Source organism: Ranitomeya imitator, chromosome 6 (genome assembly GCF_032444005.1).
Source record: "Ranitomeya imitator isolate aRanImi1 chromosome 6, aRanImi1.pri, whole genome shotgun sequence".
NCBI classification, from domain to species: domain Eukaryota; kingdom Metazoa; phylum Chordata; class Amphibia; order Anura; family Dendrobatidae; genus Ranitomeya; species Ranitomeya imitator.
Genome location: NC_091287.1, coordinates 395,750,928 through 395,823,016, shown reverse-complemented (window position 1 = coordinate 395,823,016; position 72,089 = coordinate 395,750,928). Strand labels below are relative to the sequence as shown.

The following is a 72,089-nucleotide window of genomic DNA, read 5'->3' as shown; positions in this document are numbered from 1 at the left end:
ATGCTGCCTATGCAGCATCAATAGTAAAAATATGTCATGTTAAAAATAATAAAAAAAAAAACCTGCTATACTCACCATCCACCGCCTTTCCCTCTCCTCGTGACGCTCCCGGGACCGCTCCATTGCAAGCGACAGCTTCCGGTCCCAGGGCTGGTGTGCGACAAGGACCTGCTGTGACGTCACGGTCATGTGACCGCGACGTCATCACAGGTCCTGCTCATACCAGCCCTGGGATCGGAAGCTGCCGCATGCAATGGAGCGCTCCCGGGCGTCTTTCCTCCACTCATTACATGTAGTAATGGCACCTGTTTAAACTTGTTATCAGTATAAAAAGACACCTGTGCACACCCTCAAACAGTCTGACTCCAAACTCCACTATGGTGAAGACCAAAGAGCTGTCAAAGGACACCAGAAACAAAATTGTAGCCCTGCACCAGGCTGGGAAGACTGAATCTGCAATAGCCAACCAGCTTGGAGTGAAGAAATCAACAGTGGGAGCAATAATTAGAAAATGGAAGACATACAAGACCACTGATAATCTCCCTCGATCTGGGGCTCCACGCAAAATCCCACCCCGTGGGGTCAGAATGATCACAAGAACGGTGAGCAAAAATCCCAGAACCACGCGGGGGGACCTAGTGAATGAACTGCAGAGAGCTGGGACCAATGTAACAAGGCCTACCATAAGTAACACACTACGCCACCATGGACTCAGATCCTGCAGTGCCAGACGTGTCCCACTGCTTAAGCCAGTACATGTCCGGGACCATCTGAATTTTGCTAGAGAGCATTTGGATGATCCAGAGGAGTTTTGGGAGAATGTCCTATGGTCTGATGAAACCAAACTGGAACTGTTTGGTAGAAACACAACTTGTCGTGTTTGGAGGAAAAAGAATACTGAGTTGCATCCATCAAACACCATACCTACTGTAAAGCATGGTGGTGGAAACATCATGCTTTGGGGCTGTTTCTCTGCAAAGGGGCCAGGACGACTGATCCGGGTACATGAAAGAATGAATGGGGCCATGTATTGTGAGATTTTGAGTGCAAACCTCCTTCCATCAGCAAGGGCATTGAAGATGAAACGTGGCTGGGTCTTTCAACATGACAATGATCCAAAGCACACCACCAGGGCAACGAAGGTGTGGCTTCGTAAGAAGCATTTCAAGGTCCTGGAGTAGCCAGTCTCCAGATCTCAACCCTATAGAAAACCTTTGGAGGGAGTTGAAAGTCCGTGTTGCCAAGCGAAAAGCCAAAAACATCACTGCTCTAGAGGAGATCTGCATGGAGGAATGGGCCAACATACCAACAACAGTGTGTGGCAACCTTGTGAAGACTTACAGAAAACGTTTGACCTCTGTCATTGCCAACAAAGGATATATTACAAAGTATTGAGATGAAATTTTGTTTCTGACCAAATACTTATTTTCCACCATAATATGCAAATAAATTGTTAAAAAAAACAGACAATGTGATTTTCTGGATTTTTTTTTCTCAGTTTGTCTCCCATAGTTGAGGTCTACCTATGATGTAAATTACAGACGCCTCTCATCTTTTTAAGTGGTGGAACTTGCACTATTGCTGGCTGACTAAATACTTTTTTGCCCCACTGTATATACTATGTGGCTGGGCAATATACTACGTGGGCTGTGCAATATACTATGTGGCTGGGCAATATACTACATCGCTGGGCAATATACTACGTGGCTCTGCTATATACTATGTGGCTGGGCAATATACTACGTGGCTGGACAATATACTACGTGGCTGGACAATATACTACGTGACTGGGCAATATACCGTACTACGTAGCTCTGCTATATACTATGTGGCTGGGCAATATACTACGTCACTAGGCAATATACTATGTGGCTGGGCAATATACTACGTGACTGGGCAATATACTCGTGACTGGGCAATATACTACGTGACTGGGCAATATACTACGTGGCTGGGCAATATACTACGTGACTAGGCAATATACTCGTGACTGGGCAATATACTACGTGGCTGGGCAATATACTACATGGCTGGGCAATATACTACGGGACTGGGCAATATATTACATCGCTGGGCAATATACTAAGTGGACATGCATATTCTAGAATACCCGATGCGTTAGAATCGGGCCACCATCTAGTATACATATATGTGTGACCACACCACCTCCCGGTCTGTACATGTATATAAATATGTGTGACCCCATCGCCGCCTGGTCTGTACATTTATATACACATATGTGTGACCACACCGCCACCCAGTCTGTACTTGTATCTAAAAATATGTGTTACCATACCACCACTTGGTCTGTACATGTATATAAATATAAGTGTGACCACACTGCCGCCCGGTCTGTACATGTATATAAATATACTAGATGGTGGCCCGATTCTAACGCATCGGGGATTCTAGAATATGCATGTCCACGTAGTATATTGCCCAGCGACGTAATATATTGCCCAGTCACGTAGTATATTGCCCAGTCACGTAGTATATTGCCCAGCCACGTAGTATATTGCCCAGCCACGTAGTATATTGCCCAGCCATGTAGTATATTCCTCAGCCCACGTAGTATATTGCCCAGCGACGGAGTATATTTCCCAGTCACGTATTATATTGCCCAGCCACGTAGTATATTGCCCAGTGACGTAGTATATTGCCCCGCCACATAGTATATAGCAGAGCTACGTAGTACGGTATATTGCCCAGTCACGTAGTATATTGCCCAGCCACGTAATATTTTCCCCATCACGTAGTATATTGCCCAGCCACGCAGTATATAGCAGAGCCACGTAGTATATTGCACAGCCCACGTAGTATATTGCCCAGCGACGTAGTATATTGCCCAGCCACGTAGTATATTGCACAGCCCACGTAGTATATTGCCCAGTGACGTAGTATATTGCTCAGCCACGTAGTGTATTGCACAGCCCACGTAGTATATTGCCCAGCCACGTAGTATATAGCACAGCCCATGTAGTATATTGCCCAGCGACGTAGTATATTGCCCAGTGACGTAGTATACTGCCCAGCCACGTAGTATGTTGCCCAGCCACGTAGTATGTTGCCCAGCCACGTAGTATATTGCCCAGCCACGTAGTATATTGCCCAGCGACATAGTATATTGCCCAGTCACGTAGTATATTGCCCAGCCACGTAGTATATTGCCCAGTGACGTAGTATATTGCTCTGCCACATAGTACATAGCAGAGCTACGTAGTACGGTATATTGCCCAGTCACGTAGTATATTGCCCAGCCACGTAGTATACTGCCCAGCCACATAGTATATAGCAGAGCCACGTAGTATATTGCAGTCTACGTAGTATATTGCACAGTCTACGTAGTATATTGCCCAGCCACGTAGTATATTGCACAGCCCACGTAGTATATTGCCCAGTGACGTAATATATTGCCCAGCCACGTAGTATATTGCACAGCCCACGTAGTATATTGCCCAGCCACGTAGTATATTGCACAGCCCATGTAGTATGTTGCCCAGCGACGTAGTATATTGCCCAGTCACGCAGTATATTGCCCAGCCACGTAGTATATTGCCCAGCCCATGTAGTATATTGCCCAGCGACGTAGTATATTGCCCAGTCACGTAGTATACTGCCCAGCCACATAGTATGTTGCCCAGCCACGTAATATATTGCCCAGCCACGTAGTATATTGCCCAGCCACGTAGTATATTGCCCAGCCACATAGTATATTGCCCAGCCACCATAGTATATTGCCCAGCGACGTAGTATATTGCCCAGTCACGTAGTATATTGCCCAGTCACGTAGTATATTGCCCAGCCACGTAGTATATTGCCCAGCCACGTAGTATATTGCCCAGTGACGTAGTATATTGCTCCGCTACATAGTATATAGCAGAGCTACGTAGTACGGTATATTGCCCAGTCACGTAGTATATTGCCCAGCCACGTAGTAAATTGCCCAGCCACAAAGTATATAGCAGAGCCACATAGTATATTGCACAGCCCACGTAGTATATTGCCCAGCCACGTAGTATATTGCACAGCCCACATAGTATATTGCCCAGCCACGTAGTATATTGCACAGCCCATGTAGTATATTGCCCAGCGACGTAGTATATTGCCCAGTCACGTAGTATATTGCCCAGCCACGTAGTATATTGCCCAGCCACATAGTATAGTGCACAGCGACGGAGTATATTGCCCAGCCACGTAGTATATTGCCCAGCCACGTAGTATATTGCACAGTCCACGTAGTATATTGCCCAGCGACATAGTATATTGCCCAGCCACGTAGTATATTGCCCAGCCACGTAGTATATTGCCCAGTCACCTAGTATATTTCCCAGCCACGTAGTATATTGCCTAGCCACATAGTATATTGCACAGCGACAGAGTATATTGCACAGAGCCATGTAGTATATTGCCCAGCCACGTAGTATATAGCCCAGCCACGTAGTATATTGGCCAACCACATAGTATATTGCCCAGCCACCGTAGTATATTGCCCAGCCACCGTAGTATATTGCCCAGCCACCGTAGTATATTGCCCAGCCACCGTAGTATATTGCCCAGCGACGTAGTATATTGCCCAGTCATGTAGTATATTGCCCAGTGACGTAGTATATTGCTCCGCCACATAGTATATAGCAGAGCTACGTAGTACGGTATATTGCCCAGTCACGTAGTATATTGCCCAGCCACGTAGTATATTGCCCAGCCACATAGTATATAGCAGAGCCATGTAGTATATTGCACAGTCCACGTAGTATATTGCCCAGCCACGTAGTATATTGCCCAGCCACGTAGTATATTGCTCCGCCACATAGTATATAGCAGAGCTACGTAGTACGGTATATTGCCCAGCCACGTAGTATATTGCCCAGCCACGTAGTATATTGCCCAGCCACATAGTATATAGCAGAGCCACGTAGTATATTGCACAGTCCACGTAGTATATTGCCCAGCCACGTAGTATATTGCCCAGCCCACATAGTATATTGCCCAGCCACGTAGTATATTGCCCAGTCACGTAGTATATTGCCCAGCCACGTAGTATATTGCACAGCCCATGTAGTATATTGCCCAGCGACGTAGTATATTGCCCAGTCACGTAGTATACTGCCCAGCCACGTAGTATATTGCCCAGCCACATAGTATATTTCCCAGCCACCGTAGTATATTGCCCAGCGACGTAGTATATTGCCCAGCGACGTAGTATATTGCCCAGTCACGTAGTATATTGCCCAGCCACGTAGTATATTGCCCAGTGATGTAGTATATTGCTCCGCCACATAGTATATAGCAGAGCTACGTAGTACGGTATATTGCCCAGTCACGTAGTATATTGCCCAGCCACGTAGTATATTGCCCAGCCACATAGTATATAGCAGAGCCACGTAGTATATTGCACAGTCCACATAGTATATTGCCCAGCCACGTAGTATATTGCCCAGCCCACGTAGTATATTGCCCAGTGACGTAGTATATTGCCCAGCCACGTAGTATATTGTACAGCCCATGTAGTATATTGCCCAGCGACGTAGTATATTGCCCAGTCACGTAGTATATTGCCCAGCCACGTAGTATATTGCCCAGCCACATAGTATAGTGCACAGCGACGGAGTATATTGCCCAGCCACGTAGTATATTGCCCAGCCACGCAGTATATTGCAGTCCACGGAGTATATTGCCCAGCGACATATTATATTGCCCAGCCACGTAGTATATTGCCCAGCCACGTAGTATATTGCCCAGTCATAGTATATTGCACAGCCCACATAGTATATTGCCCAGCCACGTAGTATATTGCACAGCCCATGTAGTATATTGCACAGCCCATGTAGTATATTGCCCAGTGACGTAGTATATTGCCCAGTCACGTAGTATATTGCCCAGCCACATAGTATAGTGCACAGCCACGTAGTATATTGCAGTCCACGTAGTATATTGCCCAGCGACATATTATATTGCCCAGCCACGTAGTATATTGCCCAGCCACGTAGTATATTGCCCAGTCACATAGTATATTGCCCAGCCAATGTAGTATATTGCCCAGCGACGTAGTATATTGCTCAGTCACGTAGTATATTGCCCAGCCACGTAGTATATTGCCCAGCCACGTAGTATATTGCCCAGCCACGTAGTATATTGCCCAGCGACATATTATATTGCCCAGCCACGTAGTATATTGCCCAGCCACGTAGTATATTGCCCAGCCACGTAGTATATTGCACAGTCCACGTAGTATATTGCCCAGCGACATAGTATATTGCCCAGCCACGTAGTATATTGCCCAGTCACCTAGTATATTTCCCAGCCACATAGTATATTGCACAGCGACGGAGCATATTGCACAGAGCCATGTAGTATATTGCCCAGCCACGTAGTATATTGGCCAACCACGTAGTATATTGCCCAGCCACGTAGTATATTGCCCAGCCACGTAGTATATTGCACAGCGACTGAGTATACAGCACAGAGCCATGTAGTATAGACTTAAAAAAAACACCATATACTCACCTTCCGAAGGCCCGTTGAAGTCCAGCTATACTCACCATCCGCCGCCTTTCCTCCTCGCGACGCTCCTGGGACCGCTCCATTGCAAGCGGCAGCTTCCGGTCCCAGGACTGGTATGAGCAGGACCTGTGATGACGTCGTGGTCACAAGGGGGCGGATGGTGAGTATAGCAGGTTTTTGTTTTTTTTATTATTTTTAACATGACATATTTTTACTATTGATGCTGCATAGGCAGCATCAATAGTAAATAGTTGGGGACACACAGGGTTAATAGCAGCGGTAACGGAGTGCGGTACCCGCAGCCCGTTACCGCTGCCATTAACCCTGTGTGAGACGTGACTGGAGGGGATTATGGAGCGGGCGCCGGGGGGTGAGTGCAGGGGAGCGACTAATCGGACTGTGCCCGTCGCTGATTGGTCGCGGCAGCCATGACAGGCAGCTGCCGAGACCAATCAGCGACGCGGGATTTCCATTACGGAAGTTGAGGTCAGACAGACGGAAGTACCCCTTAGACAATTATATGTATAGATGTGACAACACTGCCGCCCGGTCTGTACATGTATATAAATATATATGTGACCACACTGCCGCCCGGGCTGTACATGTATATATAGATGTGTGTGTGACCATACCGCCGCCCGGTCTGTACATGTATATATATATATGTGTGACCACACTGCCGCCCGGTCTGTACATGTATATAAATATATGTGTGACCACACTGCCGCCCGGTCTGTACATGTATATAAATATGTGTGACCACACTACCACCTGGTCTGTACATGTATATATATCTATGTGTGACCACACTGCCGCCCAGTCTGTATATGTATATACAGTGCCTTGCGAAAGTATTCGACCCCCTGGAACTTTTCAACCTTTTCCCACGTATCATACTTCAAACATAAAGATACCAAATGCACATTTTTGGTGAAGAATCAACAACAAGTGGAACACAATTGTGAAGCTGAACGAAATTTATTGGTTATTTTAAATTTTTGTGGAAATTCAAAAACTGAAAAGTGGGGAGTGCAATATTATTCGGCCCCTTTAACTTAACCCCTTACCGGCATCGGATGTACTATACCGTCCGATGCCGGCTCCCCTGCTTTGATGCAGGGCTCCGCGGTGAGCTCGCACCAAAGCCGGGACATGTCAGCTGTTTTGAACAGCTGACATGTGCCCGTAATAGGCGCGGGCAGAATCGCGATCTGCCCGCACCTATTAACTAGTTAAATGCCGCTGTCAAACGCAGACAGCGGCATTTAACTACCGCTTCCGGCCGGGCGGCCGGAAATGACGTCATCACCGACCCCCGTCACATGATCGGCGGTCGGCGATGCTTGTGAATGGTAACCATAGAGGTCCTTGAGACCTCTATGGTTACTGATTGCCCGTCGCTGTGAGCGCCACCCTGTGGTCGGCGCTCACAGCACACGTGCAATTCTGCTACATAGCAGCGATCAGCAGATCGCTGCTATGTAGCAGAGCCGATCGGGTTGTGCCTGCTTCTAGCCTCCCATGGAGGCTATTGAAGCATGGCAAAAGTTTAAAAAAAAGTTTAAAAAAATGTGAAAAAAATAAAAAAAACATAAAAGTTTAAATCACCCCCCTTTCGCCCCAATCAAAATAAATCAATAAAAAAAATATCAAATCTACGCATATTTGGTATCGCTGCGCTCAGAATCGCCCGATCTATCAAATAAAAAAAGTATTAACCTGATCGCTAGACAGCGTAGCGGGAAAAAAACTCGAAACGCCAGAATTCCTTTTTTTTGGTCGCCGCGTCATTGCATTAAAATGCAATAACGGGCGATCAAAAGAACGTATCTGCACCGAAATGCTATCATTAAAAACGTCATCTCGGCACGCAAAAAATAAGCCCTCAACCGACCCCAGATGATGAAAAATGGAGACGCTACGAGTATCGGAAAATGGCGCAATTTTTTTTTTTTTTTAGCAGCAAAGTTTGGAATTTTTTTTCACCACTTAGATAAAAAATAACCTAGTCATGTTTGGTGTCTATGAACTCGTAATGACCTGGAGAATCATAATGGCAGGTCATTTTTAGCATTTAGTGAACCTAGCAAAAAAGCCAAACAAAAAACCAATGTGGGATTGCACTTTTTTTGCAATTTCACCGCACTTGGAATTTTTTTCCCGTTTTCTAGTACACGACATGCTAAAACCAATGATGTCGTTCAAAAGTACAACTCGTCCCGCAAAAAATAAGCCCTCACATGGCCAAATTGACGGAAAAATAAAAAAGTTATGGCTCTGGGAAGGAGGGGAGCGAAAAACGAACACGGAAAAACGAAAAATCCCCCGGTCATGAAGGGGTTAATACTTTGTTGCGCCACCTTTTGCTGCGATTACAGCTGCAAGTTGCTTGGGGTTTGTCTCTATCAGTTTTGTACATCGAGAGACTGAAATTCTTGCCCATTCTTCCTTGGCAAACAGCTCGAGCTCAGTGAAGTTTGATGGAGATCGTTTATGAACAGCAGTTTTCAGCTCTTTCCACAGATTCTCGATTGGATTGAGGTCTCGACTTTGACTTGGCCTTTCTAACACCTGGATACGTTTATTTGTGAACCATTCCATTGTAGATTTTGCTTTATGTTTGGGATCATTGTCTTGTTGGAAGACAAATCTCCGTCCCAGACTCCGGTCTTTTGCAGACTCCAACAGGTTTTCTTCAAGAATGGTCCTGTATTTGGCTCCATCCATCTTCCCATCTTCCCTGTCCCTGCTGAAGAAAAGCAGGCCAAAACCATGATGCTGCCACCACGTTTGACAGTGGGGATGGTGTGCTCAGGGTGATGACCTGTGTTGCCTTTACGCAAAACATATAGTTTGGCATTGTTGCCAAAATGTTCGATTTTGCCCACCCAGTCTGTACATGTACAGTTAGGTCCATATATATTTGGACAGAGACAACATTTTTCTAATTTTGGTTATAGACATTACCACAATGAATTTTAAACAAAACAATTCAGATGCAGTTGAAGTTCAGACTTTTAGCTTTCATTTGAGGGTATCCACATTAAAATTGGATGAAGGTTTTAGGAATTTCAGCTCCTTAACATGTGCCACCCTGTTTTTAAAGGGACCAAAAGTAATTGGACAGATTCAATAATTTTAAATAAAATGTTCATTTTTAGTACTTGGTTGAAAACCCTTTGTTGGCAATGACTGCCTGAAGTCTTGAACTCATGGACATCACCAGACGCTGTGTTTCCTCCTTTTTGATGCTCTGCCAGTCCTTCACTGCGGTGGTTTTCAGTTGCTGTTTGTCTGTGGGCCTTTCTGTCTGAAGTTTAGTCTTTAACAAGTGAAATGGATGCTCAATTGGGTTGAGATCAGGTGACTGACTTGGCCATTCAAGAATATTCCACTTCTTTGCTTTAATAAACTCCTGGGTTGCTTTGACTTTATATTTTGGGTCATTGTCCATCTGTAGTTTGAAACGACGACCAATCCATTTTGCTGCATTTGGCTGGATCTGAGCACACAGTATGTCTCTGAATACCTCAGAATTCATTCGGCTGCTTCTGTCCTGTGTCACATCATCAATAAACACTAGTGACCCAGTGCCACTGGCAGCCATGCATGCCCAAGCCATCACACTGCCTCCGCCGTGTTTTACAGATGATGCGGTATGCTTTGGATCATGAGCTGTACCACACCTTCTCCATACTTTTCTCTTTCCATCACTCTGGTAGAGGTTGATCTTGGTTTCATCTGTCCAATGAATGTTCTTCCAGAACTGTGCTGGCTTTTTTAGATTTTTTTTTAGCAAAGTCCTGTCTAGCCTTTTTATTCTTGATGCTTATGAGTGACTTGCACCGTGCAGTGAACCCTCTGTATTTACTTTCATGCAGTCTTCTCTTTATGGTAGATTTGGATATTGATACGCCTACCTCTTGGAGAGTGTTGGTCACTTGGTTGGCTGTTGTGAAGGGTTTTCTCTTCACCATGGAGATTATTCTGCGATCATCCACCACTGTTGTCTTCCGTGGGCGCCCAGGTCTTTTTGCATTCATGAGTTCCCCAGTGCTTTCTTTCTTTCTCAGGATGTACCAAACTGTAGATTTTGCCACTCCTAATATTGTAGCAATTTCTCGGATGGGTTTTTTCTGTTTTCGCAGCTTAAGGATGGCTTGTTTCACCTGCATGGACAACTCATTTGACTGCATGTTTACTTCACAGCAAAACCTTCCAAATGAAACCACCACACCTCAAATCAACTCCAGGCCTTTTATTTGCTTAATTGAGAATGACATAACAAAGGGATTGCCCACACCAGTCCATGAAATAGCCTTGGAGTCTATTGTCCAATTACTTTTGGTCCCTTTAAAAACAGGGTGGCACATGTTAAGGAGCTGAAACTCCTAAACCCTTCATCCAATTTTAATGTGGATACCCTCAAATGAAAGCTGAAAGTATGAGCTCCAACTGCATCTGAATTGTTTTGTTTAAAATTAATTGTGGTAATGTCTATAACCAAAATTAGAAAAATGTTGTCTCTGTCCAAATATATATGGACCTAACTGTATATACATATACTGTATGTGTGTGACCCCACTGCTGCCCGGTCTGTACATGTATATAAATATACGTGTGACCACACTGCCGCCCGGTCTGTACATGTATATAAATATACGTGTGACCACACTGCCTCCCGGGCTGTACATCTATATACATATATGTGTGACCACACTGCCGCCCGGTCTGTATATGTACAGTTAGGGCCAGAAATATTTGGACAGTGACACAAGTTTTGTTATTTTAGCTGTTTACAAAAACATGTTCAGAAATACAATTATATATATAATATGGGCTGAAAGTGCACACTCCCAGCTGCAATATGATAGTTTCCACATCCAAATCGGAGAAAGGGTTTAGGAATCATAGCTCTGTAATGCATAGCGTCCTCTTTTTCAAGGGACCAAAAGTAATTGGACAATGGACTCTAAGGGCTGCAATTAACTCTGAAGGCGTCTCCCTCGTTAACCTGTAATCAATGAAGTAGTTAAAAGGTCAGGGGTGGATTCCAGGTGTGTGGTTTTGCATTTGGAAGCTGTTGCTGTGAGCAGACAACATGCGGTCAAAGGAACTCTCAATTGAGGTGAAGCAGAACATCCTGAGGCTGAAAAAAAAGAAAAAATCCATCAGAGAGATAGCAGACATGCTTGGAGTAGCAAAATCAACAGTTGGGTACATTCTGAGAAAAAAGGAATTGACTGGTGAGCTTGGGAACTCAAAAAGGCCTGGGCGTCCACGGATGACAACAGTGGTGGATGGTCGCCGCATACTTAATTTGGTGAAGAAGAACCCGTCCACAACATCAACTGAAGTCCAGAACACTCTCAGTGAAGTAGGTGTATCTGTCTCTAAGTCAACAGTAAAGAGAAGACTCCATGACAGTAAATACAAAGGGTTCACATCTAGATGCAAACCATTCATCAATACCAAAAATAGACAGGCCAGAGTTAAATTTGCAGAAAAACACCTCAAGAAGCCAGCTCAGTTCTAGAAAAGTATTCTATGGACAGATGAGACAAAGATCAACCTGTACCAGAATGATGGGAAGAAAAAAGTTTGGAGAAGAAAGGGAACGGCACATGATCCAAGGCACACCACATCCTCTGTAAAACATGGTGGAGGCAACGTGATGGCATGGGCATGCATGGCTTTCAATGGCACTGGGTCACTTGTGTTTATTGATGACATAAGAGCAGACAAGAGTAGCCGGATGAATTCTGAAGTGTACCAGGATATACTTTCAGCCCAGATTCAGCCAAATGCTGCAAAGTTGATTGGACGGCGCTTCATAGTACAGATGGACAATGACCCCAAGCATACATCCAAAGCTACCCAGGAGTTCATGAGTGCCAAAAAGTGGAACATTCTGCAATGGCCAAGTCAATCTCCAGATCTAAACCCAATTGAGCATGCATTTCACTTGCTCAAATCCAGACTTAAGACGGAAAGACCCACAAACAAGCAAGACCTGAAGGCTGCGGCTGTAAAGGCCTGGCAAAGCATTAAGAAGGAGGAAACCCAGCGTTTGGTGATGTCCATGGGTTCCAGACTTAAGGCAGTGATTGCCTCCAAAGGATTTGCAACAAAATATTGAAAATAAAAATATTTTGTTTGGGTTATGTTTATTTGTCCAATTACTTTTGACCTCCTAAAATGTGGAGTGTTTGTAAAGAAATGTGTACAATTCCTACATTTTCTATCAGATATTTTTGTTCAACCCTTCAAATTAAACGTTACAATCTGCACTTGAATTCTGTTGTAGAGGTTTCATTTCAAATCCAATGTGGTGGCATGCAGAGCCCAACTCGCGAAAATTGTGTCACTGTCCAAATATTTCTGGCCCTAACTGTATATACATATGTGTGTGACCCCACTGTAGCCTGGTCTGCACATGTGTATAAATATGTGACCACACCGCCGCCCGGTCTGTACATGTATATAAATATATGTGTGACCACACTGCTGCCCGGTCTGTACATGCATTATGTGTGACCACACCGCCGCCCAGTCTGTACATGTATATAAATATACGTGTGACCATACCGCCGCCCGGTCTGTACATGTATATAAATATATGTGACCCCACTGCCCGGTCTGTACATGTATATAAATATATGTGACCACACTGCCGCCCGGTCTGTACATGTATATAAATATATGTGTGACCACACCGCCGCCCGGTCTGTACATGTATATAAATATATGTGACCCCACTGCCCGGTCTGTACATGTATATAAATATATGTGTGACCACACTGCTGCCCGGTCTGTACATGCATTATGTGTGACCACACTGCCGCCCGGTCTGTACATGTATATAAATATACGTGTGACCATACCGCCGCCCGGTCTGTACATGTATATAAATATATGTGACCCCACTGCCCGGTCTGTACATGTATATAAATATATATGTGACCACACTGCCGCCCGGTCTCTACATGTATATAAATATATGTGTGACCCCACTGCCGCTGCCCGGTCTATACTTGTATATAAATATATGTTTGACCACACTACCGCCCGGTCTGTACATGTATACACATATGTGTGACCACACTGCCACCCGGTCTGTACATGTAAATAAATATATGTGTGACCACACTGCCGCCCGGTCTGTACATGTATATAAATGTATGTGACTACACTGCAGCCTGGTCTGTACATGTATATAAATATATGTGTGACCACACTGCCGCCCAGTCTGTATATGTATATACAGTGCCTTGCGAAAGTATTCGACCCCCTGGAACTTTTCAACCTTTTCCCACGTATCATACTTCAAACATAAAGATACCAAATGCACATTTTTGGTGAAGAATCAACAACAAGTGGAACACAATTGTGAAGCTGAACGAAATTTATTGGTTATTTTAAATTTTTGTGGAAATTCAAAAACTGAAAAGTGGGGAGTGCAATATTATTCGGCCCCTTTAACTTAACCCCTTACCGGCATCGGATGTACTATACCGTCCGATGCCGGCTCCCCTGCTTTGATGCAGGGCTCCGCGGTGAGCTCGCACCAAAGCCGGGACATGTCAGCTGTTTTGAACAGCTGACATGTGCCCGTAATAGGCGCGGGCAGAATCGCGATCTGCCCGCACCTATTAACTAGTTAAATGCCGCTGTCAAACGCAGACAGCGGCATTTAACTACCGCTTCCGGCCGGGCGGCCGGAAATGACGTCATCACCGACCCCCGTCACATGATCGGCGGTCGGCGATGCTTGTGAATGGTAACCATAGAGGTCCTTGAGACCTCTATGGTTACTGATTGCCCGTCGCTGTGAGCGCCACCCTGTGGTCGGCGCTCACAGCACACGTGCAATTCTGCTACATAGCAGCGATCAGCAGATCGCTGCTATGTAGCAGAGCCGATCGGGTTGTGCCTGCTTCTAGCCTCCCATGGAGGCTATTGAAGCATGGCAAAAGTTTAAAAAAAAGTTTAAAAAAATGTGAAAAAAATAAAAAAAACATAAAAGTTTAAATCACCCCCCTTTCGCCCCAATCAAAATAAATCAATAAAAAAAATATCAAATCTACGCATATTTGGTATCGCTGCGCTCAGAATCGCCCGATCTATCAAATAAAAAAAGTATTAACCTGATCGCTAGACAGCGTAGCGGGAAAAAAACTCGAAACGCCAGAATTCCTTTTTTTTGGTCGCCGCGTCATTGCATTAAAATGCAATAACGGGCGATCAAAAGAACGTATCTGCACCGAAATGCTATCATTAAAAACGTCATCTCGGCACGCAAAAAATAAGCCCTCAACCGACCCCAGATGATGAAAAATGGAGACGCTACGAGTATCGGAAAATGGCGCAATTTTTTTTTTTTTTTTAGCAGCAAAGTTTGGAATTTTTTTTCACCACTTAGATAAAAAATAACCTAGTCATGTTTGGTGTCTATGAACTCGTAATGACCTGGAGAATCATAATGGCAGGTCATTTTTAGCATTTAGTGAACCTAGCAAAAAAGCCAAACAAAAAACCAATGTGGGATTGCACTTTTTTTGCAATTTCACCGCACTTGGAATTTTTTTCCCGTTTTCTAGTACACGACATGCTAAAACCAATGATGTCGTTCAAAAGTACAACTCGTCCCGCAAAAAATAAGCCCTCACATGGCCAAATTGACGGAAAAATAAAAAAGTTATGGCTCTGGGAAGGAGGGGAGCGAAAAACGAACACGGAAAAACGAAAAATCCCCCGGTCATGAAGGGGTTAATACTTTGTTGCGCCACCTTTTGCTGCGATTACAGCTGCAAGTTGCTTGGGGTTTGTCTCTATCAGTTTTGTACATCGAGAGACTGAAATTCTTGCCCATTCTTCCTTGGCAAACAGCTCGAGCTCAGTGAAGTTTGATGGAGATCGTTTATGAACAGCAGTTTTCAGCTCTTTCCATGGATTCTCGATTGGATTGAGGTCTCGACTTTGACTTGGCCTTTCTAACACCTGGATACGTTTATTTGTGAACCATTCCATTGTAGATTTTGCTTTATGTTTGGGATCATTGTCTTGTTGGAAGACAAATCTCCGTCCCAGACTCCGGTCTTTTGCAGACTCCAACAGGTTTTCTTCAAGAATGGTCCTGTATTTGGCTCCATCCATCTTCCCATCAATTTTAACCATCTTCCCTGTCCCTGCTGAAGAAAAGCAGGCCAAAACCATGATGCTGCCACCACGTTTGACAGTGGGGATGGTGTGCTCAGGGTGATGACCTGTGTTGCCTTTACGCAAAACATATAGTTTGGCATTGTTGCCAAAATGTTCGATTTTGCCCACCCAGTCTGTACATGTACAGTTAGGTCCATATATATTTGGACAGAGACAACATTTTTCTAATTTTGGTTATAGACATTACCACAATGAATTTTAAACAAAACAATTCAGATGCAGTTGAAGTTCAGACTTTTAGCTTTCATTTGAGGGTATCCACATTAAAATTGGATGAAGGTTTTAGGAATTTCAGCTCCTTAACATGTGCCACCCTGTTTTTAAAGGGACCAAAAGTAATTGGACAGATTCAATAATTTTAAATAAAATGTTCATTTTTAGTACTTGGTTGAAAACCCTTTGTTGGCAATGACTGCCTGAAGTCTTGAACTCATGGACATCACCAGACGCTGTGTTTCCTCCTTTTTGATGCTCTGCCAGGCCTTCACTGCGGTGGTTTTCAGTTGCTGTTTGTCTGTGGGCCTTTCTGTCTGAAGTTTAGTCTTTAACAAGTGAAATGGATGCTCAATTGGGTTGAGATCAGGTGACTGACTTGGCCATTCAAGAATATTCCACTTCTTTGCTTTAATAAACTCCTGGGTTGCTTTGACTTTATATTTTGGGTCATTGTCCATCTGTAGTTTGAAACGACGACCAATCCATTTTGCTGCATTTGGCTGGATCTGAGCACACAGTATGTCTCTGAATACCTCAGAATTCATTCGGCTGCTTCTGTCCTGTGTCACATCATCAATAAACACTAGTGACCCAGTGCCACTGGCAGCCATGCATGCCCAAGCCATCACACTGCCTCCGCCGTGTTTTACAGATGATGCGGTATGCTTTGGATCATGAGCTGTACCACACCTTCTCCATACTTTTCTCTTTCCATCACTCTGGTAGAGGTTGATCTTGGTTTCATCTGTCCAATGAATGTTCTTCCAGAACTGTGCTGGCTTTTTTAGATTTTTTTTTAGCAAAGTCCTGTCTAGCCTTTTTATTCTTGATGCTTATGAGTGACTTGCACCGTGCAGTGAACCCTCTGTATTTACTTTCATGCAGTCTTCTCTTTATGGTAGATTTGGATATTGATACGCCTACCTCTTGGAGAGTGTTGGTCACTTGGTTGGCTGTTGTGAAGGGGTTTCTCTTCACCATGGAGATTATTCTGCGATCATCCACCACTGTTGTCTTCCGTGGGCGCCCAGGTCTTTTTGCATTCATGAGTTCCCCAGTGCTTTCTTTCTTTCTCAGGATGTACCAAACTGTAGATTTTGCCACTCCTAATATTGTAGCAATTTCTCGGATGGGTTTTTTCTGTTTTCGCAGCTTAAGGATGGCTTGTTTCACCTGCATGGACAACTCATTTGACTGCATGTTTACTTCACAGCAAAACCTTCCAAATGCAAACACCACACCTCAAATCAACTCCAGGCCTTTTATCAGCTTAATTGAGAATGACATAACAAAGGGATTGCCCACACCAGTCCATGAAATAGCCTTGGAGTCTATTGTCCAATTACTTTTGGTCCCTTTAAAAACAGGGTGGCACATGTTAAGGAGCTGAAACTCCTAAACCCTTCATCCAATTTTAATGTGGATACCCTCAAATGAAAGCTGAAAGTATGAGCTCCAACTGCATCTGAATTGTTTTGTTTAAAATTAATTGTGGTAATGTCTATAACCAAAATTAGAAAAATGTTGTCTCTGTCCAAATATATATGGACCTAACTGTATATACATATACTGTATGTGTGTGACCCCACTGCTGCCCGGTCTGTACATGTATATAAATATACGTGTGACCACACTGCCGCCCGGTCTGTACATGTATATAAATATACGTGTGACCACACTGCCTCCCGGGCTGTACATCTATATACATATATGTGTGACCACACTGCCGCCCGGTCTGTATATGTACAGTTAGGGCCAGAAATATTTGGACAGTGACACAAGTTTTGTTATTTTAGCTGTTTACAAAAACATGTTCAGAAATACAATTATATATATAATATGGGCTGAAAGTGCACACTCCCAGCTGCAATATGATAGTTTCCACATCCAAATCGGAGAAAGGGTTTAGGAATCATAGCTCTGTAATGCATAGCGTCCTCTTTTTCAAGGGACCAAAAGTAATTGGACAATGGACTCTAAGGGCTGCAATTAACTCTGAAGGCGTCTCCCTCGTTAACCTGTAATCAATGAAGTAGTTAAAAGGTCAGGGGTGGATTCCAGGTGTGTGGTTTTGCATTTGGAAGCTGTTGCTGTGAGCAGACAACATGCGGTCAAAGGAACTCTCAATTGAGGTGAAGCAGAACATCCTGAGGCTGAAAAAAAAGAAAAAATCCATCAGAGAGATAGCAGACATGCTTGGAGTAGCAAAATCAACAGTTGGGTACATTCTGAGAAAAAAGGAATTGACTGGTGAGCTTGGGAACTCAAAAAGGCCTGGGCGTCCACGGATGACAACAGTGGTGGATGGTCGCCGCATACTTAATTTGGTGAAGAAGAACCCGTCCACAACATCAACTGAAGTCCAGAACACTCTCAGTGAAGTAGGTGTATCTGTCTCTAAGTCAACAGTAAAGAGAAGACTCCATGACAGTAAATACAAAGGGTTCACATCTAGATGCAAACCATTCATCAATACCAAAAATAGACAGGCCAGAGTTAAATTTGCAGAAAAACACCTCAAGAAGCCAGCTCAGTTCTAGAAAAGTATTCTATGGACAGATGAGACAAAGATCAACCTGTACCAGAATGATGGGAAGAAAAAAGTTTGGAGAAGAAAGGGAACGGCACATGATCCAAGGCACACCACATCCTCTGTAAAACATGGTGGAGGCAACGTGATGGCATGGGCATGCATGGCTTTCAATGGCACTGGGTCACTTGTGTTTATTGATGACATAAGAGCAGACAAGAGTAGCCGGATGAATTCTGAAGTGTACCAGGATATACTTTCAGCCCAGATTCAGCCAAATGCTGCAAAGTTGATTGGACGGCGCTTCATAGTACAGATGGACAATGACCCCAAGCATACATCCAAAGCTACCCAGGAGTTCATGAGTGCCAAAAAGTGGAACATTCTGCAATGGCCAAGTCAATCTCCAGATCTAAACCCAATTGAGCATGCATTTCACTTGCTCAAATCCAGACTTAAGACGGAAAGACCCACAAACAAGCAAGACCTGAAGGCTGCGGCTGTAAAGGCCTGGCAAAGCATTAAGAAGGAGGAAACCCAGCGTTTGGTGATGTCCATGGGTTCCAGACTTAAGGCAGTGATTGCCTCCAAAGGATTTGCAACAAAATATTGAAAATAAAAATATTTTGTTTGGGTTATGTTTATTTGTCCAATTACTTTTGACCTCCTAAAATGTGGAGTGTTTGTAAAGAAATGTGTACAATTCCTACATTTTCTATCAGATATTTTTGTTCAACCCTTCAAATTAAACGTTACAATCTGCACTTGAATTCTGTTGTAGAGGTTTCATTTCAAATCCAATGTGGTGGCATGCAGAGCCCAACTCGCGAAAATTGTGTCACTGTCCAAATATTTCTGGCCCTAACTGTATATACATATGTGTGTGACCCCACTGTAGCCTGGTCTGCACATGTGTATAAATATGTGACCACACCGCCGCCCGGTCTGTACATGTATATAAATATATGTGTGACCACACTGCTGCCCGGTCTGTACATGCATTATGTGTGACCACACCGCCGCCCGGTCTGTACATGTATATAAATATACGTGTGACCATACCGCCGCCCGGTCTGTACATGTATATAAATATATGTGACCCCACTGCCCGGTCTGTACATGTATATAAATATATGTGACCACACTGCCGCCCGGTCTGTACATGTATATAAATATATGTGTGACCACACCGCCGCCCGGTCTGTACATGTATATAAATATATGTGACCCCACTGCCCGGTCTGTACATGTATATAAATATATGTGTGACCACACTGCTGCCCGGTCTGTACATGCATTATGTGTGACCACACTGCCGCCCGGTCTGTACATGTATATAAATATACGTGTGACCATACCGCCGCCCGGTCTGTACATGTATATAAATATATGTGACCCCACTGCCCGGTCTGTACATGTATATAAATATATATGTGACCACACTGCCGCCCGGTCTCTACATGTATATAAATATATGTGTGACCCCACTGCCGCTGCCCGGTCTATACTTGTATATAAATATATGTTTGACCACACTACCGCCCGGTCTGTACATGTATACACATATGTGTGACCACACTGCCACCCGGTCTGTACATGTATATAAATATATGTGTGACCACACTGCCGCCCGGTCTGTACATGTATATAAATGTATGTGACTACACTGCAGCCTGGTCTGTACATGTATATAAATATATGTGTGACCACACCGCTGCCTAGTCTGTATATGTATATACAGTGCCTTGCGAAAGTATTTGGCCCCCTAGAACTTTTCAACCTTTTCCCACATATCATGCTTCAAACAAATATACCAAATGCGAATTTTTGGTGAAGAATCAACAAGTGGAACACAATTGTAAAGTTGAACGAAATTTATTGGCTATTTTAAATTTTTGTGGAAATTCAAAAACTGAAAAGTGGGGAGTGCAATATTATTCAGCCCCTTTAACTTAATACTTTGTTGCGCCACCTTTAGCTGCGATTACAGCTGCAAGTCGCTTGGGGTTTGTCTCTATCAGTTTTGTTCATCGAGAGACTGAAATTCTTGCCCATTCTTCCTTGGCAAACAGCTCGAACTCTGTGAGGTTGGATGGAGATCGTTTGTGAACAGCAGTTTTCAGCTCTTTCCACAGATTCTCGATTGGATTGAGGTCTGGACTTTGACTTGGCCATTCTAACACCTGGATACTTTTATCTGTGAACCATTCCATTGTAGATTTTGCTTTATGTTTGGGATCATTGTCTTGTTGGAAGACAAATCTATGTCCCAGTCTCAGATCTTTTGCAGACTCCAACAGGTTTTCTTCGAGAATGGTCCTGTATTTGGCTCCATCTTCCCATCAATTTTAACCATCTTTCCTGTCCCCGCTGAAGAAAAGAAGGCCACAACCATGATGCTGCCACCACCATGTTTGACAGTGGAAATGGTATGTTCAGGGTGATGAGCTGTGTTGCCTTTACGCCAAACATATAGTTTGGCATTGTTGCCAAAATGTTTGATTTTGGCCGCCCAGTCTGTACATGTATATACATATATGTGTGTGACCCCAATGCAGCCTGGTCTGTACATGTATATAAATATATGTGACCACACTGCCGCCTGATCTGTACATGTATATAAATACTGTATTTTCTGGCGTATAAGACTCCTTTTTAACCCTTGAAAATCTTCTCAAAAGTCGGGTATCGTCTTATACGCCAGGTGTCGTCTTATAGGGCAGGTGCAGAGTAATCTGCGGTCGCCGCATATTGTGGGGGGAGCGACCCCAATGACGAGGTGAGGGGGCGCCTCACCGGGAAGGTGTAAGTGAAGCAGAGGCAGAGAAGGAGATAATAGGATACAAGGGTGAGCCAGATTAGTGAAAGAGGAGTGTTTTTCTAGGCACAGCACCGCTCTCTCTCTTATTTGCATAACCCTGGCATGCCAGACGCTGACAGTTTGCTTCATTTACACCTTCCTGGTGAGGCGCTCCGATGACAAGGTGAGGGGACCACTCCCCCCCACTATATACTTCGACCGCAGATTGCTCTGCACCCACCCTATAAGACGACACCCGGCATATAAGACAACCCCCGACTTTTGAGAAGATTTTATATTTTAACTGGAAAAGTTGGGGGTCGTCTTATACGCCCATTCGTTTTATACGCCGGAAAATACGGTATATGTGACCACACTGCCGCCTGGTCTGTACATGTATATAACTATTTGTGTGACCACACTGCCGCCTGGTCTGTACATGTATATAAATATATGTGACCACACTGCAGCCTGGTCTGTACATGTATATAAATATACGTGTGACCACACCGCCACCCGGTCTGTATATGTATATACATATGTGTGTGACCACACTGCCGCCCGGTCTGTACATGTATATAAATATATGTGTGACTACACTGCCGCCCGGTCTGTATATGTATATACATATGTGTGTGACCCCACTGCAGCCTGGTCTGTACATGTATATACATATATGTGTGGCCACAGTGCCGCCCGGTCTTTACATGAATATAAATATATGTGCCCACACTACCGCCCAATCTGTACTTGTATATACATACCGTATATGTGTGACCACACTGCCGTCTGGGCTGTACATGAATATAAATATATGTGCCCACACTACCGCCCAATCTGTACTTGTATATACATACCGTATATGTGTGACCACACTGCCGTCCGGGCTGTACATGTATATACATATATGTGTGACCACACTGCCGCCCGGGCTGTACATGTATATACATATATGTGTGACCACACTGCCGCCCGGGCTGTACATGTATATACATATATGTGTGACCACACTGCCGTCCGGGCTGTACATGTATATACATATATGTGTGACCACACTGCCGCCCGGTCTGTACATGTATATAAATGTGACCACACTGCAGCCTGGTCTGTACATGTATATAAATATATGTGACCACACCGCTGCCCGGTCTGTACATGTATATACATATATGTGTGACCACACTGCCGCCCGGTCTGTACATGAATATAAATATATGTGCCCACACTACCGCCCAATCTGTACTTGTATATACATACCGTATATGTGTGACCCCACTGCCGCCCGGTCTGTACATGTATATACATATATGTGTGACCACACTGCCGTCCGGGCTGTACATGTATATACATATATGTGTGACCACACTGCCGCCCGGTCTGTACATGTATATACATATATGTGTGACCACACTGCCGCCCGGTCTGTACATGTATATACATATACAGTGGGGCAAAAAAGTATTTAGTCAGTCAGCAATAGTGCAAGTTCCACCACTTAAAAAGATGAGAGGCGTCCGTAATTTACATCATAGGTAGACCTCAACTATGGGAGACAAACTGAGAAAAAAAATCCAGAAAATCACATTGTCTGTTTTTTTAACAATTTATTTGCATATTATGGTGGAAAATAAGTATTTGGTCAGAAACAAAATTTAATCTCAATACTTTGTAATATATCCTTTGTTGGCAATGACAGAGGTCAAACGTTTTCTGTAAGTCTTCACAAGGTTGCCACACACTGCTGTTGGTATGTTGGCCCATTCCTCCATGCAGATCTCCTCTAGAGCAGTGATGTTTTTGGCTTTTCGCTTGGCAATACGGACTTTCAACTCCCTCCAAAGGTTTTCTATAGGGTTGAGAACTGGAGACTGGCTAGGCCACTCCAGGACCTTGAAATGCTTCTTACGAAGCCACTCCTTCGTTGCCCTGGCAGTGTGCTTTGGATCATTGTCATGTTGAAAGACCCAGCCACGTTTCATCTTCAATGCCCTTGCTGATGGAAGGAGGTTTGCACTCAAAATCTCACGATACATGGCCCCATTCATTCTTTCATGTACCCGGATCAGTCGTCCTGGCCCCTTTGCAGAGAAACAGCCCCAAAGCATGATGTTTCCACCACCATGCTTTACCGTAGGTATGGTGTTTGATGGATGCAACTCAGTATTCTTTTTCCTCCAAACACAACAAGTTGTGTTTCTACCAAACAGTTCCAGTTTGGTTTCATCAGACCATAGGACATTCTCCCAAAACTCCTCTGGATCATCCAAATGCGCTCTAGCAAACTTCAGACGGGCCCGGACATGTACTGGCTTAAGCAGTGGGACACGTCTGGCACTGCAGGATCTGAGTCCATGGTGGCGTAGTGTGTTACTTATGGTAGGCCTTGTTACATTGGTCCCAGCTCTCTGCAGTTCATTCACTAGGTCCCCCCGCGTGGTTCTGGGATTTTTGCTCACCGTTCTTGTGATCATTCTGACCCCACGGGGTGGGATTTTGCGTGGAGCCCCAGATCGAGGGAGATTATCAGTGGTCTTGTATGTCTTCCATTTTCTAATTATTGCTCCCACTGTTGATTTCTTCACTCCAAGCTGGTTGGCTATTGCAGATTCAGTCTTCCCAGCCTGGTGCAGGGCTACAATTTTGTTTCTGGTGTCCTTTGACAGCTCTTTGGTCTTCACCATAGTGGAGTTTGGAGTCACACTGTTTGAGGGTGTGCATAGGTGTCTTTTTATACTGATAACAAGTTTAAACAGGTGCCATTACTACAGGTAATGAGTGGAGGAAAGAGGAGACTCTTAAAGAAGAAGTTACAGGTCTGTGAGAGCCAGGAATCTTGATTGTTTGTTTCTGACCAAATATTTATTTTCCACCATAATATGCAAATAAATTGTTAAAAAAACAGACAATGTGATTTTCTGGATTTTTTTTTCTCAGTTTGTCTCCCATAGTTGAGGTCTACCTATGATGTAAATTACAGACGCCTCTCATCTTTTTAAGTGGTGGAACTTGCACTATTGCTGACTGACTAAATACTTTTTTGCCCCACTGTATGTGTGACCACACTGCCGTCCGGGCTGTACATGTATATACATATATGTGTGACCACACTGCCGTCCGGGCTGTACATGTATATACATATATGTGTGACCACACTGCCGTCCGGGCTGTACATATATATACATATATGTGTGACCACACTGCTGTCCGGGCTGTACATGTATATAAATGTGACCACACTGCAGCCTGGTCTGCACATGTATATACATACAGTGGGGCAAAAAAGTATTTAGTCAGTCAGCAATAGTGCAAGTTCCACCACTTAAAAAGATGAGAGGCGTCTGTAATTTACATCATAGGTAGACCTCAACTATGGGAGACAAACTGAGAAAAAAAAATCCAGAAAATCACATTGTCTGTTTTTTTAACATTTTATTTGCATATTATGGTGGAAAATAAGTATTTGGTCAGAAACAAACAATCAAGATTTCTGGCTCTCACAGACCTGTAACTTCTTCTTTAAGAGTCTCCTCTTTCCTCCACTCATTACCTGTAGTAATGGCACCTGTTTAAACTTGTTATCAGTATAAAAAGACACCTGTGCACACCCTCAAACAGTCTGACTCCAAACTCCACTATGGTGAAGACCAAAGAGCTGTCAAAGGACACCAGAAACAAAATTGTAGCCCTGCACCAGGCTGGGAAGACTGGACATGTATATACATATATGTGACCACACTGCCGCCCGGTCTGTACATGTATATACATATATATGTGACCATACTGCTGCCCAGTCTGTACATCGTATATAAATATATATGTGACCATAAAGCAGCCTGGTCTGTACATGTATATACATATATGTGTGACCCCACTGCAGCCTGGTCTGTACATGTATAGAAATATGTGACCACACTACCACCTGGTCTGTACATGTATATACATATATATGTGACCACACTGCCGCCCGGTCTGTACATGTATATAAATATATATGTGACCCCACTGCTGCCCGGGCTGTACATGTATATACATATATGTGTGACCCCACTGCCGCCCGGTCTGTACATGTATATACATATATGTGTGACCCCACTGCCGCCCGGGCTGTACACGTATATACATATATGTGTGACCCCACTGCCACCCGGTCTGTACATCGTATATAAATATATATGTGACCACACTGCAGCCTGGTCTGTACATGTATATTCATATATGTGTGACCACACTGCAGCCTGGTCTGTACATGTATATAAATATACTAGCTATTGAACCCGTTCTACGCCCGGGTGGCGAGCATTTATATTGGTATATGGTCTCCATCCTGGTATGTGCTGCTCCATCCTGCGCCCCCATCCTGTCATGTGCTGCTCCCATCCTGCGCCCCCGTTCTGTCATGTGCTGCTCCCATCCTGCGCCTCCATTCTGTCATTTGCTGCTCCCATCCTGTCATTTGCTGCTCCCATCCTGCGCCCGTTCTGTCATTTGCTGCTCCCATCCTGCGTCCCCGTTCTGTCATGTGCTGCTGCCATCCTGCGCCCGTTCTGTCATGTGCTGCTGCCATCCTGCGCCCGTTCTGTCATGTGCTGCTGCCATCCTGCGCCCGTTCTGTCATGTGCTGCTGCCATCCTGCGCCCGTTCTGTCATGTGCTGCTGCCATCCTGCGCCCGTTCTGTCATGTGCTGCTGCCATCCTGCGCCCGTTCTGTCATGTGCTGCTGCCATCCTTCGCCCGTTCTGTCATGTGCTGCTGCCATCCTTCGCCCGTTCTGTCATGTGCTGCTGCCATCCTGCGCCCGTTCTGTCATGTGCTGCTGCCATCCTGCGCCCGTTCTGTCATGTGTTGCGGCCATCCTGCGCCCGTTCTGTCATGTGCTGCGGCCATCCTGCGCCCGTTCTGTCATGTGCTGCGGCCATCCTGCGCCCGTTCTGTCATGTGCTGCTGCCATCCTGCGCCCGTTCTGTCATGTGCTGCGGCCATCCTGCGCCCGTTCTGTCATGTGCTGCGGCCATCCTGCGCCCGTTCTGTCATGTGCTGCGGCCATCCTGCGCCCGTTCTGTCATGTGCTGCTCCCATCCTGCGCCACCATTGTATTATATGCCCCCCGCTCCAGTGTGTATGCCCCCGAATGCTGCTGCCATATAAAAAAAAAAAAAATACCATACTCACCTATCGTCCGGCTCCACTGCAGGTATGTCTTCAAGAAAATGGCGCCGGAAAGCGGGGACTGCGCAGGCGCCGATTCCGGCAGCAGGAATCGGCGCCTGCGCAGTCCGCGCTTTCCGGCGCCATTTTCTTGAAGACACACCTGCAGTGGAGCCGGAGTGTGTCTTCAAGAAAATGGCGCCGGAAAGCGCGGACTGCGCAGGCGCCGATTCCGGCAGCAGGAATCGGCGCCTGTGCAGTCCGCGCCCTCCGGAGCCGGGAGCAGAGGAGCCGGAGCCGCAAGCAGCGCTGGAACTGGGAAAGGTGAGTATACTTACCCTCCCTCCTGGCGGTCCCTGGCACTCCGGTGGAGATCGCGGTATGCGTTCAGTGCTTACGCATACCGCGATCTCCCGGGAGCGTCGCTCTGTGAGGCCCAGACTGCGCCGGCGCTTGCGCAGTCTATAGAGGCTTCGGACAGAGTGACGCTCCCAGCGTTATATTATAGATATGTGACCACACTGCCGCCCGGGCTGTACATGTATATAAATATATATGTGACCACACTGCAGCCTGGTCTGTACATGTATATACATATATGTGTGACCACACTGCCGCCCGGGCTGTACATGTATATTCATATATGTGTGACAACACTGCCGCCCGGTCTGTACATTGTATATAAATATATATGTGACCACACTGCAGCCTGGTCTGTACATGTATATTCATATATGTGTGACCACACTGCCGCCCGGTCTGTACATCGTATATAAATATATGTGTAACCACACTGCCGCCCGGTCTGGTAGACTGGGACAATATCCTCAGAAATAAGAATACAGATAATAAATGGAAAATGTTTAAGAACATCCTAAATAGGCAGTGTAAGCGGTTTATACCTTGTGGGAATAAAAGGACTAGAAATAGGAAAAACCCAATGTGGCTAAACAAAGAAGTAAGACAGGCAATTAACAGTAAAAAGAAAGCATTTGCACTACTAAAGCAGGATGGCACCATTGAAGCTCTAAAAAACTATAGGGAGAAAAATACTTTATCTAAAAAACTAATTAAAGCTGCCAAAAAGGAAACAGAGAAGCACATTGCTAAGGAGAGTAAAACTAATCCCAAACTGTTCTTCAACTATATCAATAGTAAAAGAATAAAAACTGAAAATGTAGGCCCCTTAAAAAATAGTGAGGAAAGAATGGTTGTAGATGACGAGGAAAAAGCTAACATATTAAACACCTTCTTCTCCACGGTATTCACGGTGGAAAATGAAATGCTAGGTGAAATCCCAAGAAACAATGAAAACCCGATATTAAGGGTCACCAATCTAACCCAAGAAGAGGTGCGAAACCGGCTAAATAAGATCAAAATAGATAAATCTCCGGGTGCGGATGGCATACACCCACGAGTACTAAGAGAACTAAGTAATGTAATAGATAAACCATTATTTCTTATTTTTAGGGACTCTATAGCGACAGGGTCTGTTCCGCAGGACTGGCGCATAGCAAATGTGGTGCCAATATTCAAAAAGGGCTCTAAAAGTGACCCTGGAAATTATAGGCCAGTAAGTCTAACCTCTATTGTTGGTAAAATATTTGAATGGTTTCTGAAGGATGTTATTCTGGATTATCTCAATGAGAATAACTGTTTAACTCCATATCAGCATGGGTTTATGAGAAATCGCTCCTGTCAAACCAATCTAATCAGTTTTTATGAAGAGGTAAGCTATAGGCTGGACCACGGTGAGTCATTGGACGTGGTATATCTCGATTTTTCCAAAGCGTTTGATACCGTGCCGCACAAGAGGTTGGTACACAAAATGAGAATGCTTGGTCTGGGGGAAAATGTGTGTAAATGGGTTAGTAACTGGCTTAGTGATAGAAAGCAGAGGGTGGTTATAAATGGTATAGTCTCTAACTGGGTCGCTGTGACCAGTGGGGTACCGCAGGGGTCAGTATTGGGACCTGTTCTCTTCAACATATTCATTAATGATCTGGTAGAAGGTTTACACAGTAAAATATCGATATTTGCAGATGATACAAAACTATGTAAAGCAGTTAATACAAGAGAAGATAGTATTCTGCTACAGATGGATCTGGATAAGTTGGAAACTTGGGCTGAAAGGTGGCAGATGAGGTTTAACAATGATAAATGTAAGGTTATACACATGGGAAGAAGGAATCAATATCACCATTACACACTGAACGGGAAACCACTGGGTAAATCTGACAGGGAGAAGGACTTGGGGATCCTAGTTAATGATAAACTTACCTGGAGCAGCCAGTGCCAGGCAGCAGCTGCCAAGGCAAACAGGATCATGGGGTGCATTAAAAGAGGTCTGGATACACATGATGAGAGCATTATACTGCCTCTGTACAAATCCCTAGTTAGACCGCACATGGAGTACTGTGTCCAGTTTTGGGCACCGGTGCTCATGAAGGATATAATGGAACTAGAGAGAGTACAAAGGAGGGCAACAAAATTAATAAAGGGGATGGGAGAACTACAATACCCAGATAGATTAGCGAAATTAGGATTATTTAGTCTAGAAAAAAGACGACTGAGGGGCGATCTAATAACCATGTATAAGTATATAAGGGGACAATACAAATATCTCGCTGAGGATCTGTTTATACCAAGGAAGGTGACGGGCACAAGGGGGCATTCTTTGCGTCTGGAGGAGAGAAGGTTTTTCCACCAACATAGAAGAGGATTCTTTACTGTTAGGGCAGTGAGAATCTGGAATTGCTTGCCTGAGGAGGTGGTGATGGCGAACTCAGTCGAGGGGTTCAAGAGAGGCCTGGATGTCTTCCTGGAGCAGAACAATATTGTATCATACAATTATTAGGTTCTGTAGAAGGACGTAGATCTGGGGATTTATTATGATGGAATATAGGCTGAACTGGATGGACAAATGTCTTTTTTCGGCCTTACTAACTATGTTACTATGTTACTATGTTATATATGTGACCACACTGCCGCCCGGTCTGTACATCGTATATAAATATATATGTGACCACACTGCCGCCCGGTCTGTACATCGTATATAAATATATATGTGACCACACTGCCGCCCGGGCTGTACATGTATATTCATATATGTGCGACCACACTGCCGCCCGGTCTGTACATCGTATATAAATATATGTGTGACCACACTGCAGCCCGGTCTGTACATGTATATACATATATGTGTGACCACACTGATGCCCGGTCTGTACATCGTATATAAATATATATGTGACCACACTGCTGCCCGGGCTGTACATGTATATTCATATATGTGTGACCACACTGCGCCCGGTCTGTATATGTATATACATATATGTGACCCCACCGCCCCCCGGTCTGTACATGTATATACATATATGTGTGACCACACTGCCCGGGCTGTACATGTATATTCATATATGTGTGACCCCACTGCCGCCCGGTCTGTACATCGTATATAAATATATATGTGACCACACTGCCGCCCGGTCTGTACATCGTATATAAATATATATGTGACCACACTGCCCGGGCTGTACATGTATATAAATATATATGTGACCCCACCGCCCCCCTGTCTGTACATATATATAAATATATATGTGACCACACTGCCGCCCGGTCTGTACATGTATATACATATATGTGTGACCACACTGCCCCCCGGTCTGTACATGTATATAAATATATATGTGACCACACCGCCCCCCGGTCTGTACATGTATATAAATATATATGTGACCCCACCGCCCCTCGGGCTGTACATGTATATAAATATATGTGTGACCACACTGCAGCCCGGTCTGTACATGTATATACATATATGTGTGACCACACTGATGCCCGGTCTGTACATCGTATATAAATATATATGTGACCACACTGCCCGGGCTGTACATGTATATAAATATATATGTGACCCCACCGCCCCCCTGTCTGTACATATATATAAATATATATGTGACCACACTGCCGCCCGGTCTGTACATGTATATACATATATGTGTGACCACACTGCCCCCCGGTCTGTACATGTATATAAATATATATGTGACCACACCGCCCCCCGGTCTGTACATGTATATAAATATATATGTGACCCCACCGCCCCTCGGGCTGTACATGTATATAAATATATGTGTGACCACACTGCAGCCCGGTCTGTACATGTATATTCATATATGTGTGACCACACTGCCGCCCGGTCTGTACATGTATATACATATATGTGACCCCACCGCCCCCCGGTCTGTACATGTATATACATACATGTGTGACCACACTGCCCGGGCTGTACATGTATATTCATATATGTGTGACCCCACTGCCGCTCGGTCTGTACATCGTATATAAATATATATGTGACCCCACCGCCCCTCGGGCTGTACATGTATATAAATATATGTGTGACCACACCGCCGCCCGGTCTGTACATGTATATAAATATATATGTGACCACCCCCCCCCCCCCGTCTGTACATGTATATAAATATATGTGACCACACCGCCCCCCGGTCTGTACATCTATATAAATATATATGTGACCACACCGCCCCCCGGTCTGTACATGTATATAAATATATATGTGACCACACTACCACCTGGTCTGTACATCGTATATAAATATATATGTGACCACACTGCCCCCCGGTCTGTACATGTATATAAATATATATGTGACCACACCGCCCCCCGATCTGTACATGTATATAAATATATATGTGACCACACCGCCCCCCGGTCTGTACATGTATATAAATATATGTGACCCCACCGCCCCCCGGTCTGTACATGTATATAAATATATATGTGACCCCACCGCCCCCCGGTCTGTACATGTATATTCATATATGTGACCACACTGCCGCCCAGTCTGTACATCGTATATAAATATATATGTGACCCCACTGCCGCCCGGTCTGTACATGTATATACATATATGTGTCTGTGACCACACTGCCGCCCGGTCTGTACATGTATATACATATATGTGACCACACTGCCGCCCGGTCTGTACATGTATATAAATATATATGTGACCACACTGCCGCCCGGTCTGTACATGTATATACATATATGTGTGACCACACTGCCGCCCGGTCTGTACATGTATATAAATATATATGTGACCACACTGCCGCCCGGTCTGTACATGTATATAAATATATATGTGACCACACTGCCGCCCGGTCTGTACATGTATATTCATATATGTGTGACCACACTGCCGCCCGGTCTGTACATTGTATATAAATATATATGTGACCCCACCGCCCCCCGGTCTGTACATGTATATTCATATATGTGACCACACTGCCGCCCAGTCTGTACATCGTATATAAATATATATGTGACCCCACTGCCGCCCGGTCTGTACATGTATATACATATATGTGTCTGTGACCACACTGCCGCCCGGTCTGTACATGTATATACATATATGTGTGACCACACTGCCGCCCGGTCTGTACATGTATATAAATATATATGTGACCACACTGCTGCCCGGTCTGTACATGTATATAAATATATATGTGACCACACTGCCGCCCGGTCTGTACATGTATATTCATATATGTGTGACCACACTGCCGCCCGGTCTGTACATGTATATACATATGTGTCTGTGACCACACTGCCGCCCGGTCTGTACATGTATATACATATGTGTCTGTGACCACACTGCCGCCCGGTCTGTACATGTATATACATATGTGTCTGTGACCACACTGCCGCCCGGTCTGTACATGTAGATACATATATGTGACCACACTGCCGCCCGGTCTGTACATGTATATAAATATATATGTGACCACACTGCAGCCCGGTCTGTACATGTATATAAATATATATGTGACCACACTGCAGCCTGGTCTGTACATGTATATAAATATATATGTGACCACACTGCAGCCCGGTCTGTACATGTATATAAATATATATGTGACCACACTGCCGCCCGGTCTGTACATGTATATACATATATGTGACCACACTGCACACCACTGTCTCTCTATGTATAAATATATATAGCACAGCCACACGGTCTGCACACATATAGACACACGCACAGGTTAGTGTGGGGAGTGGGGACACCGCGTGTACTCAAGGACAAGCACGCACAGGAGACGCTGAGAGAGGAGGAGACAGACTTTAAGGCGCCAGAATTTAAAATAGCGGGAGAAATTCCCGCTGTTCAGTGAGCAGGAGATCCTCTATCTCGTCCTACACAAGATGCCGGTGGCCGCGGAGGTGACGGGACCCAGCGCTCAGGAGCAGGTACGGTGTGAGGAGCAGGCACGGTGTGAGGAGCAGGCACGGTGTGAGGAGCAGGCACGGTGTGAGGAGCAGGCACGGTGTGAGGAGCAGGCACGGTGTGAGGAGCAGGCACGGTGTGAGGAGCAGGCACGGTGTGAGGAGCAGGCACGGTGTGAGGAGCAGGTACGGAGTCCGCACCCGGCGGCAGGAGGAGCATGAATGAGCGGCTGAGCTGAGCGCACTTCCTTCTTGCAGGGAGTGAATGGCGGGCAGCACCAGGAGCCTCCCCATGACGAGCTGCAGTACCTGGAGCAGATCCGGCACATCCTTCAACGGGGCTACCGCAAAGAGGACCGAACTGGTACCGGAACCGTGTCTGTGTTCGGTATGCAGGCTCGGTACAGCCTGCGGGGTAAGTGTGTGGCTGATGATGGAGACTGTCCTGTACACATCAATGGAGGCTGCAGAAACCTTGTACTGGTGATTTGTGATAGCCCCAGCAGTCAAAGGGCGAGCGCAGCCCCACCCCCAACCCCCTGGTTATTGATAGGGTGAGCCCGACCCCCACTGGCAGTCATAGGACGAGCGCAGTCGCCCCCGCCCCTCCCGTCAGTCAGTCGTGGGGCGAGCGCGGCCCTCCCGTCAGTCAGTCGTGGGGCGAGCGCAGTCACCCAAACCCCCCCCCCCCCCCCGTCAGTCAGCCGTGGGGCGAGCGCGGCCCTCCCGTCAGTCAGTCGTGGGGCGAGCGCGGCCCTCCCGTCAGTCAGTCGTGGGGCGAGCGCGGCCCTCCCGTCAGTCAGTCGTGGGGCGAGCGCGGCCCTCCCGTCAGTCAGTCGTGGGGCGAGCGCGGCCCTCCCGTCAGTCAGTCGTGGGGCGAGCGCGGCCCTCCCGTCAGTCAGTCATAGGGCAAGCGCAGCCTCCTTCCACCCCCACCAGTCACAGGGCGATTGCATGAGGCTGTTGTCTTCAGATCAGGAGACCGCCATCAGCTGTATGGAGCAGTCCTTGCTGGGACTGTGACACATGAATGTGGTATTAACCATACAATTCTGCAGGTCTGGGAAATTCATTCATTAAAGGGATATTCCCATCTCCAAGATCTATCCCAATATGTAGTAGGTGTAATAATATTAGCAAATACCTCCAATCAGAAATGTGGTATAGTTCTTAGGATTAGCTACATCTCTCTCCTCACCTGTAGGCATTGCAGGACCTTAAGTATCCATGGTTACAACCACTAGCAACTAGCCAGAGTTATATCTAGGTTTTCTGGCACCCGGGGCAGAACTCATTTTGGGGCCCACTCCCCCCCTCACCACCAAGGACATTTGCGATTTTCACTTAAGGTACCTTCACACATAACGATATCGTTAACAATATCGTTGCTTTTTGTGACGTAGCAACGATATCGTTAAGATTATCGTTATGTGTGACAGCGACCAACGATCAGGCCCCTGCTGGGAGATCGTTGGTCGCTGAACAAAGTCCAGAACTTTATTTCGTCGCTGGATCTCCCGTGGACATCGCTGGATCGGCGTGTGTGACACCGATCCAGCGATGTCTTCACTGGTAACCAGGGTAAACATCGGGTAACTAAGCGCAGGGCCGCGCTTAGTAACCCGATGTTTACCCTGGTTACCAGCGTAAAAGTTAAAAAAAAAAAAAAACACTACATACTTACCTACCGCTGTCTGTCCCTGGCGCTCAGCTTCTCTGGTCTGGCTGTGAGCGTCGGTCAGCCGGAAAGCAGAGCGGTGACGTCACCGCTCTGCTTTCCGGCCGCTGTGCTCACAGCCAGACCAGAGAAGCTGAGCGCCAGGGACAGACAGCGGTAGGTAAGTATGTAGTGTTTGTTTTTTTTTACTTTTACGCTGGTAACCAGGGTAAACATCGGGTTACTAAGCGCGGCCCTGCGCTTAGTAAACCGATGTTTACCCTGGTTACCCGGGGACCTCGGGATCGTTGGTCGCTGGAGAGCGGTCTGTGTGACAGCTCTCCAGCGACCAAACAGCGACGCTGCAGCGATCCGGATCGTTGTCGGTATCGCTGCAGCGTCGCTTAATGTGAAGGGGCCTTTAGTCATGTACCCACGAGCTCCTCTCCCTAATGCTCTCAATATTCAGTGAAAAACTGAGAGAAGCAGAAGAGAAGCTCGTTGTCACAGGACCATAAGTATGAAAATCACATATGAGTGAAGTGTCCATGTGACGACTACTGGAACCTGCAGAGCTGAATCCTGACATCGCAGGCTTCTGAATTATCTCAATGAATGCACTGCACACTTTTAAGATTCTCCCTTGCCGGTGGACAGTCATGTCAGCACAAGCATGTGATTTGTATACTTCTGAACACATTCTGACTAGATGTGCCCGGCCTCGCTCAGTTCATTTTCATTGACTAAGGCCACACATGTCTAGTCAGCATGTGACCGCATGTATGTAATTCGCCAGCACGACAGAATCCTGACAGCGTGCAGTGCGCACTGTGAGAACTCAGAAGTCTGCAATCACTAAGAATGACTGCAGACTCATTACAAACCTGGACATCCCCTTTAATACTCCTATAACATAAATAAAACATGAGTTAGTTAGTATCACAAACAACATTTACATCCAGGTACTGTATAGATGACGTCGTCTCTGGAGTCGTTCTCCTTCTTTTCTTCATCTTGTCCAGACCCCATGATGAGTTTGTTCATCCACAGCTCGTCTCTGCAGACTTCCATCTTCTCTGCTCTTTTGCAGAAAATTTCCACATGATGCCCTTAAAGATACAAGTGTCATTATAATGCTCCTGAATGAAAAATTGCCTTGTAACGGATCACTTACGGCAACACTGCGTTTGGTTTCATTCATTCCCTATGGGATTTGCGGTACTTGCTGTGATCTGGGAAATGCGGTACCATACCCCCCAACTTTTGAAAAAGGGAAAAAGGTGTAAAGGTTGCGGCGCACGTAGTAATTTTGGGCCACGCCTCTGACCACACCCATTTCACAACTAATCACACCCATATCCAAGTCCCAACCACACCCATTCAGCACTGCTGATCACACTGTTTCATATACAATAATTAAAACCAAAAAAATATGGCCACGCAGTGCTCCATACTGTATAATGGCTACGCAGTGCTCCACATACTGTATAATGGCCCTACATGATGCTCCATACTGTATAATGACCTCACATGATCAATACTGTATAATGACCACACATGATGCTCAATACTGTATAATGGCCACACATGATGCTCCATACTGTATAATGACCGCACATGATGCTCCATACTGTATAATGGCCATACATGATGCTCCATACTTTATAATGGCCCCACATGATGCTCCATACTTTATAATGGCCCCACATGATGCTCCATACTGTATAATGGCCGCACATGATGCTCCATACTGTATAATGACCACACATGATGCTCCATACTGTATAATGACCACACATGATGCTCAATACTGTATAATGACCGCACATGATGCTCAATACTGTATAATGACCACACATGATGCTCCATACTGTATAATGGCCATACATGATGCTCCATACTTTATAATGGCCCCACATGATGCTCCATACTTTATAATGGCCCCACATGATGCTCCATACTGTATAATGGCCGCACATGATGCTCCATACTGTATAATGACCGCACATGATGCTCCATACTGTATAATGACCACACATGATGCTCAATACTGTATAATGACCGCACATGATGCTCAATACTGTATAATGACCACACATGATGCTCCATACTGTATAATGGCCACACATGATGATCCATACTGTATAATGGCCGCACATGATGCTCCATACTGTATAATGGCCGCACATGATGCTCCATACTGTATAATGAACGCACATGATGCTCCATACTTTATAATGGCCCCACATGATGCTCCATACTGTATAATGACCCCACATGATGCTCCATATTGTATAATGGCCATGGCTCATATCCCCCTCCCCTCCTCCTGTATGCATGGCTCATAATTCTCCCCCCCCGCCCTATGCATGGCTGATGGCTCATAATCCCCCCCCCCCCCCTCCCTATGCATGGCTGATGGCGCTCATAATTTTCCCCCCCCCCCCCCCTATGCATGGCTGATGGCGCTCATAATTCCCCCCCCCTCCCTATACATGGCTGATGGCGCTCATAATTCCCCCCCCCCCCCCCCCTCTCTATGAATGCCTGATGGCGCTCATAATCCCCCCCCACCCTCCCTATGCATGGCTGTTGGCGCTCATAATTCCCCCCCCCCCCCCTATGCATGGCTGATGGCGCTCATAATTACCCCCCCCCCCCCCCCCTATGCATGGCTGGTGGCGCTCATAATTCCCCCCCCCCCCCCTCCCTATGCATGGCTCATCTCTCCACCCCCTCCCCGCTCCTTCTCCCGGGCCGTCTTGCATGGCGCGGGTGGCTTCCCATCCGCCGCGCCGACATCCCTCTGGCTCTGTCCCGCAGCGCCTTCGTCTTGAGTGAGCGGTCATGTGGTACCGCTAATTAAGGTCATGAATATGCGCATATTCATGACCGTAATTAGCGGTGCCACGTGACCGCTCACTCAGGACGCGCTACAGACGCTGAGACCAGGCATCGCTGGGGCAGGTGAGTATCGTCTTCAGGGAGGGTGGGTGGGACTTGGAGGTGGGGGGACTCGGGGGGGGGGGGGGGGCGTCGGGCGCGTTTTTGACCTGGGCCGGGACATATATAAAAAAAAAAAAAAAAAAACACACCTTGCTCAGGTGCCGCCCCCCGCAATGTCGCCGCCCTAGGCACGTGCCCTCGCGTGCCTAGTGGCAAATACGGCCCTGGTTAGGGTGGGTTCACACTGCGTTATGGCTCTACGTTTAATGGACTACATTACACCGCGGTGTAACGTAGTCCGTTAACGCCACCATAGACTGCAATGTCGGACGCATCGCTAGCGCACGCCCACAATGGACAGAGCTTGTAGATGATCACCTGAGAGAACTCTCCAGCGATCACCTACACTGCATCGTTCTCACAATCAACTGACCGTGAGAACCAGACTAGTGACCGGAGATAACCCCTGGTCACTTGCACAATAGTTCTCGCGGTAAGCTAAGTTATCGCGAGAACTGCAGTGGACGAGGGACTTTCGGCGGCGGGACAGGTAAGACCTTACTTAAATTAGTAGACATGGGTAGTAAGCTGCGTTTACGCAGTTACTACGCATGTGACTAATCATTAGATGCGGTTTTACTGCATCTAATGATATATTCACAAAATTGCTCTTTAGTATTGATAAATGTCCCTCAAAATTAGGGGACACTGTACCTAAACATAAACTAAATCACTAAAAGTGTGACCACAGACAAATAAATTGGCCTCACCATGGTACAATTAAAATCATGTTTATTATAATAATTAAAACAACATATATAAGTAAGTAACAAGGGTGCTGGTACCACAAAAGGAGGAACTTTACTACCATAGGTAACCCACAAATACTGCGCTGACTATGACAATGAATAAAGACAATATCTCACAAAGATGGCATGCCTAAATGTATATCCTGGTCAATTATACATATGCCGACCTGGCTATAAGTATACATAAAACTGGATAGCTGAACGCTTATACTCCCAGTATCCCAGGAGAGCCATGGGCCCCCATAGAAAGGCATAAACATCCGAATGATATAAAATAGTAAATTACCTGTCAGTCAGTCACTAAGGGGTAAACCTCGGCGTCCCTCTGCCCCGACGCGCGTTTCACACCGCTTCTTCAGGAGGCGTGTCAGGGCAGGGGGTTTAGCCGGCTTAAATATATTGGGCAGTGAAAGTAATTGGATCCCGGGGCTGATAATTGCTATAATCAGGTGTAATATAATGACCGCAATGCCTGAATGCAAGCGCACACTTATGTGCGCCGCTGTACAAAAACAGGATATCCTGCCATGTACTGCTGATGACTCCTTGTACGGAGACTGTGTCGGCGCATGCGCAGATCTGTCGGATCCTGTAACCAATGGGGAATAAGATCCCGGTCAGGGGGTAGGAGGCGGCAGGTCATTGGTAGTACGACTCTGCGTCCTCGTTCCCCTAGCAACCGATCACCGTTCCCCACAAGTCCGCGATCAGCGCAAGCGCACTACTCACCGCAATGGAGAGAAGGGAAATGAATAAGCAATTAATGCAATACTGAGGTACCTATGGCGAATGTAACAGGTGTATGGCATCTAACAGTGTATATGCTACAAATGTGTGTGAAATGTAAGTGTATGTGACTATGTGAAATATGTCTACCTACAAATAAGTATCATGTAAGTGATGATGAATGAAGTGTACCCTAAACAACGGGACCCCTAGAAACGCATAATCATAACCTAATTAGGAATAAACCAAATAACCCACGATCTAATAGGTGAGAAATGTGATACTGTATTGATATACATAAAAGTCCATATTGCTGGATATATTATATAGGATAAGGCTATTTGCCTAACATTAGTGACAAAAAGGCTCAAAAGCTGAACCATATAAAGTACATGAAGTGCCAATACATACTATAAAAAATGAAGCATAGTGACCTTACTAAATGCCCCCACTTATACCTAAATTTGAGCACAACTCACTATAGCATATAAAACAATAAAAGATCCTCATGGTCAGCAACATGAAAACGTACAAAGGCTGAAGTGTCATTGTAGAGAAAGAACAAAGGATGAAAGCAAAATTCCTTCTTCTCCTACTATGGCATGCCGAAGATATAACATTGCTATATATTGCTAGAGTTTCTTGATTTTCTCCGATTGTGACCTCTTCATCATGATAATTCATCCTGCTGTGATGTGGACGCAGTCATACTTCCTTTTGACATAGATGGAAATGTCACCGAAGATCCTCCCCAGATGATAGATACAACTAAGGTATACATACAATAAAAACAAATAAATAAAATGCCAACATACAACATAATTAAAAAGAGAGTCATCATAGGTGGATACCCTATCCAAATATATAACCCCCTACCACACTACTACCTCATATTCAGAAATACCATTACAAAAACGCGCCAAAGCTTACATTTAGGCCTTGTGGTACCACCGTCCCCAATCTGTAAATCCACTGGCATTCTTTTTTGGCCAGCCTCTGACCGATGTCTCCCCCTCTGGTTCCCAAATCCAACACATCAATGCCTTTAATGGATAGTAGTCTGGAATTGCACTGGTGATATCTCTTAAAATGTCTAGGGAGGGTTTTCAGTGTGGCATTGTCAAGGGCTGTTTTTGCTTTTTCTATATCTAGGCAGTGTTCACGTACTCTGATTTTTAATTCGCGGCTGGTCATGCCTATATAAATTTTGCCGCACGGGCATTCAGCATAATAAATTACGCCTTTTGAAGAGCATGTAATGTGTGATCGAATGTCGTACGTTTTGGTGCCATCAAAATTTTTAAACGTGGCACTCTTTTTCATGTTAGCACAGCCCCTACATATGCCACACGGAAAGAATCCCCTCCTCAAGGCTGTCTTTTTCTCCTTACTCATGGTCTTGGGATCATATGTACTATGTACAAGGATATCTCGTAAACAAGGGGCTCTTTTGGCTACCACAGAGGGACGTTCTGGAAGGATTTTTTTGAGGATAGGGTCTGTAGACAAAATCTTCCAGTGTTTTTGAATGATATGACATAAGTCATGCCATTCATTGCTGAAATTGGTAATAAATCTTACCTGATTTTCTTGCTCTCTCTTTTCAGGGGTAGGTTCATTTTTGTGTAATAGTTGTTGTCTGGGAGTGTTTTTCGCTCTCCAGTATCCCTTTTGTATGGCCCGTCGATTATATCCTCTCTCCTGAAACCGTTCCCGTAATTTCCTCGATTGTTCTTCAAATTGTGCTTCCTCGGAGCATATCCTTTTAACACGCAAGAATTGCCCAATGGGTATACTATTGGTTGTGGATCTGGGGTGCAGGGAAGATGCATGTAACAGCGAATTAGTTGCTGTAGGTTTCCGATGCACAGTTGTAGATAGGTGACCATCTGGTGATGTAGTGATATATAAATCCAGGAAGTCAATCTCTCGTCCAAATTTATACGTTAGTTTGATATTTCTGTCATTTTGATTTAACCTTTTCATGAGGGTATGAAGTTCCTCTACTGGTCCTTCCCAGATGAACATAACATCATCAATGCAGCGAATCCAATTATGGATTCGCTCAGTGCCCTGAATCTCCTCTTCCTGAAATACTGAAGCCGGTATTCAACCCTTCTTCCCAGCAGTGTTCGCTGGAGAGAAGGAATGAATAATCTTTTTTTTTTTTTCTTTCCCCTTAAAAATAAAGTTTGTGCGTCCCCCCACCCCCACCCCCCTCTCCCGGTTGCCAGTAAATACTCACCGACACCCAGCTCCAGCGATGTCTCCTCTCAGCGGCTGCAGCATGCCCTATGTGAGCGGTCACGTGGTCCCGCTCATTACAGTGAGGAATATGTGCATGTGCTGACATGTGCAGAGACACACTGATTTTAATGTGTCTACGTGAGTCAGTGTCTCCGGTAGGTGAGGAAACTGTCACCTCACGTACCGGAGCCACTGACTTGTGAAACCGGCCTTAGAGTGTCCATCTTTTTAGCAGAAACAAATGTGCAGCATGTTGTACCTGTCCTAGTGAATATGATGAAACTTACTACTGAGCCTCCTGAAAAATACTACAACACAAAGGTGTACCTAGCCTGGGTGCTGAAATTTAGAGTGGGCCCCTGGAGTCGGTTCCACTGGTGAGCCCTAGGCACCCCAGTCCGACACTAATTACTCTTGTATTACTTTCTAGAACCAGAAAGTTATCTCCTCCTCCCTTCTTCCCCCCCCCCCCCCCCCACTCTATCCCTCCCTTTTTATGCCTTCCCCCTACCTCCCTAAACCCCCCCCCCCCCCCTCCATTCCCTTTGTTACAAAAAGGAAAAGTTTGTTGACTGTCTAGCCTTTTAACCAGCTGACTTGTACTGTATACTAGTGTTGAGCGATACCGTCCGATACTTGAAAGTATCGGTATCGGATAGTATCGGCCGATACCCGAAAAATATCGGATATCGCCGATACCGATATCCGATACCAATACAAGTCAATGGGACATCAAGTATCGGAAGGTATTCTCATGGTTCCCAGGGTCTGAAGGAGAGGAAACTCTCCTTCAGGCCCTGGGATCCATAGGGATGTGTAAAATAAAGAATTAAAATAAAAAATATTGATATATTTACCTCTCCGGCGGCCCCTGAACTCAGCGCGGGTAACCGGCAGGCTTCTTTGTTCAAAATCAGCGCTTTTAGGACCTGAGAATCACGTCCCGGCTTCTGATTGGTCGCGGGCCGCCCATGTGACCGCCACGCGACCAATCACAAGCCGCGACGTCACCGCAAGCTATTAACGCGCTCATTTTTGAAAAATGAGCGCGTTAATGACTTTCAAAGACGTAGCGGCTTGTGATTGGTGACACACAAACGAAGAAAATTGAGCACAACATTCTGCCACTGTCAGTGCCAGCACCTTTGAATGACCGGCCACTTGCAGCCAGAAAGAATAGGGGGACACGATTACCTGTTACAGCCATGAGTGGGGGACACAGCTATACATTGTTCTTCTACCCACTGCATTGCTGTTAACTTTCCTAGGCCGGTTTCACACGTCAGTGGCTCCGGTACATGAGGTGACAGTTTCCTCACGTACCGGAGACACTGACTCATGTAGACACATTGAAATCAATGTGTCTCTGCACATGTCAGCGTGTTTTCACGGACCGTGTGTAAAACACGGAGACATGTCAGTGTTCGTGGGAGCGCAAGGATTACACGGACCCATTAAAGTCAATGGGTCCGTGTAAAACACGTACTGCACACGGACGCTGTCCGTGTGCCGTGCAGGAGACAGCGCTACAGTAAGCGCTGTCCCCCCAACGTGGTGCTGAAGCCGCCATTCATATCTTCTCTACAGCAGCGTTCGCTGGAGAGAAGATATGAAAAATCCTTTTTTTTCGTGTTTAAAATAATGATCCCTGTCCCCACCCCCCTCCCACCCTCTGTGCGCCTGCCCGCTGTTAATAAAGTACTCACTCGGCTCCCTTGCAGCGTCCTCTCTGCGCCGCACCTTCACCTGTATGAGCGGTCACGTGGTGCCGCCCATTACAGTCATGAATATACGGCTCCATCTCCCATGACTGGAATGGGCGGCACGGAGAGGACGCTGCGAGGGAGCCGGGTGAGTATTTTATTAACAGCGGGCGGGCACACGGGGTGGGAGGGGGATGGGGACAGGGATCTTTAGTTTATTTTATTTTAAACACAAAAAAAAAAGGATTTTTCATATCTTCTCTCCAGAGAACACTGCTGGAGAGAAGATATGAATGGCGGCTACAGCACCAGATGCTTATCTCCTACGTGGCCTACGTGAGCTCACGGACACGGATAACTCCGGTACCGATTTTTCCGGTACCGGAATTATCTGGACGTGTGGGACAGACCTTAGACTGAAATGTACTTAAGAAGGACAGGGCTGTAGACACAACTGCTTTGTTTTCAAGGACCCAGCAAAATATTTTTGTCTGCGGCTTTGGCTCAGGGACATCATTGCCTTTAGAAGTCTGGTCATCATTATATTCTTTTACTGATCAGTTGTCAAAATATCAATTTTGATGTGATTTTTTTTTTTTTTTTTTAAATTTATTTATTTATTTTTGTTCCCCTAGACCAGTTCCCTCTGTTGACGACAAAGCGTGTCTTCTGGAAAGGAGTGTTGGAGGAACTGCTGTGGTTTATCAAGGTAATGGGCAGATTTGGGGAATGTCCTTGATTTTTCCAAACTCTTCTACTTACGGCTGGTTTCACACATTTTTTTTTTTTTTTTTCTGGTACCAGAGATGTCTGACCTTACCCCCGCTGTACTACAGAACGCCACTAACTATCTGTCTGCAGTCTCCAACATCATGTCTGCTCTCTATCTGAAACTCAACCTCTCCAAAACTGATCTTCTTCTGCTCCCGCCTTCTACTAACCTCCCTAAATCTTGACATTTCCCTCTCCGTAGGTGGCACCATAATAACACCCCGGCAGCAGGCGCGCTGTCTGGGTGTTATGTTTGACTCCGATCTCTCTTTCACATCCCATATACAATCTTTTGCCCGTTCGTGCGGCTTACACCAAAAGAACATCTCTAGAATCCGCCCTTTTCTCACCATGGAAACAACAAAAACTCTCACTGTCGCCCTGATCCACTCCCGCCTGGACTACTGTAATGCTCTACTAATTGGCCTCCCCCTCACTCGACTTTCCCCTCTCCAGTCCATCCTTAATGTGGCAGCCAGGGTCGTCCATCTGGCTAATCGTTACTCAGATGCATCCGCTCTTCGCCAGTCATTACACTGGCTGCCCATTCATTACAGGATACATTTCAAAGTACTTGTTCTCGCCCACAAAGCTCTCCACAGTGCGGCACCCCCATATATCTCCTCCCTCATTTCGGTCTATCGGCCTAGCCGACCGCTGCGCTCTGCAAATGACTTTCGACTAACCTCTGCACTAATCCGTACCGCCCACTCCCGACTCCAAGACTTCTCCCGTGCTGCGCTAATCCTCTGGAATGCTCTACCCCAAGATATTAGGACCATCCACAATTTGCACAGTTTTAGGCACTCGTTCAAAACACATTTGTTCAGAGCGGCCTATCACGTTCACTAATCAAACTCATTTTATGTTTGTGTGTGTGTGTAGCCCATTCACAACCTCCATCTATCCCCCACCCCCTGAAGATGGCTGGACCATCATTGTAAATACATCATTGTAAATACACACCTGTACTTTGTATCTCCCCCACCTCATTGTAGATTGTAAGCTCTCACGAGCAGGGTCGTCTTATTTCGCTTTAATTATTGTGTTGTTAACGTTGTTACTTATGACTGTTGTGTTTGAAACTGTTAAACTGTAAAGCGTTGTGGAATATGTTGGCGCTATATAAATAAAGATTATTATTATGTCTGTGTGTAATACTTGTGCAACAGTGTGCCGCATCGCAATGCCAGGAAAGCAGCTGTACAGTTACTGCTGTTGCCGAGTGCTGGAGACTGCTCTGCCGGCGATCAGCACGAGCAGGGGAGAGTGGCTGATTGGACTACTACTCCCATCAGTTTGCTGCCGCTAATAGCAGTGACAGCAGGCAGCGGCTTACGGGAGTATTCATCACCCTCCGCCTGCACTATAAATAAATTAAAAAAAAAAAACGGTGTGGTGTTCTCCTGTATTTTCTATAACCGGCCAGGCAAAATTCACAGCTGGGGGCTGCAACTATCAGCTGTCTACTTCAGCAAGGCTGGCTATCAAGAATAGAAAGGCCCCCATGCCGTATTTTAAAAAATAAATAAAAATGGCGTGGAAAGAGTATTGGCCTGCACTTTATGACGAGGTGCTGGTGTAACGGGCCAGATGGCCCTTAGTTCGTGTAGTAAAAATTCACCGCACGCTCTGTGACTTTGAAGTGATGTTTATTATAATTGATGAGAACAAAAAAATAACGGTAAAGCGCAGAATAAAATTGCTACTATACTATACACTATAATCAAGTGACGTTTCGACCTATCCCAGGTCTTATTCAATATGTCGTTGGCAATTCCTCAGTCATAAATATAGAAACTGCTATAGGCAAACACCCATGTAATGTGCAAGGTGGGCTGTATAGTCCTTAAGATCAGGGAGAAATGGCTAGATGCTCCAAGATTGTCCCTGATCTTGAGGACTATACAGCCCACCTTGCACATTACACGGGTGTTGGTGGTATATGATTAATGTTGCATTGAACAGGAGAAGATTTACATTTTTTTTTTTTTTTTTTCATACGTGAAAATCACTGATGGAAAAACTGAGCCTAGTGAACCTTGGCCACTTTTTTTGTAAGTGCTGTCTGGTCTGGCATGTGTAGTCTGGCAGTGCTCGGTAGCAATGATAATCATGGGCCACTATAAGCTTAATTCAAATAACCCCTGTTACTGAAATGGTTAAATGTGACCCCATGAACGGAGCATTAGATTGCTGCTAGTATGATGACATTTTCAGTGTGAAAGCTCATATGTCCAAAGCCATCAACATGTGTAATGAGGCTTACTTGTGTGATCACATGGGACCTGGCTTCTTATTAAAGTGACAACGATGTCTGTCTGGTCCACAGGCTGCAGCGTTTCAGAGCAAAACATACTTCATAAGTGGCCGGGGACCGAGCTATGCTAGAGACTAGTCCGACAGGCCGGTCCCTGGCAGCTTCTCCCGGCTCGCTGCCCTGAAGTGACAGGTCTCTGTCTATTTCTCCTCTCCATGCCGGCTTTTTAAGGCATATTTTTCTCGGTCTCCCATGACAGCACTACGGAGAGAGGGGATCCACCCTTCAGGGACAGGAAACCTACAGATAAAAGGGCGGTACCTCTCCCTCGCATCAGTTGGTTTCCTGTCCCTGAACAGGGAACCTCTTTCCGGTGGTACCTGTTATGAAGACCGATGGACCGGGCGGTCGAGTTCCGGCAGCGAGGAGGCTCCTGCCGCGGCTTGTCCGGCTCCCGAAGCCGGTTCTTCAGGGTGAGCAGAGGGAGAACGCCGCCGATTCTGATGAGAGGAAGGGGCGCTGGATCACCCGGAGCTCCTGTGCCGATAAGCGCACGCTCCGGGTGTACTAAGATGGCCGCCGCTCCGGAAATGCGGCAGGACTTCCGGGTCATCGCCGCGCGCATGCGCGGTAGCTTCTCTTCTCCCTGGAGGACGTGACGCAGGACCGGAAGTGCGGGAAACGCCGGAGGTGGCGCCAAATACAAATAGGGAGATGGTGCACACATAGTTATTGCACCATCTCCCTGTAAATCATGGAAGACAGCGATCCACAGGAGCTGCAGCCGAGGCAGCAGCACCATAAGAAGACAGACCCTAAAAGCGCTAGGAGTGGGTCTAGCAGCCGTTCTACACAGCGCAGCAGGTCTGCTGCGAAGAGTAATTCACCTCCTCGGGAACCTTCCATTCCAGACCCAGGGCCCCCTCCAGAACCGGTACCTGCCTGCACGTCCGAATGGTGAGTTGATCTTCGTGAATGTATATATTATAATAGGGCTCCCTCTTCTCCCTTAATAGGGAAAGAAGAAGTTGGAGAAAAGGAAAAACAAATCCTGCCCCATCTGTGACAAAGCTTTACCAGTAGCCTGGGACAAAAAGCTTTGTAAATCATGTATCCAGCGTGTGCTATGTGAGGAGACTCCCGACTTTGCATCCGAGCTAAAAAATATTATTAGATCTGAGGTTCAGAATGCTGTATCTTCCTCCAAAAAAGGAAAAGATAAAGTAAAGGAAACAGTACAAGCCCACTCTGTCCGATCCTCATCTGAAGACGCAGATTCTGACGATTCTGACTCCTCCCTATCCTCCTCCGAGGAAGATTCAGGCCGACATTGTTTTCCACTCGAGGAAGTGGATGCCTTAGTGAGAGCCGTTAGGGCTACTATGGGGGTGGAGGAGCCTACACCTGACAAAACAGACCAAGACGTAATGTTTGGTGGCTTGGGACAAATAAAACGGAAAACCTTTCCTCTAAATCCCAATGTCCAATCCCCAATTAAAAAAGAATGGGGAAAAACCAGATAGGAGAAACTCTTCGGTGCCCTCGCTTAAAAGGAAGTATCCCTTCGAAGATGACGCATCCACTTCCTGGGATAAGGCACCAAAGTTGGATGTAGCGGTGGCAAAAGCCTCGAAAAAATTTGCGCTCCCGTTCGAGGACATGGGTACCTTCAGAGACCCTTTAGATAAGAAAGCAGACACATTTCTTAAAGGGGCATGGGAATCGGCTGGGGGTAGCTTGAGGCCTACTGTTGCGGCTACCTGCACCTCCAGATCTCTGATGGTGTGGATTGATCAATTAGAGAGTCAAATTAGAGACGGGCTACCCAGGAATAAATTACTGGATTCTATCCCTGCAATTAGAGCAGCAGCATTCCTGGCGGACTCCTCGCAGACTCCGTACGGTTAACATCTAAGGCCGCTGCTCTCTCCAACGCAGCCAGAAGAACCTTATGGCTCAAAAGCTGGCCTGGGGATCTCCAGACAAAGCTAAAGCTATGTTCTATTCCGTGTGAAGGAAATTTTCTGTTTGGAGAGACCCTGGATGACATCCTCCAAAAAGCAGGAGACAAAAAGAAGGGGTTTCCAAATTTGGGCCCAGCCCCATTCAGGCAGTCCTTTTGGAATCGGAGATTTTTCCGTCGCAGACCCCCCAGGGAGCAGAATAAATGGGAAGAAGGCAGGAGAAGGGATAGAGGTTACCTCTTTGGCAACACCTCTCGCGACAAAAAACCCTCCAAATGACATTGTGCCTACGGTAGGGGGAAGACTCACATCATTCCTTCCCGCCTGGAAGAAAATATCCAACAACACCTGGATTCTAAACATCATACAGTACGGTCTAAAAATAGATTTTATTTCTTTTCCTCCCCGGAAGTACATAGAAACGAAAATAAGATCTTCAGTGGCAGAACAAGCAGCTTTAGAGAGAGAAATTATTTCCCTACTGCAAAAATCTGTGATTCAAGAAATCCCTCCTCAGGAAGTAGGAGAAGGGTTTTTCTCCCCTCTTTTTTTTAGTACCAAAACCCGATGGGTCCTTTCGGACCGTTATAAATCTAAAAAACCTGAACAAATACGTAAAAAATTACAAATTCAAAATGGAAACAATAAAATCCACCATAAAAATCCTGTTTCCGAATTGCTACATGGTCGTGATAGACCTAACCGATGCATATTATCACGTGCCCATCCACAATCAGTCTCAAAAATTCCTGAGATTGGCAGTTCCCATAAAAGGACAGTTAAGATTTTTTTCAGTACAGAGCTCTTCCGTTCGGAATCTCTATAGCTCCTCGAATATTCACGAAGGTAATAGCGGAAATGATGGCCCACATAAGGGAACAAAATATATTAATAGTCCCTTACCTAGACGACTTTCTCATCATAAGCAACTCGGCCCAAAGTTGCAAAGAACAGAGGGACCGGGTAATGACTATCTTGACGGACTTGGGGTGGCTCATAAACTTAAAAAAATCAAAGTTGGAACCCTGTCAAGTACAGGAGTTCCTAGGTCTGACATTAGACTCCCGAGTCCAAGAATGCCGACTTCCAAACCCCAAAAAAGACAATATATTAGCCATGGTAGCGCGAACTTTTCACCATCCTTCCATGACTCTAAGGAGAGCAATGTCGCTACTAGGCTCTCTGTCCTCATGCCTACCAGCGATACCCTTCGCACAGTTCCACACAAGAGAACTTCAGTGGCACGTACTCAAATGGCAGTCAATACTAAAAGACAACTTGGAAAGTCTAATCACCCTGAATTCCTCAGTTATTCATTCCCTTCGTTGGTGGGCAGAAAGCCAAAACTTATCAAAGGGAGTTCCTTGGGTGACACAAATATCCCGGGTAATAACAACCGATGCGAGTCCCACAGGGTGGGGGGCTCACATGGGGGACAGAGTGGCTCAGGGAACCTGGTCAGTTCAGGAACTATCAGCATCCTCAAACCAAAAAGAACTTTGGGCAGTGCTTCAGGCTCTTCTTTCTTTTCTGACCTATATTCAAGGACACCATGTCCGAATCTTTTCGGACAACAAAATGACTGTAGCGTATATAAACCACCAGGGAGGAACAAGGTCTCAGGCACTCATGAGTTCTTCAGCCAAAATTTTCAACCTTGCGGAAGGAAATCTACTATCCCTCTCTGCGCTACACATTCAGGGTTCAAACAACGAGAGAGCAGATTACCTGAGTCGATCGCTGTTAAAACAAGGCGAGTGGTCCCTAAACCAATCCATCTACGATCAGATCACAAAAATGTGGGGAGCACCGACAATAGATCTATTCGCCAATTACAAAAACAAAAAGGTGAACAAATTCTGCTCACTGAACCCGGTAGGGAATCCACAGGCTCTAGATGCCTTTATGATTCCGTGGACTCAAAAATTGACTTATGCCTTTCCTCCAACTATTCTGATCCCGGCAGTCATTCGGAAAGTCAGAGAGGACAAAGCGAAAATGATCCTCATAGCCCCGTTCTGGCCAAAAAGGACGTGGTTCTCCTGGCTGAGGATGCTTTCGGTCTCGGACCCATGGGTCCTGCCGAATATACCAGACCTTCTACATCAAGGGCCGATCTTCCACCCACAGGAATCGAACTTACATTTGACAGCCTGGTTTTTGAACGGGGACTATTAAAAGAAAGGGGTTTCTCAGATAACTTAGTCACCACGTTGTTAAAAAGTAGAAAACCCATCACTACTAGAATATATGGGAAAACATGGAAAAAATTTCTATCCGTCTCCAAAGTAAAAGTCCAAGATGGGCCCTCAATTCCTAAAATATTGGAGTTCCTACAAAAAGGTCTGGAACAGGGGTTGTCGGTTAGTACTCTTAAAGTACAAATAGCAGCTCTAGGAGCACTCTATAATCATAATATTGCGGCCAACCCATGGATAATTAGATTTGTTAAGGCGGTGACAAGATCAAAGCCATTAGTCTCTCAGAAAGTACCCTCATGGGACTTAAATTTAGTCCTCTCGGCGTTAACGGGTCCTCCATTCAAACCCATAGAGACGATTCCCATTAAAACTTTATCACTTAAAACCATTCTCTTGTTAGCGTTAACATCCGCACGCAGAATAAGTGACATTCAAGCCTTATCCTCTAATCCTCCCTTCACCAAAATATTAGATGATAGTCACTCTTAGACCTAACCCGGCCTATTTGCCAAAAGTGGCATCAAAATTCCATAGGTCACAAGAAGTCTCCCTGCCATCCTTTTGTCCAAACCCAAAAAATGAGAAAGAGCAGAACTTCCATAATCTAGATGTCAGAAAGTGCCTAATCCAATACTTAGATTCCACCAGAGAGTATAGGAAGGAAGGCTCTCTGTTTGTCTGTTTCCAGGGTCCCAGAAAAGGATTTCGGGCATCCAAGGGTACTTTGGCGAGGTGGATAAAGGAGGCGATAGTCTTGGCATATTCATCCTCGGGGAATGAGATCCCAGATGGTATAAGAGCACATTCCACAAGAGCAGTAGCTACCTCATGGGCTGAGAGGTCAGAGGTATCAATAGAGCAAATCTGTAAAGCGGCCACCTGGTCATCACCATCAACCTTTTTTAGACACTATAGATTAAATCTAGCCTCTGTGTCTGACTTAACCTTCGGACTAAGGGTTCTCGAGGCGGTGGTCCCTCCCTAAGCTTAGTCTCTGCAATTCTCTCCGTAGTGCTGTCATGGGAGACCGAGAAAGTCGTAGTTACTCACCGATAACTGTGTTTCTCGGAGCCCATGACAGCACTCGCTTATTCCCTCCCATCACGTGTGCGGTGAGCACCTTTAATTACATATAATTTATATAGTGTATATAGTATGAGTATAGGCACGGGGTTCCTCTTTTAAGAAATGTTGTAATATGATTTTTTTTCTCTGTTGTAAACTAACCTGGAGGTCCTCCGATGCTCTGTAAACCAACTGATGCGAGGGAGAGGTACCGCCCTTTTATCTGTAGGTTTCCTGTCCCTGAAGGGCGGATCCCCTCTCTCCGTAGTGCTGTCATGGGCTCCGAGAAACACCGTTATCGGTGAGTAACTACGACTTTTCTGATAAACAGCAGTGTTTGAGTCAAACATGCCTGGCTGTGATTTTACAGCCAGTGCCTGAGGCATGCTGCCTGCTTCCCTTTATTGAGACTCCACAGTGTACCGTAATCGCCAGGAGATGGTGCTGTTGTACATGATTTTGAAGACTTGCTTCTGACACTCCAGTATTGGTGTCCCCAGATGCTGCACTTTATCTGATATTCTGCTATCAGGATATGTTCACTTGCCGCTGATTTTCAGTCCCGATTTGTGGGTAGAAAATCCTCAGCATATTATAGTAGCAGTGTAGTTCTGCACTGAAATTCTGGTATGATGCAGATTTTAAATGTGTTTTTTTTTTTTTTTTTTTTTGTTTTGCTTTTTTTCCTTTGCAACTCCTAGGCTAAATTCCACGAGTAATACAAGATTTTTTTTTTTTTCACAGGTGACTATACCTGGTGTCATTATGATGACCACAGTGCATTCTGCTTCAATGCAATGCTTTCAGATCTTATCAGGGATGGGGTGTTCATGTCACTTTAACCATTTGTCACTAATTTGAAATTGGAATGTGTAACCCTTATATATTACCAACTATAAGTTAGACAATATTTTAATATGCCTAAACTAATAGTTAAAATGGCTGTCGGCTCATGGATTTGGGGGCTTCTTCAGTGTCGTATTGAAAAAATATATTTTTCTTTTTAAGCCTTGTTTTCCCCCTTCAAGGGTTCTACAAATGCAAAAGAGCTGTCTGAAAAAGGCGTGAAAATTTGGGATGCAAACGGTTCCAGGGAATTCTTAGATAAACAAGGATTTGTATCACGGGAGGAAGGAGACCTTGGACCTGTGTATGGATTTCAGTGGAGGCACTTTGGGGCCGAATACAAAGACATTCACACAGGTTAAGAGGAAAAAAAAACCCTGATTTTAATGTATTTCTTTGCGACACTTGGTTACCTTAAGTGAAGGCCTACAATTTCTGTCATCTTATCTGTAGATTACACAGGAAAAGGCGTGGACCAGCTCCAGCATGTGATAGACACAATCAAGAATAATCCGGATGACCGGAGAATCCTAATGTGTAGCTGGAATCCTAAAGGTACATGTATATTTACAATGGCATGGTTTCTGATAGTACTTAGTCTGTCACAACAAAATGACTGTTCGAACAAAGTGCAACCTTGGTAAGTAAATCAGTGCACCCACCTATTTTCTTAAATTGTTTTCCAATTTTATCTCCATATCTCCACCACCTTCTTCCTTGATTGACAGTTCTCACTTCATAAAAAAAACAGGGGAAAGTAGAAATATTGTTTGCAAGTTGGAAGGTGCCAGAACTGTTCTGAGCATACTAAGGTGCATCTGTGCTTGGTCTGAACAGTCATTTTGGGGACCCTTGCTTTAGTAGAGGATTTTCATTTTTGGCATTATCTTGTGCGTAAAGAAAAATCTTCTGCCTTTACATCATTACATACTGGCCGTGTATACAAGATTGGCAATATGTAATGGTGTCTTTTTTTTCAGGCAGAAAAGGCAACACTTGTCATTCTGGTGTCTATGGTTTGTCATCCCTGCTGGGAAAGTATAGTCTGACTTTCCTAAAATCCTACATTGGCCGCCTGCTCCAAACCAATTTAGTGCAAAGTAATTTAGTTTGACGTATTCATGAAAAGAGAATTGACAGGGTTTTGGGAAAATGGCAGAGCAGTGCTAACTATGCACTATGATGTCCTTCTGTAATTGTATCTGGTAGATCAATGCCTACTTCAGCATGTGGCCTGTTAATACGCTCTCTATTGCAGATCTTCCCATGATGGCACTGCCCCCGTGCCATGCTCTCTGCCAGTTCTATGTTCTTAACAATGAGCTGTCTTGCCAGCTGTATCAGAGATCTGGAGACATGGGCCTTGGAGTACCATTCAATATTGCCAGCTATGCCTTATTGACTTACATGATTGCACATGTCACAGGACTCAAGGTATTTAAAAAAAAAAAAAGTCATTCTAATCTCTATACTTTAAAGGTGTTGTCAAGGCTTATGCTATTGATGACCTATCTTTACTGTACCTAATCTATATCAGACTGTTGGTTAATCAGCTGTTGTTTTTTGTTGTTGTGTTTTTTTTTTTTTTTTTTTTTTGTTTTTTTTTAAAAGCTCTGGTGCCGGATTTGAGTGGTGAATATAGACTGAAACAGCACTGCTGTTATATTTCGCCATGTAAAAATTGTATGGGTCTATAATCACCTGTGGCCCAGGCGTCTGTTCTGGTGATGTTGGCTCCTGATCACCCAGGGCTTGCATGACATTTTGCCACTTTCCTCTCACTTTCTTAGGACAAATCTGATATCCGGGAGAAGTCAGAGCAGCAGCAGCTCTGATTTATTCCGGATTACAGGTCTCGATGTGTTCCTGGTGTGGCAGCGTCGCTGCGGCATGTCAGTTGTGTGACCTTGCACCTAGACTACTGATCAGAAGTGATGCCGGTAGGGAGGAGGGGGCTTTCAGTGCTCCCTTTCGGTGGCCACAGATTAGGGTACCGTCACACAGTGGCATTTTGATCGCTACGACGGCACGATCCGTGACGCTCCAGCATCGTAACAATATCGCCCCAGCGTCGTAGACTGCTGTCACACTTTGCAATGTACAACGCTGGAGCGATAATTTCATGACGTATTTGCAATGTAGAAGCCATTGGTTACTATGCGCACATCGTATACAATATCGTGCACACCTTTGTTACACCATGCGATCATGCCACCACAGCGGGACACTAGACGACGAAAGAAAGTTTCAAACGATCTGCTACGATGTATAATTCTCAGCGGGGTCCCTGATCGCAGTAGCGTGTCAGACACTGCGAGATCGTAACTATATCGCTGGAACGTCACGAATCGTGCCGTCGTAGCGATCAAAATGCCACTGTGTGACGGTACCCTTACTGTTGTGCACGCTGGACATGGATCACGCAAATTGATTTGTTCATCCCTAGCAGTTATTTACTTATATTTTTGCTCTCTTATAGAGTGGATCTGATATGTAATTCTTTGCCACCTAACTTTCAGGTAAAAGTTTTTACTTGACCTTCGGAAGGATGTGATCAGTTGTAAAAGAAAATGAAAATCTGTATCGGGCAACCATACCAGGGTGCACACCCGGAGCTCTTCTGTAATCATTGCGGAGATTTTATGCTTCTGCCACTATATTAACAAGCTGCTTTCTTCGTGCTCGCATAAAATAATCTGCCTATTATGTCCTGCTGACATATAAACCCTACCTGCCTCATGGAAACGCACCTTTTCTTATGCTCTGTGTAGGTTGTGTTTCCTCGTTTATTACTGGACTGGAAGCTATTGAAATGAATCAGCAAGGCTTACAAAGCAGGCTAGAGTTATAATTTTTTTTCTCCACTTTCTAGGTTGGTGACTTTATCCACACCTTGGGGGATGCTCATGTTTACCTTAATCATATTGAGCCATTGGAGAAACAAGTATGTAAATTACCAAAATTGGAAATTAAAATGTAATAATCATTGTGTTCTTACTTTTATCAGCACATCTCTCCCTATTTTAAGGAAATTAGAATTGACTGATCTGAGTAGAAATATCAAACACTAATGGTATTTTTCCGTTATTTCTGAGGTAAAGCAAAGAGTTTATCCAGCATGATGGAACAGCTCTTCCTGAATATTTATTTGGTATCAACTTCTTAGGCTAGGGTCACACTGCGTTATCAGCAGCCCGTTCAGCACATACGCTAACGGGCTGCTGCTAGCGCAAGTGCCTGCGCTACATCACACTAGTGCAGATGGAGCTTTTGCTAGCTCCATCTGCGCTAGCAGTGACGGACCCGGAAACCCTGCAGCCCACGTCTCGGGTACGTCACTCAATGACAGCGCATCACTAGCGCGATGCGTCCGACATTGCATTCAATGGTGGCGTTAACGGAGTACGTTATGCTGCGGTGTAATGTACTCCGTTTAACGTTGCCTCTGAACGCAATGTGAACCAAGCCTAAACGACCTATTTTTGTCACGGGTCACTGTGAGGTGTGTGGAGCTGAGCTCGCTTCATACACAGCAGATGGCAACTGTGTTACACAGCCAGCATCTGTCTCTAACAGCTGCAGCTAGCTCTGATCTCTGTTGTCAACCATTTAAATGCCGCTGCCAATCACGGACAGTGGCATGGAAACTGCGTTTACCAGGGTACATGTGCACTGGTTTCCGCTCTCCCCACCCAGGGATGGGTTCCCTGGCTGCTGATGGTTACCATGGGTGTTATGCTGCTGTCACTAGGAGGCTGACACTAAGTTGAGACAAAAAAGGTAGCTCCTCCCCTGCAGTATACACCCTCCTGCTGGCTTCCAGAGACCCAGTTCAAGCTTAGTGTCCGTAGGACGCACAATGGGTCTGCTATTCACTTTTTCTTACCTTTTGGATTTTTTACTATTTAACCTTTCAAGGCTCCGATCTCTCCAAACCAACAGGCGAGCACGGAGAGTGTCGCCTCTCCGTATCCTCTCCTGCGACGTGGGATGCCACTGCCTGAGCTGATTCTAGGGACGACGGGCCTCTTCAAGGGCACCGATCTCACCCCCTCCCTTATCAGACAAGCACTGGAGTGTCACCTCCACGTATCCTCTTCTGCAGCCAGGCCTATTGCCGGACATATTGCCCTGCCCACCAGGTTTTACCCTGCCCACCAGGTTTTACCCTCGGATGTTCAGAGGCACTCTCCATTGTGGCGTCCGTGCAGCCCCCACTGCATCACCACTGACAACAGCGGATGATGGAAGGAGGCGGACGGTTCCTCTCCACCCCCCTTTTACGGGGATGGTGGATGGAGGCTCCCCCAACCCGCCACCATCCTAACTACCCCGGGCACAGCTCCTACCTGCGGCATCTGCCATCCCCTTCATATCGGGGTAAGTGCCACCTGGGAGGGGTCGTTTTTCGGCGGTCATAGGAGGGCTCCATAGCGGCAGGGTCCCCCAGAGCTCCGCGGTACATTTCCCGGCGGTCCGCGGGTGCGCGACGGCTGAAGCCATAAATTTAGTCCCCGGCTTCGGCCTAGTGTAGGCCGCATCCCGGTAAGCCCCGCCCACCACACGCATCATTCCAGCGGCTCCGCCCACAGCTGACGCTTCTCGCTCTATGCGAGAGTATCTCCCAAATCTCGGCGGCCAACTTCCCTGCACAGCACCGCTCTGCTCCGGCCGCCTTTTCTGCACGTGTCAGTAGCCCTGGATGCCAATCTTCTCCCCTACTCAGCGTGCAGCCTCATCTGATTGCGGGACACAGGACCTGGGTAAGGAGACTGCACTAGGTGCTTCCCTGCAGCTTCACCCCACATAGCAGTGTTTTTTTCACTTATATTGGGGTACATCATGTCGCAGTCAAAGGCTGCAAAGGTACATACCACCTTTTTCACTGCGTATACCACCTGCCAGGCTCCTCTCCCTCGGCCTCAAAGTTCCCCTCTCTGCTCAGCTTGTGATGCCCAATGTGCCCAAGAGCCCTCCTCTGCTACCGACCCCAGTGTATTTAGCCCCCCCCCCCCAACGCCACCCCCCACTGAGTTGGCTGCGCCACTGTCACAATCCATGGCTTCGCTGGCCAAAGCGATTGAATCCCTTCATGACCCTCTGGGGAGCGGGGCATTCGTCTACCTGGGTTAAGAGACACCACCCTTACAGGGGAATCATCGTCCAGCACGGGCCGCTCTCACCTGAAGGACATCCAAAAAACGGATCTGCACTACCTCTCCTGAGCATTCACCACGCCATTCAGCCTCTAGTAGCTCCACTTCTCGCTCACCCTCTCCAGGGGCTCGCAGCGATCATGACTCTGAGTATAAGTCTGAGGCATCCTTGGACCTGGATTCTCTGGAGTTCCAATCGACTGTGGATTCCCTCATTGAAGCTGTCAATCATGCGCTAAAGGTTGATGAGGACCCTAATTCTGCTCCTGATCATGCGGTATCTTTTACAAGAACAAAGCGATCCCATAGGGTGTTCGCCTCTCATCCGGATTTTTTAGATATAGTTCGGCAACACAGGGAGCGACCAGATAAGCGCTCTACGGGTAAAAAGACCCTGGAAAAGAAGTATCCCTTTTCCACAGATCTTGTCAAAGATTGGACAGAACCTCCACTAGTAGATCCTCCGGTATCGCGTTTGGCTACCAAAATGCTTTTATCCGTACTGGATGGGGCTTCAATTAAAAATCCCACAGAACGCCAGATAGATTCCCTGGCTCGCTCAGTGTATGAAGCCTCAGGTTCCTCTCTATTCCCTTCCTTCGCTCCGGCATGGGTCGTGAAAGCAATGGTTTTCTGGGCAGATGCCCTTGCAAAATCCATTCAGGACCAGGCTCTATCGTCTGAGGTGGCAGATCTCGCCAAACAAATCGCTATGGCTGGAGACTGTGATGTACGCGTTTTTAGACGCAGCAGACTGTGAAGCAATTGCTGCCTCAATCGCAGTCACCATTAGGAGAGCACTATGGCTTAGAGAGTGTCGCGCGGATTCATCTTCTAAAAAGTCTCTGATTTCTCTGCCTTTTCAGAGCGGACGTCTGTTTGGAGAAAAACTAGACCAGCTTATTTCCGATGCTACAGGAGGGAAAAGCAAATTCCTCCCGCAGCACAGGCCTAAAACTCCTTTTCAGTGTCAGCAACATTTTAGTTTTCGGCCCTTTCGCAGTAGCCCATTCTGGTACTCCTCCACAACCTCGTCCAGATCAGAACTATCTCCACGTACAGAGGCCCTCATACAGGCTGAATAATTCCTGGCGAAGTAAGCCTAGGCAACCCAGAACTAGGGGATCCAGGCCCTCCAGATTTCCTTCAGAATGACTCGGGGAGTCTTCCAGTCGACACCACCAAAGTAGGCGGACGCCCGCTTCTTTCAACATGTCTGGCTGTCCGTCATCCATGACGAATGGGTCAGAGACCTGGTGTCTTCTGGTTACAAAATAGAATTCTCCGCCTCCCCTCCAGCATTGTTTTTTTTTTTTTCCCTCTTGTCTCCCATGTTCAGGAGCTCAGTCTCACGCGCTTCACCGCGCCATCGAGTCTCTCTGCCGAAATGGGGTCATTGTTCCGGTCCCAGAACACGAGAGATTGAGGTTTTTACTCAAACCTCTTCGTCGTTCCAAAAAAGGACGGGACAGTGCGCCCTATTTTGGATCTAAAGCTCCTAAACAAGTATGTAATGGTCCGGCACTTCAGGATGGAATCCCTCTGGTCGGTCATTTCCTCATTGGAGAGAGAAGATTTTCTAGCACCAATAGACATCAAAGATGCTTATCTCCATATCCCAGTCTTCCTGCCACATCAAAGGTTCCTGTGTTTTGCCATCCAAGAGGACCATTTTCAATTCACAGCCTTACCCTTCGGCCTTGCCACCGTGCCCAGGGTATTCGCAAAGGTCATGGTGTCTGTCATGGCCATTCTTCACTCCCGAGGAGTAGTCGTGTTGCCATACTTAGGACGGACCTTTGATCAGGAGGTCGTCTATCATGCCTGCGAATCAAGCGTCTGCATTACCTTGGATACCCTTTCATGCCTGGGCTGGCTAATCAACTTGGACAAGTCCCTTCACACCTGGGACGTGGTAAGGGCCCTCAGGAGGTACATTTCTAGGACTGCCCCCTTCTGCAAATCTGACTCCCTCTTTGTGCTCCCAGAGGGTCACAGAAAGGGTTTAGCCGCTTCTAAAGCCACGATAGCCAGATGGATCCGATCAGCTATTCAAGAATCTTATCGGGTTAGGGGCATACCTATCCTGGCGGGGATTAGGGTAAACTCAACTTGGTCGGTGGGTGCTTTCTGGGCCATTCGGCACCAGGCGTTGGCAGAGCAGGTTTGCAAGGCCGCAGCATGGTCCAGCCTGCATACTTTCACAAAGCACTACAATGTCCACACTCAATCTTCTGCGGATGCGGCCCTTGGCAGACGTATTCTGCAAGCGGCTGTTGCGCATTTCTAGTCAGTTGGTACACGGAGTTATTTGGTTATATTGTTCCCCACCCAGGGACTGCTTTGGGACGTCCCATGGTTCTGTGTCGCCCAATGTGGCAAAGGAGAAATAGGGATTTTTGTGTACTCACCGTAAAATCCTTTTCTCCGAGCCACTCATTGGGGGACCCAGCTCCCACCCTGTTAGCCTTATGGCTCGTTTCTTTTTGGCTCTTTGCTTACTCTGTCATGTTGTACTCTAATATTAATTTATATGTTGTTAATAATCTCCTACTGCTTTAACACTAAACTTGGTCTCTGGAAGCCAGCATGAGGGTGTATACTGCAGGGGAGGAGCTAACTTTTTTGTCTCAACTTAGTGTCAGCCTCCTAGCGACAGCAGCATAACACCCATGGTTCGGTGTCCCCCAAAGAGTGGCCCGGAGAAAAGGATTTTACGGTGAGTACACAAATCCCTATTTTGTACTCGCATTAAATAAGTTTTCTTGGAGCTTCACTTATCCTTCCTGATCATTAACGAAAAGTACAGCTCAGCATGCAAATACAAACCCTCAACAAGCTCCATAGATGGCAATATAAAGTTAGGATATATAGATATTTGTGTGTGTCGTGGTTTTTATTTTTGAATTGATTACATTTTATTTAGTTTAAAAATAAATAATTGCATAATATTTTAAAATTTTATTATTTCTGTAGCTTCTATGCTCTGCTATTTTCATTTGCTGTTTTATATAAGTGTTTTGAGCAAAAACGGCAGCCACAGCAGATTACGGTTGGTGTCAACCGCATCTCCTATATTGTGAACTGTGCACACCCCTGAGCTGTCCAGTTCACAGTTGTGGGGCAATTTCCCCCGAATGCGGTGGTGCTGTAAATGTTGTCAGAAACTACTTTTAGGTCACATGTCAGGTCTGAGAAGGAAAGAGCGCTATTTGACTTTTGTAGATTTTGCTACAATAGTTTGCTGGTGACATTTACACAGCCCCAAAGGTGCCAGAATAAGCGAAAAACCACAAAAGTTGAACCCATTGTAGAAATTGCACCTCTCAATTAATTTACAGCGGCAATGACTATTTTGTAACAACCACAACAAGCTTTATTCTGGAGAATTCCAAATATATTATAGGTTAGTGCCCATAAAGTGTAGTGCCCTAATATATTGTGCTCAACTTGTGCTGCTTGTGATACGCACCATGTAAATTGTCACTTGGCTCTCCCCGCTACAGTAATGCCAAACATGTGCTGCGTACTGCTGTTTAGGCACAGTGGGGCTCAGAAGGAGGGGGCATTTGGATTTGAGAGCACACACTTGTATGTTAAAATGATGGGACACCGCCAAAACAGACCTTTCTAGGTCCAAAGTGACTCCAGTTGCCTCGTAATTCAGTAGATCACTTTTCTTTGCAATTAACGGAAACCCTGGCTTAATGGCCCAGGATAAATGTGAGCCGAGACTTATTCCAATTTTTGGGAGGCAGAATGAACAAATAGACAACAGTATAAAAATAGTGTTTATTTTTGCACAGTTTACAGGTATTGCTCGATATTCGTGATAAGACTGCTTTATTCTTCAGGTCGATGCGTCTACGATAATGCCACATTTCTATAGGTTTTTAATGTGTTGCTATTATCGCACAGTAAAAATTTCATTGCCATATTGTGAGAGCTGTAATTTTTTTTTTTTTTTTTGTCAAACCGTTATAGGAGGGCTTATTTTTTTCTCTCATGACAAGTTGAAGGTTTTTTTTTTTTTTGTACCTTTTTTGGGGTGCATATTGATTGCTTTTTTTATTCCAAATTTTCAGATGCAGAATGAATATATAGATGAGAAAAATAGTTTACATTGTGTCAACAACCAAGGGCTCTCTAATCTGAAGTCACATTTTTTTGCACAAAAGGAATCTTGCACTAATAAGACAACGGACATGAAACGATCTATCAATGCGAGACATTCTTAGCAGAAAATATTGGTGTAGTTCATAGATACAGGAGGGTGAAAGTTTTATTGTCCTCTATTGAGATCTGGTCCAGGTTTGTGATGTCCCCACAGGTCTGAGTGGCACATTCCTTAATTGATGTAAAAAGACATAAATGCATGCAACATATTCATTACTGCTCAAAATGTGGCAAAGGTCATCATTAGTTTGAATTCTCACAGTCTTACCTTTCTCTGGGATGTCCATTTTCATGTCCGTAATGTTGTGATCAGGGCTAAAAAAATGTTTGGCCACAGATAATCTATTCTTTTTTCTTTTATTGTGTGGTGATGAGAATTCATCCTTGTTCTAAGTTGTTGCCCTGTCTCCCCCACACACAGACCCCCAGCTAGACATTTTGTACATATAATTAAGTACACTACATTAGTTGTGGTGCAGCTAAAAGTATCTTGTAGCCCTGATTAGACATGAGCGAATATGTTTGGCTCCCTCCTTATTCGGCAAGCTATAGCGCTTACCTAAGAAGCTGCAGCGGGAACCCGGATACCTGGAGCGCTCTGATAATCAGGTGCTCGGCGCCGCAGCTGCATGTGTCGCGGCTGTGTCAGTCACAACACATACAGTGGGGCAAAAAAGTATTTAGTCAGTCAGCAATAGTGCAAGTTCCACCACTTAAAAAGATGAGAGGCGTCTGTAATTTACATCATAGGTAGACCTCAACTATGGGAGACAAACTGAGAAAAAAAAATCCAGAAAATCACATTGTCTGTTTTTTTTAACAATTTATTTGCATATTATGGTGGAAAATAAGTATTTGGTCAGAAACAAAATTTCATCTCAATACTTTGTAATATATCCTTTGTTGGCAATGACAGAGGTCAAACATTTTCTGTAAGTCTTCACAAGGTTGCCACACACTGTTGTTGGTATGTTGGCCCATTCCTCCATGCAGATCACCTCTAGAGCAGTGATGTTTTTGGCTTTTCGTTTGGCAACACGGACTTTCAACTCCCTCCAAAGGTTTTCTATAGGGTTGAGGTCTGGAGACTGGCTAGGCCACTCCAGGACCTTGAAATGCTTCTTACGAAGCCACTCCTTCGTTGCCCTGGCGGTGTGCTTTGGATCATTGTCATGTTGAAAGACCCAGCCACGTTTCATCTTCAATGCCCTTGCTGATGGAAGGAGGTTTGCACTCAAAATCTCACGATACATGGCCCCATTCATTCTTTCATGTACCCGGATCAGTCGTCCTGGCCCCTTTGCAGAGAAACAGCCCCAAAGCATGATGTTTCCACCACCATGCTTTACAGTAGGTATGGTGTTTGGAGGAAAAAGAATACTGAGTTGCATCCATCAAACACGACAAGTTGTGTTTCTACCAAACAGTTCCAGTTTGGTTTCATCAGACCATAGGATATTCTCCCAAAACTCCTCTGGATCATCCAAATGCTCTCTAGCAAACTTCAGACGGGCCCGGACATGTACTGGCTTAAGCAGTGGGACACGTCTGGCACTGCAGGATCTGAGTCCATGGTGGCGTAGTGTGTTACTTATGGTAGGCCTTGTTACATTGGTCCCAGCTCTCTGCAGTTCATTCACTAGGTTCCCCCGTGTGGTTCTGGGATTTTTGCTCACCGTTCTTGTGATCATTCTGACCCCACGGGGTGGGATTTTGCGTGGAGCCCCAGATCGAGGGAGATTATCAGTGGTCTTGTATTTCTTCCATTTTCTAATTATTGCTCCCACTGTTGATTTCTTCATTCCAAGCTGGTTGGCTATTGCAGATTCAGTCTTCCCAGCCTGGTGCAGGGCTACAATTTTGTTTCTGGTGTCCTTTGACAGCTCTTTTGTCTTCACCATAGTGGAGTTTGGAGTCAGACTGTTTGAGGGTGTGCACAGGTGTCTTTTTATACTGATAACAAGTTTAAACAGGTGCCATTACTACAGGTAATGAGTGGAGGAAAGAGGAGACTCTTAAAGAAGAAGTTACAGGTCTGTGAGAGCCAGAAATCTTGATTGTTTGTTTCTGACCAAATACTTATTTTCCACCATAATATGCAAAAAAAATGATAAAAAAACAGACAATGTGATTTTCTGGATTTTTTTTTCTCAGTTTGTCTCCCATAGTTGAGGTCTACCTATGATGTAAATTACAGATGCCTCTCATCTTTTTAAGTGGTGGAACTTGCACTATTGCTGACTGACTAAATACTTTTTTGCCCCACTGTATATGCATGGAGAGCCTGTGTATTGTGATTGTGACTGTCGCACAACCGCGACAGTCAAAAATGTTTTTGTTTTTTTCTTGCAGAGAAAGGTTCCTGTTGTTGCAGATGACTGGGAGCTTCTGACAATGATGTTTCATAGATTTGGGGGCTGCCTAAAAAACTGGAGGGTCTGGAAATACTGTATGTATTTTAATCGGGCATCTTTTTTGTAGTAAAGGTTTCCATGCAGCTCCCCTTACCGCTTCCAGATTTGATTTGTAGTTGACTACTATAGGGACCCTGGTGCTTTCTTCTTAAGTTTTGTAATGTAGGAGGTGATTCCTTGATATTCGGATGACTTTTGCAATCTGGCTGGTAAGTATGTAATATTCACCTGTCCGCGTTCCACCCGCCGGGTGACCGCTGATAGAGGAAGAGGCTGCGGCACCGAAGACCGTGTGACAGGCAGAGGGAGCGGGTCGCCGGGAGCAGGTAAGTATGTAATATTCACCTGTCCGCGTTCCACCCGCCGGGCGCCGCTCTGTCTTCGCGTCCTCTTGCTCTGACTGTTCAGGTCAGAGGGCGCGATGACGCATATAGTGTGCGCGGCGCCCTCTGCCTGATCAGTCAGTGCAGAGAGACGCCGGGACCGGATGCTGGGAGCTGCAAGCAAGAGAGACGAGTATGGCATTTTTTTTTTTTTTTTTATTGCAGCAGCAGCAGCAATGGCACAGCTTTCTATGGCACAGCTATGGGGCAATAATGAACGGCGCAGAGCACTATATGGCACAGCTATGGGGCAGGAATGAACGGCGCAGAGCACTATATGGCAGCTATGGGGCAGGAATGAACGGCGCAGAGCACTATATGGCAGCTATGGGGCAGGAATGAACGGCGCAGAGCACTATATGGCAGCTATGGGGCAGGAATGAACGGCGCAGAGCACTATATGGCACAGCTATGGGGCAGGAATGAACGGCGCAGAGCACTATATGGCACAGCTGTGGGGCAATAATGAACGGCGCAGAGCACTATATGGCACAGTTTTATATGGCACATCTATGGGGCAATAATGAACGGTGCAGAGCACTATATGGCACAGCTTTATATGGCACATCTATGGGGCAATAATGAACGGTGCAGAGCACTATATGGCACAGCTTTATATGGCACATCTATGGGGCAATAATGAACGGTGCAGAGCACTATATGGCACAGTTTTATATGGCACATCTATGGGGCAATAATGAACAATATGGAGCATTATATGTGGCACAGCTTTATATGGAGCATCTATGGGGCAATAATGAACAATATGGAGCATTATATGTGGCACAGCTTTATACAGAGCATCTATGGGGCAATAATGAACAATATGGAGCATTATATGTGGCACAGCTTTATACAGAGCATCTATGGGGCAATAATGAACAGTATGCAGCATTATATGTGGCACAGCTTTATATGGAGCATCTTATGGGGCAATAATGAACGGTATGGAGCATCTATTTTTATTTTTGAAATTCACCGGTAGCTGCTGCATTTTCCACCCTAGGCTTATACTCGAGTTAATAAGTTTTCCCAGTTTTTTGTGGCAAAATTAGGGGGGTCAGCTTATACTCGGGTCGGCTTATACTCGAGTATATACGGTAAATGATGTGCTTTGAAGAAAAAATTGGATTATAATCATTCAGAATTATACTTGTGCAAGACTAAAAGTAACTAACTACAGGGTGGTCAATTTATATGGATACACCTGGGTGGGCCATGTATATGGATATACCTAATTAGAGGTCTGCGATGGTGAGCGGAGACCCCTTTGCCCGTTCAGTTCCCTGTGGTGGGCTTCAGGGAAAATGGCTCATGCGCAGATTGAGTTCTCAGGATATGAGAACTCAATGCTTACAGCATTTTAATATCTTGATATGACCTACTTATTATACTTTATTTTTTCTTTAACACCTTTACCCTCAAGGGTGGTTTGCACGTTATGGACCGGGCCAATTTTTACAATTCTGACCACTGTCCCTTTATGAGGTTATAACTCTGGAACGCTTCAACGGATCCCGGTGATTCTGACATTGTTTTCTCGTGACATATTGTACTTCATGATAGTGGTAAAATTTCTTTGATAATACCTGCGTTTAGATGTGAAAAAAAACAGAAATTTGGCGAAAATTTTGAAAATTTCGCAATTTTCCAACTTTGAATTTTTATGCAATTAAATCACAGAGATATGTCACACAAAATACTTAATAAGTAACATTTCCCACATGTCTACTTTACATCAACACAATTTTGGAACCAAAATTTTTTTTTGTTAGGGAGTTATAAGGGTGAAATGTTGACCAGCAATTTCTCATTTTTACAACGCCATTTTTTTTAGGGACCACATCTCATTTGAAGTCATTTTGAGGGGTCTATATGATAGAAAATACCCAAGTGTGACACCATTCTAAAAACTGCACCCCTCAAGGTGCTCAAAACCACATTCAAGAAGTTTATTAACCCTTCAGGTGTTTCACAGGAATTTTTGGAATGTTTAAATAAAAATGAACATTTAACTTTTTTCACAAAGAAGTTACTTCAGCTCCAATTTGTTTTATTTTACCAAGGGTAACAGGAGAAAATGGACTCCAAACGTTGTTGTACAATTTGTCCTGAGTACGCCGATACCCCACATGTGGGGGTAAACCACTGTTTGGGCGCATGACAGAGCTCGGAAGCGAAGGAGCGCCATTTGACTTTTCAATGCAAAATTGACAGGAATTGAGATGGGACACAATGTTGCGTTTGGAGAGCCCCTGATGTGCCTAAACATTGAAACCCCCCACAAGTGACACCATTTTGGAAAGTAGACCCCTAAGGAACTTATCTAGAAGTGTGGTGAGCACTTTGACCCACCAAGGGCTTCACAAAAGTTTATAATGCAGAGCCATAAAAATAAAGCAAAAAAAAAATTATTTTTTAGCCCCCAGTTTTGTATTTTCCCGAGGTTAACAGGAGAAATTGGACCCCAAAAGTTGTTGTCCTATTTGTCCTGAGTACGCTGATACCCCATATGTTGGGGTAAACCCCTGTTTGGGCACACGGGAGCGCTTGGAAGGGAAGGAGCACTGTTTTACTTTTTCAACGCAGAATTGGCTGGAATTGAGATCGGACGCCATGTCGCATTTGGAGAGCCCCTGATGTGCCTAAACAGTGGAAACCCCCCAATTATAACTGAAACCCTAATCCCAACGGTAACTCTAACCACACCTCTAACCCAGACACACCCCTAACCCTATTCCCAACCGTAAATGTAATCCAAACCCTAACTTTAGCCCCAACCCTAACTTTAGCCCCAACCCTAGCCCGAAAATGGAAATAAATACATTTTTTTTAATTTTTCCCTAACTAAGGGGGTGATGAAGGGGGGTTTGATTTACTTTTATAGTGGATTTTTATGATTGGCAGCCGTCACACACTAAAAGACGCTTTTTATTGCAAAAAATATTTTTTGCGTTACCACATTTTGAGAGCTATAATTTTTCCATATTTTGATCCACAGAGTCATGTGAGGTCTTGTTTTTTGCGGGACGAGTTGACGTTTTTATTGGTAACATTTTCAGGCACGTGACTTTTTTTTGATCGCTTTTTATTCCGATTTTTGTGAGGCAGAATGACCAAAAACCAGCTATTCATGAATTTCTTTTGGGGGAGGCGTTTATACCGTTCCGCGTTTGGTAAAATTGATAAAGCAGTTTTATTCTTTGGGTCAGTATGATTACAGCGATACCTCATTTATATCATTTTTTTATGTTTTGGTGCTTTTATACAATAAAAACTATTTTATAGAAAAAATAATTATTTTTGCATCGCTTTATTCTGAGGACTATAACTTTTTTATTTTTTTTGCTGATGATGCTGTATGGCGGCTCGTTTTTTGCGGGACAAGATGACGCTTTCAGCGGTACCATGGTTATTTAGATCTGTCTTTTTGATCGCGTGTCATTCCACTTTTTGTTCGGCGGTATGATAATAAAGCGTTGTTTTTTGCCTCGTTTTATTTTTTTTCTTACGGTGTTTACTGAAGGGCTTAACTAGTGGGACAGTTTTATAGGTTGGTTCGTTACGGACACGGTGATACTAAATATGTGTACTTTTATTTTATTTTATTTAGATAAAGAAATGAATTTATGGGAATAATAATTTTTTTTTTCATTATTTAGGTTTTTTTTTTTTTTTTTTTACTTTGTCCTGGGGGGGACATCACAGATCGGTTTGCACAGCACTGTCAGATACAGTGCTGCAGGCTTCACAGTGCCTGCTCTGATCAGGCTCTGTGAAGTCACCTCCCTCCCTGCAGGACCCGGATGCCACGGCCATATTGGATCCGGGCCTGGAGCAGGGAGGGAGGTAGGGAGATCCTCGCAGCAACGCGATCACATCATGTTGCTGCGGAGGGGTTCAGAGAGCCCGTGACCGCTCCTGGCACATAGTGCCTGATGTCAGCTGCGATAGGCAGCTGACACCCGGCCGCGCTCCCCCCGAGAGCGCGGCCGATCGCGCTGGACGTACTATTCCGTCCTTGGGAAGTAGGGCCCACCCCACATGGACGGAATAGTACGTCCATTGGCAGAAAGGGGTTAATATAGCAGAATTCTGATCAAATGTGATTAGTAAATATCTAATTCACATCTGTAAAATATTCAAATTTTTGAAGAATTAAAGCAAAATGTTTGAATTTTCCCTTTAAGCAAAGTTTTGAATTTTTTTTTTTTTTCCTGAACATGTTTTATACTGCATTTTAGGTTTTGTATTTTGTAACAAAAGTTGACAAGGTTATCTCTTTGTATTTCAGCTTCAAAGGAAACCTAAGCCATTCCCTAAACTTAAAATTCTACGGACAGTGGAAAACATCAATGACTTCAAAGCAGAAGATTTCCAGCTTGAAGGCTACGACCCTCATCCTACCATTAAAATGGAAATGGCTGTGTGATATTTTCAGAAAAATCTTCATATTTTTTTTTTCCCCTCATACTTTAGCACTTATTGAAAAAAAAAAAAAAAAAATTTTATCACAGTTTTGAGATGTCCTAAACTAAATAACGTTACTTGGCGGTGTATGTGTATAAAGCAATTCTATAGTAAACATGATATTTACAAACCAGTTATTTCTTTAAAATATATATTTATTTTTTTATTTGATGACCACTTAATGCTATATGAAGTATATATCCATTATGACCACGTCCTTTAGTGTTCCAGGATGCATGGAAAGCTGCTCCCACCTCCTTCAAGTTAGATGTGTGTTTTTTTTTTTGTTGTTGTTTTTTGTGTTTATAGTTGGCAGGGACCTCAATGGTCATCATGTCTAACCCCCTGCTCAATGCAGGATTCACTAAGCCATCTCAGACAGATGTCTGTTCAGCTTCTGTTTGAAGACTTCTATTGTAGGAGAACTCACCACCTCTCGTGGCAGCCTGTTCCACTCATTGATCACCCTCACTTTCAAAGTTTTTCTAATATCTATTCTGTATCTTCTCTCTATTTCATTCCATAGCTTCTTGTGTTTCCATGTGCAAATGAGAATAAGCATGATTCCTCTACACTGTGACATCCCTTCAGATATTTTTAGACAGCTATTAAGTCTCCTCTTAGCCTTCTTTTTTGAAAGCTAAACGTTTCCTGATCCTTAACTGTTCCTTGTAGGACATACAGGTCCTTCTCAAAAAATTAGCATATAGTGTTAAATTTCATTATTTACCATAATGTAATGATTACAATTAAACTTTCATATATTATAGATTCATTATCCACCAACTGAAATTTGTCAGGTCTTTTATTGTTTTAATACTGATGATTTTGGCATACAACTCCTGATAACCCAAAAAACCTGTCTCAATAAATTAGCATATTTCACCCATCCAATCAAATAAAAGTGTTTTTTAATAACAAACAAAAAACCAACAAATAATAATGTTCAGTTATGCACTCAATACTTGGTCGGGAATCCTTTGGCAGAAATGACTGCTTCAATGCGGCGTGGCATGGAGGCAATCAGCCTGTGACACTGCTGAGATGTTATGGAGGCCCAGGATGCTTCAATAGCGGCCTTAAGCTCATCCAGAGTGTTGGGTCTTGCGTCTCTCAACTTTCTCTTCACAATATCCCACAGATTCTCTATGGGGTTCAGGTCAGGAGAGTTGGCAGGCCAATTGAGCACAGTAATACCATGGTCAGTAAACCATTTACCAGTGGTTTTGGCACTGTGAGCAGGTGCCAGGTCGTGCTGAAAAATGAAATGTTCATCTCCATAAAGCATTTCAGCCGATGGAAGCATGAAGTGCTCCAAAATCTCCTGATAGCTAGCTGCATTGACCCTGCCCTTGATGAAACACAGTGGACCAACACCAGCAGCTGACATGGCACCCCACACCATCACTGACTGTGGGTACTTGACACTGGACTTCAGGCATTTTGGCATTTCCTTCTCCCCAGTCTTCCTCCAGACTCTGGCACCTTGATTTCCGAATGACATGCAAAATTTGCTTTCATCAGAAAAAAGTACTTGGGACCACTTAGCAACAGTCCAGTGCTGCTTCTCTGTAGCCCAGGGCAGGCGCCTCTGCCGCTGTTTATGGTTCAAAAGTGGCTTTACCTGGGGAATGCGGCACCTGTAGCCCATTTCCTGCACACGCCTGTGCACGGTGGCTCTGGATGTTTCCACACCAGACTCAGTCCACTGCTTCCTCAGGTTCCCCAAGGTCTGGAATCGGTCCTTCTCCACAATCTTCCTCAGGGTCCGGTCTCTTCTCGTTGTACAGCGTTTTCTGCCACATTGTTTCGTTCCAACAGACTTACCATTGAGGTGCCTTGATACAGCACTCTGGGAACAGCCTATTTGTTGAGAAATTTCTTTCTGGGTCTTACCCTCTTGCTTGAGGGTGTCAATGATGACCTTCTTGACATCTGTCAGGTCGCTAGTCTTACCCATGATGGGGGTTTTGAGTAATGAACCAGGCAGGGAGTTTATAAAAGCCTCAGGTATCTTTTGCATGTGTTTAGAGTTAATTAGTTGATTCAGAAGATTAGGGTAATAGGTCGTTTAGAGAACCTTTTTCCCTTCACCATGACAGCGCCGCACATGAGAGATGGCATCCGCCCCCAGGAACAGGAAACCTGTAGCAGAGATATAAGAATCTGGCGGCCCCTCTCTCCTCAGTTTGGTTTCCTGTTCCTGCAGGTGGACGCCTGTTGCAGAGCTCCTACCTCCGGAGGGATCTCCCTCTGATGATTCCGGTCCGGAGGCCGAGGTCCGGGGGGGCCAGCCGTAGTCGGCGGCATCGCGTGCGGTGCTGTCCGGTGTCTGGCTGCTTGGTCCGCGCCATCCCTTTCCCTCGCTGGACTCCCCGGCGACCGCTCTGTGCAGGAGGCCGGTCCGGGGATATGGGGGCGTGTCCTTCACTGACGCTGGCGCCGAAGTGAAGGATGACGACTTCCGGTCGCAGGAAGTGATGTCACACGCCGAGGGAGCCGGTGTGCTGGACACTTCCGGGCGGAAGCTGATCCAGTGGCGCGCACACCGCTCCTCTATAAGATACAGCAGCAAAGAGGAGTCGCTGGTCCTGCTCTTCAGACGGAGATGACCGAACTAGCGGTAGATCCGGAGCTGCTGATGCCTGCGCCCAGAATGTCGGAAGACACTCAAGCTGCAGCGGTACCCAGGGTCCTGGAGGGGTGAGTGCCTTTGTAAGGCAAGCTACACACACACTGATACCCTGTGCACTATGTTTTCTAGGAAGGGAAAGCCACCTCCAAGCAAAAGAATAGGGTCTGTCCACTATGTAAAGAAAAACTCCCTAGGCTATACAGCAAAAAGGTCTGCCAGCCCTGTATCGACAGAACAGTTGCGGAGGAATCTTCTTCCCTATTACAAAACATTAAAACAATTATACGGGAGGAAGTTAAATCTACAGTTAAAGAACAGTTGAAACATCACACAAAGGAGACCCCCCTCCCCCAACAAGTGAACAAGGGTCGGACATAGATTCAGGGGATGAGCTGGGAGCCTTAACCCCCTCTGATGCCTCAGATTTAGACTCCTCAGATGAGGAGTATGGCCACCCATGTTTTCAGTCGGAGGACATTGGGAAGCTGCTCAAACTTGTCAGAACGACTATGGGGGTAGAGACCCCTAGAGAACCACGGACAATCCAAGACACCATGTTTAGCAACTTGGAGGAGAAGAAGCGAAAGTTTTTTCCTTTCCATGATAACATAATCAAATTAATAAAACGTGAGTGGAAAAAGCCTAATAAAAAGATGTCCGTCCCTCAGGCATTAAAACGCAAATACCCCTTTGATGAGGAAGTCTGTGAAAAGTGGGATAAGGCCCCTAAACTAGATGCAGCCATCGCTAGCACCTCTAAAGGGTTTGCGTTACCATTTGAAGACATGTGAGCCCTAAGGGACCCACTCGACAAAAAAGCAGATGCTTTTCTAAAGTCGGCTTGGGAAGCAGCGACATGGTCATTTAAACCCGGGGTTGCTGCCACTTGCACGGCACGTGCTATGGTCAAGTGGTTAAAGGAGTTAAGTGACCAAATCAAAAACAAATGCCCGAGAGAGAGGCTTCTGGAAGCATTGCCTTCTCTGCAAGG

General features: G+C 45.4%; 1 protein-coding gene across 3 annotated transcripts; it reads left to right on the top strand.

The window, feature by feature from the left end:
• The first annotated feature begins 32,557 nt into the window (after positions 1-32,557).
• Positions 32,558-68,596, top strand: TYMS (thymidylate synthetase). Of its 3 annotated transcripts, XM_069731162.1 has the most exons (9): positions 32,585-32,693; positions 32,748-32,855; positions 32,928-33,084; positions 43,393-43,466; positions 52,047-52,221; positions 52,318-52,419; positions 53,123-53,298; positions 54,737-54,808; positions 68,288-68,596. In XM_069731162.1, the coding sequence occupies exons 1-9, from the start codon at positions 32,649-32,651 to the stop codon at positions 68,423-68,425; spliced, it is 1,047 nt and encodes a 348-aa protein (XP_069587263.1). In that variant the 5' UTR covers positions 32,585-32,648; the 3' UTR covers positions 68,426-68,596. The 3 variants fall into 3 exon arrangements, with proteins under 3 accessions (XP_069587262.1, XP_069587263.1, XP_069587264.1); XM_069731161.1 differs by having other exon boundaries at positions 32,558-32,855; XM_069731163.1 differs by lacking the exon at positions 32,748-32,855.
• The last annotated feature ends 3,493 nt before the right edge of the window (positions 68,597-72,089 follow it).

Coding starts and splice junctions, on each gene's coding strand:
- TYMS (XM_069731161.1), top strand. CDS start 32,649: ATGCCGGTGGCCGCGGAGGTGACGGGACCCAGCGCTCAGGAGCAGGTA. Junction 33,085..43,392: donor GGCTCGGTACAGCCTGCGGG/GTAAGTGTGTGG, acceptor TTGTTCCCCTAG/ACCAGTTCCCTCTGTTGACG. Junction 52,420..53,122: donor GTGTAGCTGGAATCCTAAAG/GTACATGTATAT, acceptor TCTCTATTGCAG/ATCTTCCCATGATGGCACTG.